The 71,216-nt window shown below is 45.7% G+C and overlaps 2 protein-coding genes and 1 long non-coding RNA gene across 4 annotated transcripts; 1 reads left to right on the top strand and 2 right to left on the bottom strand.

The window, feature by feature from the left end:
* Positions 1 to 10,310: 10,310 nt before the first annotated feature.
* Positions 10,311 to 13,543, bottom strand: LOC144284137 (uncharacterized). The gene is made up of 6 exons (XM_077848483.1): positions 13,523 to 13,543; positions 12,789 to 12,982; positions 12,154 to 12,213; positions 11,060 to 11,253; positions 10,668 to 10,819; positions 10,311 to 10,571 (listed from the first exon to the last, which is right to left on the bottom strand). The coding sequence occupies exons 1-6, from the start codon at positions 13,541 to 13,543 to the stop codon at positions 10,311 to 10,313; spliced, it is 882 nt and encodes a 293-aa protein (XP_077704609.1).
* A 17,860-nt stretch (positions 13,544 to 31,403) lies between these two features.
* Positions 31,404 to 45,915, bottom strand: LOC144284278 (uncharacterized). 2 transcript variants are annotated; one of them, XR_013352635.1, is made up of 3 exons: positions 45,683 to 45,915; positions 44,293 to 44,479; positions 31,404 to 34,685 (listed from the first exon to the last, which is right to left on the bottom strand). It is a non-coding gene; the product is annotated as an uncharacterized LOC144284278 (long non-coding RNA). The 2 variants fall into 2 exon arrangements; XR_013352634.1 differs by lacking the exon at positions 31,404 to 34,685 and adding an exon at positions 36,910 to 37,227.
* A 226-nt stretch (positions 45,916 to 46,141) lies between these two features.
* AGA (aspartylglucosaminidase) lies at positions 46,142 to 55,443 on the top strand. The gene is made up of 9 exons (XM_077848633.1): positions 46,142 to 46,296; positions 47,530 to 47,683; positions 48,485 to 48,597; positions 49,465 to 49,577; positions 51,043 to 51,157; positions 51,916 to 51,991; positions 52,818 to 52,925; positions 53,570 to 53,703; positions 55,179 to 55,443. Exons 1-9 carry the CDS (start codon positions 46,182 to 46,184, stop codon positions 55,277 to 55,279), a joined length of 1,029 nt encoding a protein of 342 aa, XP_077704759.1. The 5' UTR covers positions 46,142 to 46,181; the 3' UTR covers positions 55,280 to 55,443.
* The last annotated feature ends 15,773 nt before the right edge of the window (positions 55,444 to 71,216 follow it).

Genomic DNA, 71,216 nt, shown 5'->3' with positions numbered 1-71,216 from the left:
TCTAGAAGGAAAGTCTAAGGCCGTAAATAGAACAACAACAAAAGCACTTCGAATGAAGAATTCTGTAAGCTACAATTCCCTAGTTGTAGGAATCCTTGATCCTCAAATCTTGATTAGCCCTTTCATCCACTCAAAAAAAAAAAAAAAAAAAAACTAATTGGAGAAGTAGTGCCCGTCGAACTATACACCAGGTGAAAGACACTTTAGTGAGTAAGACATAGTGTCTACCTTCATGAAGCTTCCATTCTTCCCAGGATGAGCAACACTAAAACAACTAAGGAGGAAAGTAACGTAATTGCACACCAATGCTGAAAATATAGAAGGTAAAGAAATAGAAAGTGGCTAAGTAGGTTGGTCCAGGAAAATGCATCTGTAAAGTTGACATTTGGGCAGAGATCTAAATGTGCGGAAGAAGAGATTATCCAAAGATCTGGGGGAAGAACGAGCCACATCTGGGGGCAGACGTGAGCTTCGTGTGTTCAAAACACAGAGAGAAGACAATTAGAGCTGAAGTAGGAAGACAGAGAGAGAAGGAGAGGAAGAAGGACGAGTGCAGGAGGAGAAGGGATCCCCGAGGTATAGTTTTCAACCTTGGGGGAACACTTGAACCTCCTCAGGGAGCCATAAAATGCCATTTGCCCAGATCAGTTACAATTTCTAGATTTTCCAGGTGATTCTCAATGTGCAGTCGAGATGGAGACTCTGGACATTTCTTGGCCAAAGAGGTATTGTGTCAAGGTTTACTGAGAACACCCAGGTAGCTTTTTTTTTGGGGGGGGGGGGGTTCTATTTTTCTAATGTCAGAATGTCAGTATCTAATTTATAATTACAAAAAATAATAATAATTCTGTTTGCAGCAGGATAATAAATCGCAGAAACAGCTCCAAAAGCAGCAAAACCTGTAGGGAAGCGGAGGAAGCAGAAATGCAGCTCACGGGCACTGTGGCCAAGGTGGGGGACAGGGGAGGACGGCCTGAGGGAGAAGGGCACCAAGACGTGGAAGTGCTTACAGTTGCAATGTTTTCCTCGGAGTCATTAGGACTTGCTGATGGGTTGGAAATGGGTTTAAGGAAAGAACACCAAGGCTGGATCCCAGATTTTTAGTCTGAGCTATTGGGGGCAGGTGATGCCACTTACTGAGTCAAGTGTTAAGGTTTTTCCAGGCCTTGAGCTACATTAATTTTGAGCCTGAGACCTAATTTAAGAAAAAAACACCAACCATGTTTCCAACTCCTTATGCTTCCTCAAATGCAATCCCTAAGCAGACATAATCCATAGGACTTTTCCTTCCGGCACCCTGAGGTGACACCCAGAGCAGAGCTGGAATTGCTCCCGTAGAGGTCAGGGGTGCCTCATGACAAGCAGCTTCACATGCTTGGATTGTTTGGAGGTTTGCTTCTGTTTGGTGTTTTAATTTTTTTGTAGGGCAGGGTTGGAAATTGCTGCAAGTCATGACAGACATAGTCTGAACTGTTTGTATTCCATTTTCTGGGGCAGAGAATTTAAACTGACAGAGTGGGCTCGGGGTAAAATCATATATTTTTTTTACATCTCTGCCCCTGGCATAATCCCGTTAGACCCTTGTAGGTAAATCTTTCTGGAGTCCAACTCGTGGGGTATCTCTACAGCTTTCTTGACAAGACACAGGTTTTCCTGGAATGATAGAGTAACCTATCAAATGAGCAAGGAAACACTTTATAAACAAAGAGGCTTTAAGCAGATGTTTTCCTGTTACTAATGAAACTCCCCTTAGGAGGATGTGCAGCTACCTGCAAAATGGACAGGTACCCTGTCTGACACATCATGCCCAAGAGCAATGAGTCACCGGTGTACACCCCACAGAATCAGGTGCTAACACCTGCCAAGGAACTATATTAGTAGCGACTAGCCCCAGATTGGAAAAATGCAACGAATACTACAATGCTAAATTGTACAGCCGGATGGTACACATTAATGAAAAAGAAAGAACTAGGGCTCCCTGCAACGATATAGATGAATCTCACAGGCAAGGCATTGAAAAAAAAAATGAAGTCAGACACGAAAGCATACAAATTGTATAGACTCATTTGTATGAAGTTCAAAAACAGGCAAATTATTATATTTTTAAAGATTTTATTTATTTATTTGACAGCAAGAGTAAGGCAGCAAGAGACAGAGACAGAGAGAGAGAGAGAGAGAGAGAGAGAGAGACAGAATGAGCACCAGAGGGGGGGTGGGCTCAGGGAGAAGGAAGCTGAGCAGGGAGCCTGAGGCAGCTCCATCTCAGGACCCCGGGATCTTGACCTGACCCAAAGGCAGGTGCTACTGAGCCACCCAGATGCCCTCGGGCGAACTATTCTACAGTGATAGAGGTCATAGTAGAGCTTATTTTTTGGTAGGAGGTGGAAATAAAGGCCGACTTTTGGAAATGTGAGCTTCCTGTACAGGTTTTTCTGAAGACATCTCATCATCAGCATATCCGAGCACCCAAATCCATATCTGTACAATAATACTCAAGCCCAGGAGTGATATTCAAATTATTTAATTTTTATTCAACAGAATTCATTAATTAGAATGGATACCTGGACTATTCAGAAGAGACTTCAGCTATCACGATAGAGCTGTGTGCCCTGGCCAAACATCCCCTTTGCCTTTTGTGAAGATGATGAACAAATCCACAGCCAGAAACGAGAACGTTCTACAATTAGCAATACACTGTCCCAATAACAAACTGTGAAGTTTATATGATGGGTTCAAACGCATGTAAACTGAGTCCAGGGTATATAGTCTTTTTAAAAAAATATTTTATTTATTATTTATTTGAGAGAGAGACAGCAGGCAAGGGGAGCTGGGGCGGGGGGAGGGACAAGGAGACTCCCCACTGAGCAGGGACCCCCTCCCCCACGCAGAGCTCGATTCCAGGACCCCAAAATCACTACCTGAGCCAAAGACAGACACTTAACCGACTGAGCCCCCCAGGGGCCCCCCAGGGTATATAGTCTAAAAAACTCTGTTCTGTGTCTTGTACGCCAACACACCAGGAATAAGTACTTGACTTTTGACTTCCTTAGCCTTTGCTTGCACTTGCTCGGATATATTTTTGAAAAGTGAGTCTAGATCCACTAATGCACATCAAAGGTTTGCTCTCCTAATTAGGCTCTGGGTATGACCGGAGGGTGCTTCAGCTCTGTATTTCCAACCAGAGTCCCGAATGTCTGTAATTTCTCAAAGGAACTGCATTGTTCTGGGGAGTAGAGTGGGAGGCTTGGGCTTTCAAAAATCATTCTGATGGGAAGAGTCACCTGCAAGTCTTGCACTAGACACACTCAAATGTGTCATGACACTTCCTATTTGTCACTGTTAAATAATCTCTTCTACTCTGAGAATAGTGGCTCAGATAGTTACTATTTAATCACTTCATGCCTGATAACGTATATGTCATACCTATGTTCATGGAATGAGTTTTTAAGGTCATCTATTCCATTCCCAAGTCTTAAAATTATTGCATTTACTTCATGTCAGATAAACGAGAATGTTTATAACCAAAAAACCAGAGGGTAACTTCTAATATCTAAGATTGAATAACCTCGTTGTCAAGAAATGTTTCATGTTTAAATAACCTAATCCTTTAGGCTTCAACACGACCGGATTTTTTTTCTTTTTTCTTTCTTTCTTTCTTTTTTTTTTTTTTTTTCAATTTATCCTCAAGTATAATTGACCTTGAAATTTCATCAAGCCTGTTAAAAGGGATGAAGAACTTTGGAAGATAGGATGAAATTTCAGGGGCCTAGAATGAATTATTGAAGTAATGATAACTTTTAAAAGTTTAATAAGATCAAGCAAGTTATATATATTTGAGGTTATAACCTCATAGAATGCAGATTCAAATGAGTTGGTGACAGTGTTGCAAAGTCATATCTTTGTATTTTCCAAAAAATAAGCAAAGATGATGAAGTGATCCTTTACGCTCCTCAGAGCCCTATTTTTACCAAGAGGGTAACTTTCATACTAAAACGGGCCTAGAAAATGTGGAAAGTTCAGGTAATAGCAATATGAGGATTATAGGGTTCAAAAGACACAGATCAACACTTCTAAGACAGAGGAATAGTTCATAAAAATTATCATTTGTGTAAATGTCAAGTAATGGTTTCAGATAATTTAGTTTTTGCCCCAGAGAAAATTTTCTTTTGTTCCTCTTTCCAAACAACTAGGAATAAAATGATTATATAGATAGATAGATAGATAGATAGATAATATGTTAAAATTCTAGCTTAAAAATCTCTCCTTTAGATTATGTCTTTCATTACATTGTAATATTTTTTTAATTTATTTTTTTATTGGTGTTCAATTTACCAACATACAGAATAACCCCAGTGCCCATCACCCATTGACTCCCACCCCCTGCCCTCCTCCCCTTCTACCACCCCTAGTTCGTTTCCCAGAGTTAGCAGTCTTTACGTTCTGTCTCCCTTTCTGATATTTCCCACACATTTCTTCTCCCTTCCCTTATATTCCCTTTCACTATTATTTATATTCCCCAAATGAATGAGAACATATAATGTTTGTCCTTCTCCGACTGACTTACTTCACTCAGCATAATACCCTCCAGTTCCATCCACGTCGAAGCAAATGGTGGGTATTTGTCATTTCTAATAGCTGAGGAATATTCCATTGTATACATAAACCACATCTTCTCTCTCCATCATCTGTCGATGGACACCGAGGCTCCTTCCACAGTGTGGCTATCGTGGTCATTGCTGCTAGAAACATCAGGGTGCAGGTGTCCCGGCGTTTCATTGCATCTGTATCTTTGGGGTAAATCCTGAACAGTGCAATTGCTGGGTCGTAGGGCAGGTCTATTTTTAACTCTTTGAGGAACCTCCACAGTTTTCCAGAGTGGCTGCACCAGTTCACATTCCCACCAACAGTGTAAGAGGGTTCCCTTTTCTCCGCATCCTCTCCAACATTTGTTGTTTCCTGCCTTGTTAATTTTCCACATTCTCACTGGTGTGAGGTGGTATCTCATTGTGGTTTTGATTTGTATTTCCCTGATGGCAAGTGATGCAGAGCATTTTCTCATGTGCATGTTGGCCATGTCTATGTCTTCCTCTGTGAGATTTCTTTCATGTCTTTTGCCCATTTCATGATTGGATTGTTTCTTTGGTGTTGAGTTTAAGAAGTTCTTTATAGATCTTGGAAACTAACCCTTTATCTGATACATCGTTTGCAAATATCTTCTCCCATTCTGTAGGTTGTCTTTGAGTTTTGTTGACTGTATCCTTTGCTGTGCAAAAGCTTCTTATCTTGATGAAGTCCCAATAGTTCATTTTTGCTTTTGTTTCCCTTGCCTTCGTGGGTGTATCTTGCAAGAAGTTACTGTGGCCAAGTTCAAAAAGGGTGTTGCCTGTGTTCTCCTCCAGGATTTTGATGGAATCTTGTCTCACATTTAGATCTTTCATCCATTTTGAGTTGATCTTTGTGTATGGTGCAAGAGAGTGGTCTAGGTTCATTCTTCTGCATGTGGATGTCCAATTTTCCCAGCACCATTTATTGAAGAGACTGTCTTTCTTCCAATGGATAGTCTTTCCTCCTTTATCGAATATTAGTTGACCATAGAGTTCGGGGTCCACTTCTGGGTTCTCTATTCTGTTCCACTGATCTATGTGTCTGTTTTTGTGCCAGGACCACACTGTCTTGAGGACCACAGCTTTGTAGTACAACCTGAAATCTGGCATTGTGATGCCCCCGGATATGGTTTTCTTTTTTTAAAATTCCCCTGGCTATTCGGGGTCTTTTCTGATTCCACACAAATCTTAAAATAATTTGTTCTAACTCTCTGAAGAAAGTCCATGGTATTTTGATAGGGATTGCATTAAACGTGTATATTGCCCTGGGTAACATTGACATTTTCACAATATTAATTCTGCCAATCCATGAGCATGGAATATTTTTCCATCTCTTTGTGTCTTCCTCCATTTCTTTCAGAAGTGTTCTATAGTTTTTAGGGTATAGATCCTTTACCTCTTTGGTTAGGTTTATTCCTAGGTATCTTATGCTTTTGGGTGCAATTGTAAATGGGATTGACTCCTTAATTTCTCTTTCCTCAGTCTCATTGTTAGTGTATAGAAATGCCATTGATTTCTGGCCATTGATTTTGTATCCTGCCACACTGCCAAATTGCTGTATGAGTTCTAGCAATCTTGGGGTGGAGGCTTTTGGGTTTTCTATGTAGAGTATCATATCATCGGCGAAGAGGGAGAGTTTGACTTCTTCTTTGTCAATTTGAATGCCTTTAATGTCTTTTTGTTGTCTGATTGCTGAGGCTAGGACTTCCAGTACTATGTTGAATAGAAGTGGTGAGAGTGGACATCCCTGTCTTGTTCCTGATCTTAGGGGAAAGACTCCCAGTGCTTCCCCATTGAGAATGATATTTGCTGTGGGCTTTTCGTAGATGGCTTTTAAGATGCTGAGGAATGTTCCCTCTATCCCTAACTCTGAAGAGTTTTGATCAGAAATGGATGCTGTATTTTGTCAAATGCTTTCTCTGCATCTAATGAGAGGATCATATGGTTCTTGGTTTTTCTCTTGCTGACCTGATGAATCACATTGATTGTTTTACGAGTGTTGAACCAGCCTTGTGTCCCGGGGATAAATCCTACTTGGTCATGGTGAATAATTTTCTTAATGTATTGTTGGATCCTATTAGCCAGTATCTTGCTGAGAATTTTTGCATCCATGTTCATCAGGGATATTGGCCTGTAATTCTGCTTTTTGGTGGGGTCTTTGGTTTTGGAATTAAGGTGATGCTGGCCTCATAGAATGAATTTGGAAGTATTCTATCTCTTTCTATCTTTCCAAACAGCTTTAGGAGAATAGGTATGGTTTCTTCTCTAAACGTTTGCTAGAATTCCCCTGAGAAGCCATCTGGCCCTGGACTCTTGTGTCTTGGGAGGTTTTTGATGACTGCTTCAATTTCCTCCCTGGTTATTGGCCTGTTCAGGCTTTCCATTTCTTCCTGTTCCAGTTTTGGTAGTTTGTGGCTTTCCAGGAATGCATCCATTTCTTCTAGATTGCCTAATTTATTGGCGTATAGCTGCTCATAATATGTTTTTAAAATCGTTTGTATTTCCTTGGTGTTGGTAGTGATCTCTCCTTTCTCATTCATGATTTTATTAATTTGAGTCTTCTCTCTCTTCTTTTTAATAAGACTGGCCAATGGTTTATCTATCTTATTAATTCTTTCAAAGAACCAACTCCTGGTTCTGTTGATCTGTTCCACAGTTTTTCTGGTTTCGATTTCGTTGAGTTCTGCTCGAATCTTTATTAACTCTCTTCTTCTCCTGGGTGTAGGATCTATTTGCTGTTTTTTCTCTAGCTCCTTTATGTGTAAGGTTAGCTTTTGTATTTGAGTTCTTTCCAGTTTTTGAATGGATGTATGTATTGCAATGTATTTTCCCCTTAGGACTGCTTTTGTTGCATCCCAAAGATTTTGAACGGTTATATCTTCATTCTCATTAGTTTCCACGAATCTTTTTAATTCTTCCTTAATTTCCTGGTTGACCCTTTCCTCTTTTAGCTCGATGGTCCTTAACCTCCACGTGTTTGAGGTCCTTCCAAACTTCTTGTTGTGATTTAGTTCTAATTTCAAGGCATTATGGTCTGAGAATATGCAGGGGACGATCCCAATCTTTTGGTATCAGTTCAGACACGATTTGTGACCCAGTATGTGGTCTATTCTGGAGAAAGTTCCATGTGCACTTGAGAAGAATGTGTATTCAGTTGAGTTTGGATGTAAAGTTCTGTAGATATCTGTGAAATCCATCTGGTCCAGTGTATCATTTAAAGCTCTCGTTTCTTTGGAGATGTTGTGCTTAGAAGACCTATCGAGTATAGAAAGAGCTAGATTGAAGTCACCAAGTGTAAGTGTATTATTATCTAAGTATGTATTAACTTTGGTTATTAATTGGTTTAAATATTTGGCAGCTCCCACATTCGGGGCATATATATTGAGGATTGTTAAGTCCTCTTGTTGGATAGATCCTTTAAGTATCATATACTGTCCCTTTTCATCTCTCACTACAGTCTTTGGGACACACTTTAATTTCTCTGATATAAGGATGGCTACCCCTGCTTTCTTTTGAGGACCATTTGAATGGTCCATGGTTCTCCAACCTTTTATTTTCAGGCTGTAGGTGTCCTTATGTCTAAAATGAGTCTCTTGGAGACAGTAAATAGATGGATCTTGCTTTTTTATCCAGTCTGAAACCCTGCACCTTCTGATGGGGTCATTAAGCCCATTCACGTTCAGAGTTACTATTGAAAGATAGGAATTTAGTGTCATCATGATACCTATTCAGTCCCTGTTTTTGTGGATTATTCCCTTGCACTTCCTCTTTCTTTTACAGGGTCCCCCTTAATATTTCTGGCAGAGCTGGCTTGGTGGTCACATATTCTTTCAGTTTCTGCCTATCTTGGAAGCTCTTCATCTCTCCTTCTATTCTGAATGAGAGCCTTGCTGGATAAAGTATTCTTGGGTGCAGGTTCTTCTCATTTAGGACCCTGACTACATCCTGCTGGCGCTTTCTCGCCTGCCAGGTCTCTGTGGAGAGGTCTGCTGTTGTCCTAATGCTTCTCCCCATAAAAGTCAGGGATTTCTTGTCTCTTGCTGCTTTAAGGATCTTCTCTTTATGTTTGGAATTTGCAAGCTTCACTATTAAATGTTGAGGTGTTGATGATTTTTATGGATTTTAGGAGGAATCTCTCTATCTCCTGGATCTGAATGCCTGTTTCTCTTCCCAAGTTAGGGAAGTTCTCAGCTATGATTTGTTCAAATACACTTTCTGGTCCTCTGTCCCTTTTGGCGCCCTCGGGAACCCCAATTAAACGTGGATTTTTCCTTCTGAGGCTGTCATTTATTTCCCTTAACCTATCTTCATGGTCATTTAATTGTCTTTCTCTTTTTTCCTCAGTTTCCATCCTTGCCATCCACTTGTCTTCTATGTCACTCACTCATTCTTCTACCTCGTTAAACCTCGTCGTTAGGACCTCTAGTTTGGATTGCATCTCATTTAATTGATTTTTAATTTCGGCCTGATTAGATCTAAATCTGCAGTCATGAAGTCTCTTGAATCCTTTATGCTTTTTTCTAGAGCCACCAGTAGCTTTATAATTGTGCTTCTGAATTGGCTTTCTGACATTGAGTTGTATTCGAAATTTTGTAACTCTGTGGGAGAGAGGACTGTTTCTCTCTCTGTGAGATCTGTGGGAGATTCTTTGTTTTGAGGTGAGTTTTTCCTTCTAGTCAGTTTGCTCAGTGCAGAGTGGCCAACAACATGTTGTACTGGAAAAAGGAGGAAAACAGAAAAAACAAAGTAAAAAAGAATAAAAAAGGGGGTGGGGAAACAACAGAAACAAACAGGAAAGAAAGAACAAAGGGAGTATCCTCTGATTCTATATACTGTAAATCCCTCGACTTCCCCTGGAACTTTCCAGTGGTGCTTGGTCAATAACTTGCTTTTCCCCTGACCTTCCAACTGGCCTTCTGGGGGAGGGGCCTGCTGTGCTGATTCTCAGGTGTGTGCACCTGGGGGAGCTGCCCAGCCCTCTGCCAGGTCTACAGTTCAGTGGGATTCTTTATCCTGTGAGGCCCCTGCTCAGGCCCAGGTACAGGGTGACACCAGGAGGGACAACCACAGTGGCGGCGGCCAGCTGTCCAGCCCTGGAGTCAGCTCCCACAGTAACTACTGCAGCTCCTAGAGCACACGGGACTGGGTGCTCCGGGGTAGGGGCACGATCTGCACAGCTCTGGGCCTGGCTGCAGGAGTGACCCGGCTGTCCTGTGTCCTCCCAGCCTCTGCCTGTCCTGGGGGAGCCCCGGATCCTCGGCTGTGTCCCCTGGTGCCCTGGGCTCCGGGCCTGCAACACTGTGAATGGACCTAAAGTACCATGTTGTGTAATTTAAAAGCATCAGAGTCAATTTTGTGTAAAGTTAACTTATCCTTTATTACAATAAAACTCTATAAGCCAGGGATTTGTACTATGGGACTTGGGTAAATAAACGAAGGAGATTTGGCTAAAAAAAAAAAAAAAAAAAAAAAAATTCTATAAGCCATTATACAGGTTAAAGGTTAAAGAAAAACTCAAAATATAGAAACAGTGAAATAACAGGGGAGGGCAAGCCCCTATTGGGCTGCAGCCATCACGAGTCCCGCGGTGGGAGCTGGGGCGGGCTCCCGAGGTGGTCAGGGGGCTGCTAACAGGTCAAAGCAGGTTGTTCCGGAGGCAGGTTGCAGGTCTGGCCCTCTGGGGACCCCGATTGCAGGCACCAGGGCCTACTCCTCCGGGGTGGCCATGGGAGCAGGGGGCTCCTCCTCATCGGGGCAGGGAACCATAGGTTCGACCAGCACGTGCACCACCTTCACCTCAGGAACCAGCATCTCTGCCTTGACCAAGTCCTCATCTCCAGCAGCCACTATCCCTTCAGACCCTGAACCTTCCCCAGGCTCCACAGTGGGAGCTGGGGCGGGCTCTTCGGGTGGCTCAACGGGTTGCTCCATCCCCGAGGCCAGTTGCTCCATCGAGTTAGGAGGTGGCTGGGGCACATCCACGACCTCGAGAGCAGGGGGTGGCGCCTGCTCCTCTTCCAGGGCTCCCAGGGGTGCAGGGGACTCCTGCAGGGCAGCAGTGACCACTATCTGCAGGGGCTTTGCCTCCCCAGCAGGCGGCTCATCGCAGGCCAAGCCCTCAGCCCCAGCAGCCAGGCCCCACAGGGCAGCAGGCCCCACGGTCGGAGCTGGGGTGCACTCCAGAGTGGGTTCAGGGTGTTTTCCTCGGGCCAAAGCTGTAGATCCAAGAAGACAAAGTATCACCACCAGGACGGACTGTCCACGTTCCTCCCAAATCAAGGCCACTCTTCCCACCCCTCCCCGTGTGTGAGGGCAAGAGTCCTGGGAAGTGTCCCCAGGCTGCAGCCCGTGGGGTGGGGTGTGAGCCCACCCCCTGCTCCTGGCCCAGCTGCACGGAGGCTGCATCCGCGGGCCCCCCCCCCGTCCCCAGCTCGGCCACCCCCAGTCCTCCTCACCCCCAGCCTCTCGCTCCGCTGCATGGAGGCGTCTGAATTGCCTCAGGTGACGCAGGGCCCGGAGATGCGCATCTGTGCCTGGCATGTGCTGTCTTAGTATTTGGAGGAGTTTTATAAGGGAGGGAAATTCTGGGAACTGATGAAAGTCGTCCCCATAATAATTCAACCATATTTGCATCATGAAGGAGATGGCCCTGGGGAGGGACAGGCGGGCACAGGCGTCAGAAGACAGGGCTCTGTCACATGCAGGTGTCCCGGGGAAGCCCTGCAGGACCCGGGGCCCGGCTTCCCGCGCGGGGTGTCGGAGGCCAGTCCTGCTCCTCGTCCCCCTGCCACCTGGCGGTCCTGCCTGCCACAGGCCTGCTCCCCGAGGAGGGGCTGGGATGCAGCCTCTGTGCGGGGAACCCACCCCCAGCGGTGTGACCATCACCGTCTCTCCTGGGGAAGCAGGGCTCCCTCCTCAGCCTGGTCCCTGCCCACCTGCCCCTTGAGTCCACCGGCAGGCGTCCGGGGACGGGGGGCGTCTGGCCTGTCATTGCCCTCACTGCACACACTGTCGCTCTGGGAAGCTCCAAGGCAGGAGGGCTCGGGCTCTGTGTCCTGCCAGGCCTTGCCAGGAGCCGTCCAGGACCGCCACCTTCCCTCCTGTGGCTCTGGGCTGCCTCCCTCCCGAAGGGCCCCCGGGGGTGTCCTTCCACTGACTCTAATCTCCCATCTCCCACGGGGCGGGGGCCGCCTGGTCCGGGAGCCCTCACCGGCCCTCCTGAGCACCTGCTGTGCCCCCGGGTCCAGGTGCCACCAGATTGGGGAGTGCGATGCTCCCCACCCCCTCTGCTCTGGGTCCCAGGTGTGGGGCAGAGAGAGGGTTGGGGGGGATGGAGAAGGTCTCCCTGAGGGGTCCCAGTGCCTCCCACCAAGCCCACACCCCATCCACCGCTCTCCTTCGCTGTTTTCCAGAAGGGGCATTAGACCTTTTCCCTGTCACAGGAATTGCAGATGTGTGGGGTGAGGGTGCAGCCCCCCCCCAGCCCCACAGCCCCCTCGCTGCCCTCCTGGAGAGGGAAGGCCCTCCTGCAGGAGCCGGAGTCACTCACAGTTTCCAGCACTGCAGGACCACATCGTTGTTACCCCAGGCATCTGCGATGTACCCATACCTAGAGGAGGGCGGGGGCATCCCATGAATCGTGCTGGGGACGTGACATCTCATCATGGGGGCTGTCACCCTCTGACCCCGACTAGGCCGGAGCCCCGGGGGCCGTCAGCTCTGTGCGTGGGGCCACGGGCAGCTCCCGGAGAAGCGCCCGCACCTGCTGGGGCCTCCTGAAGGCTTGAGCATGAAAGGGTCCGGCCAGGCCCATGGCCCATATCCTAGTGGGCTTGGGGGGTCCCGGGGTCCCCCGGTCTGGCTGCCCCAGGACACAGACCCCCGATAGACTCTCAAACCTCCCTTTCAATGGGGAAACAGGCCGCTCAGGACCCTGGTGATGGGGGGGTGGGGAGGAGGCACAGGCCTGGTCACGGGGAGGAGGACGGCTGCTGAGCACAGGCACAGCCCCTCTGGCCGACCCGCCACAGGCCAGGCCCCGGGGCTGCCCTCCAGGACCCCGCTAGGCCCTGGGGGACCCTGCTCCAGGCGGGGGAGCAGCCCGAGGCCGGGAAGCTCACACCATCCCCAGCCTCCCCAGCAGCAGGTGGCCCAGCCCTGGGCTGCGGAGGGGCAGGTGCTCACTCGGTGAACAGCAGGTCCAGCACCTCGTCCGTGGTGGCGAATTGATGGTAATCTTCCAGGAAGCTGTGGACATAGATGACGTCCCTGCGCTGCAAGGCGAGCAGCAGTTGCCGGACTTTGTGCTCCAGCAGCTCCGTCCGGGTGAGCTTGGTCAGGACGATCCGATGCCCCTGCCCGGCCGCGGCCCCTGCACCCTGAGGTGGGACAGAGGGGACGTGCAGCCTGCAGGGAGCCGCCGGGAGGCCTGGGATCCCGCCCCGGCAGGCCCTGCGCTGGGGCCCCGTGGGCTTGAGGAGCTGGGGCTCCCTCTCCCGCTCAAGCTCCCTGCCTGTCTCTTACACAAACAGGACCAACTATGCAATAGAGAAACAATCTCAGAGGTAAATGTTCAAAATATTTGGATCAGTACAAGGACCTCCAGAGACACAGAGAGAGAGACCGAGAGAGGCAGCCGCACAGACGGAGGGAGAAGCAGCCCGTGCAGGGAGCCCAGGCGGGGCTCGATCCCGGGCCTCGGAGATCAGGCCTGGGGGAAGGCAGGCGCTAACCGCCGGGCGACCAGGCCTCCCCTGAGGGCTCTATTCTGATGTTCCCACACATCTGTGCGCAGGGACTCTGCATCTGGCCCAGGCAGGGGCAGGGCCAGGGGGGCAGGTGTGGGGAGGGGGGATCCAGACTCATGTGGGAGCAGGAGTGTCGGGGGGCCCAGGGGGTAGCAGGCTGGCTTCTGGGACCCGGGGTCCTTCCTGCCGCATCGGGGCCCGGGTGTCGGGGGGCCCAGCCCCTGCACTCACCCTGAGCCCGCGCTGGCCCCTGGTAGCTGCGCAGGGCACCTCCCTGCTCCTGGAGGCGGTGGGGCAGACGACCCCTTCCTCCCGCTCGCGCCCCACGACCCGGGTGGAGCTCTGTGGAGACAGTGCCCGGCAGCCAGGCAGGAGGCCTCAGCGCCCGGTCTGGCCCCCTCGGCTGGGCCGCACCCCCAACTGCCTCCACCCAGACACCCCACAGTGCAGGCCGCACCCACCGCCCCCGGGGACAGCAAAGGGATGCGGCTGCAGGGCTTCGGGGTGACTCCGGGGCGGGTAGAGGACCTCAGGAACCCTGTTTCCCCCCTGCCCACCTTGACATCAGGGTGACCCTGAAGGGATCCCCGGGGAACCTGCCGCCCTGCAGTGTCCCCCAGCCTGGATGGGACCTGCCCACACATCCCTGGTTCCCTGAACCTGAGGAGGAGGGGATGGGGCTCCCAGGATGGTGGCACAGGGGGCCTGGCCTGGCCTGCGCTGTGTTACCTGACGGCGCCTCCTGATCACCGCCCTGACACCTTGGTACCTATGCTGGAGCCACTGCCTACAGCATAGGAACAAGCCGCACCCCTGGGGTTCCTGGGAGCCAGAGCCCCCAGACGTGGGCCGGCAGCAAGAGAACATCCTCCAGTAGCAGATGTCTCCAGCCAAGTGAGCCTGAGCTGGGGCTGCACTGGATGCGGGTGCCTGGTTACCGGGATTCCGAGTTCTGTTGGGCTCTGTGACACGGCAGTGACCTCACTTCCTGGGACCCCCTCCCTGACCCACTCCTGGAGGAAGCTGCAGGGGCAGCGCTCGTGCTGCCGACGCCCCCCTCCCTGCAGGCAATGGCCTGTGCACACAGGGACACAACCACACCCCTGTCCACAGGCCCCGGGGAAGGACTGTGTGCACCCAGGGCCCCAGCCTGGACACACGCCTGGGTTCAGACACGACTCTCCAGTCTTCCCCGGTTTGACCCTGGAGAAGCTGTTGTGCCCGTCGGGGATGGTCTGCATCTTGCCTGTGGGATAGGGAGTGTTCTAGCGGGTGCTTCCCCCAGACGTCCCCAGGCCACTGTGGCCTCATATCTATGACCTTGGAGGCGGGTGTCACCTGCAGGACATACCTCCACCCACACGTTCTTCCTTGGTGTGTACATGCGTCCAGGCCCACGAGGTCCTGTGTGCACAGGACTAACACACTAATGTTACCTATATGGCAGGGCTGTTTAGCTGTAAAATACTGCAAAAAACTACTTATTACAATGTCTGCTATTTATTGGTGTCACCAGTGATGTCAATGATAAGAGTCTTTTAAAAAGATACTTTTATTTTAAGATTATACTTTATTATACAGCTCTAAAGCCACACATGTTTTAAAATCCTAAATCCACATTGGGCCAGAACAGCTGGCTGATAAATAGATTACATTCCAAATATGTGTCAGTAGACACCATTAGCCAAATTGAAAAAAAAATAATAGAAAAAGAGAGGCACTTTCTAGGGACAGTGTCCTTTACATCTCAAGACTATGTCTTGTTTTTTACATGTGGTATCTTATAGTAGTTGGAATTTTTGGTATTTTAAATAAAGGAATTATTTTCCTCAAACACACACACACACACACACACACATGGGCACCGGTACCCTCATTCTGGAGGCCCAGAAGATGACAGTCCCCCCGGGGCAGGGATGGGCAATAGCTCCCCACGATCCTAGGCTCCTGAATCCAAGGCAAACCCTACAGAAGGTGTCGGGGTCTTGGCCTAGAAGGGGTGAGGCCGTCCTCATCCTGAACCCCTGCCTGTCGTGCGTTCCGGGCCCTTCCCTCGTTTCCCCTGGGTGAGCTGTGGACGGCGGTGCCCCCAGTGGGTCGCCCTGACCTGGGCCCTAGGAAACCTGCCGTCAGTCGCAGAACTGAACGTAGACAGGAGGCCCTGACTCTCCAGCCTGACCCCGACTGAACTGAAATCATGTGGTGTGTCCACGCACACTGACCGAGAAACAGAGACACGGACACACACGCAGACACATGTGCAGAACCAGGAAGTTGGCAGAGGAGAAGCGACAGCATTGAAGATCATTAAATAAAAAAAGAAAGAAAGCTGAATCTCGAATGGAGAAAATGGAGCAATTAAAATAGAATCATGAAAAAATAATTCATCAAACCAAAAAGCAGAAAGAGGGATAAAGAGGCAGGAGCACATCGGTGACACAAGGCGGCAAGCCTCGAATGTGAGGATGATCGTGCCTCACGGACTCCACGGAACACAAGTCGAGCAACAAGCAGCACCTTCCAGCAAAGGCCTAAGTGGATTATTTTGTGTTGTTTTGATTTAAAGATTTTTATTTCTTTATTCATGAGAGTGACAGAGAGTGAGAGAGGCAGAGACATAGGCCGAGGGAGAAGCAGGCTCCATGCAGGGAGGCCGACGTGGGACTCGATCCCAGGGCCCCAGGATCAGGCCCTGGGCCGAAGGTGGATGCTCAACCCCTGAGTCACTTGGGGGGTCTAGACTAAGCTAATTAAAATTTACAAGTGATTGTGAATACTCTGTTTGTAATGTGGTGAAATTTCTGTTTACTAAGAAAGAGAGGGCACCCTGGGTGGCTCAGCGGTTTAGTGCATCTTCACCTTACACCAAATACAAAAACTAACTCAAAATGGATTAAATCTAAATGCAGGACATAAACTAAAACCTCTTAGAAGAAAACATGCAGATAATCTTTTGACCTTGATTTTCGCATAGAATACTTCAATATGGCACAAAAAGTACTGGACTTCAGTGTTAAATGCTCTTGTTCTTCAAAGGACATAATAATGAAAATAAAAAAGCAATCCATATAATGGGATAAAATGTTTGTAAATCATATACCTAATGAGAAACTTATTTCCAGAATATATGAAAAGCACTGATAAGTCAATAATAAGTACAAAAAGCTCAATTTAAAAAAAATGGGCAAAGGATATATAAATAGACATTTCTCCAAGGAAGATCAGAAATTGCTGATAATTACTTGACAAGATACCCGACACATTTTCAATTTTCATTGTATCCATTCCCAAAGCATCTAACCATACCGTGAAATAGACTCCTATATGTACCACACCGTACAGAACAGTGCCGCTTCCTAGATACTTAATGCAGTTGTTCCTCAGGACAATCCTATAAAATAGGTATCATGGTCCCCATTTTATAGATGAGGAAATTGAGGAAAAGGTATCTCATCAGAGTTTTACAAAGAGCAGGACGTAGAACTAGGATTTCATCTCAAACTTTTATTAAGTCCACAAGTCCAAAGATGACTTTTAGAGCTGTAAACTAAGTATTATATTAATGTTTTGGTCTATTCAGAGTTTTTCAACTACAAGGAATCTGAATTTATAAATTGTAAGTTTTCTAGAAATATTTGCTTTTTCTAAATGATCAGAATAATTAACAAAGTTTTATTCTTATATTTTCATAATCTCCTACATATGTAGGTTTATAGATCTACAACCTTTCTCATTATAATAAGGCTTCATTCAAATTTCTGTTCTCCTTCCTTTTTGGTGGATTAAGATTGATGAGATTTGGTGGATTAAGATTTCATTTAGAAATTAATCATTTTATTTTATTAATATTTTATATTTAGAAACATTTTAAATAAATATACTTAACAATGGATTTACTCTACTTTTTATTTTTATCCATTATTTTATTTCTGTTATTATTATTATAAGATGTTTTAAATAATTATGTTTTCTGAATTTCTGGGAAAAGTTTACATTATTTTTATTATTTCTATTCTATTCTATTTTATTTATTTATTTTTAGAGAGAGAGGGAGGGAGAGAGAGAGAGAGAGAGCAACCACAGGAGTTGAGAGGGAGGGGCAGAGGGAGAGAGAAAGAGAGAATTATAAGCAGGAACCACACCCAGTGTGATATGGGACTCCATCTCATGACCCTGAGACATGATCTGAGCCAAAATCAAGAGTAGAATGCTTAACCAACTGAGCCATCCAGGTGCCCCTAATATCTCTATTTTAAAAAGCTTTAGCAAAATTTTTCTAAGTGAATGAATGTGTACTATTCTCTTTTTTTGCCATTATTTTTCATTTATAGGGCAAGGTCAGTTCCCATCTGATGGATGTCAATAACCATAGCTGATGATGATACTTGGTAATATGCTTTGTTTGACTGCACAGTAGTAGAATCCTCTTTGCAGACTTGCGGCTGGCAAGACAATTGTTTCAACCTCCAGTTACCATTAGGCTCGTATCAATCATATTTCTTCTACAGGAAGGGTGGCATCTTTCACTTCATATTCTAGATTCTATATTGTCTCTGTGCAGGGGATGCAACATTATCCCTCTTTGGATGGAATACTAGTAGAAATCACCAGTCTCCTTTCATAAAGGATTGCACTGCACTGTACTGCATATCCCACAATATTCGATCAATTCATTATTAGTTCTATTTTCTCACTATTTTTTTCTGAAACTTAAAGATATTTAAATTGGCATATAAATCCAAAAAAGAACTCCACAGAATATTTTGTGAAAAAGACCTGGATACAGTGCTAGAGATGGTGTCGTCACAGTGCTTCTTCAGAGATACTTAGCACAGTGCAGCAAGAGTTAAATGAAAAATGAGAAACCATTTGAACGGTGACCACATTTAGAAATCTATCCTAAAGAAACCATTAAAGATATTCAGAATGTATATTTAGTATTATTTAGATCAGTAAGATAACAGCTGGAATTACATATTTAAAACAAAGGCATTTAAAAATAATTATGTGTTATATGTGTGATAAAGCATTAAATTCTACCCTTGAAAACAACATTACACTATGCCTTAACTAACAAGAATTAAAATAAAAATTTAAATGAACAAAAATAAAAATACAGGATAAAATAACACTGTTAGAGATTATAAGGAGTTCCCAAAAATCTTTTATTAGTGAAATTCATTAACATGAAAATACTCCAAAGTTAATGTTAAATGAAATAAGGGGTTAAAAACTGAAACAGAATATGTATATTGCAGAGAGATGAAAGATAGCGTTTTGAGGTGACTGTTATTATTCTCCTTATTTTTTCAAGATTTTCCAGGTTTTTTATGATATGTATAAATCACTTCTATCACCTAAAACTTATAATTAAATTATTGTAACAATAAGTTGGAATTAATTTTATTGGTTAATTTTTCTTCATTCTCTGAATTTATTCTGGATACATATTGATGAGCAATCAAAGTTCAGTGTACTCTTGTACATTGTTAACTGTAGACTTTATTTGTTCTCTCATCTTATATGGAAGACAACAATACAAACTTACTATAATATAATACCACTACCAGTTTCTTTGTATATTATGGTTTGTGTAAATTAAATGAAATTAATTAAATATTAATTATATTAATTATTAAATTTTAAATATTATTAAATATGAAAAAGAAGAAAATCAGAGAAAATCTTTAGAAACAATGACAAAACAATAATAAAATGACAATAAATATTTATCAATAATTATCAAAAGACACAAGATGACAGGCACACCTGGGTAGTTTAGATCATTAAGGGTCTGACTTCATCTCAGATCAGGATCTTGGGGTCCTGGGATTGAGCTCCATGTTGAGCTCCCTGCTCAGCATGGAATCTGCTTTGGATTCTCCCTCCCTCTGCCCTTCCCACTCATGGTCTCTCTCTCTCTAAAAAAAAATAAATAGATATATATTTTCAAAAAGACATAGGGTGACAAAATGGATAAAAAACCAAACCCATCTAAATCCTGCCTATGAGACTTATTTTAGATCTAAAGACACATGCGTATTGAAGTGAGTGGTTAGAGAATCATCCATCATACAAATGGTTGTCATAAGAAAGTCAGAGTAGCAATATTTACATCAGGCAAACTAGACTTTATTTTATTAAGATTTATTTATTTATTTACTTATTTGAGAGCGAGCGAGAGAGAGAGTTGCAGGGAGAGTCAGCGGGAGGAGGAGGAAGAGAATCTCAAGCAGACTTCTTGCTGAGCACGGAGCCAGATATGGCTCCACCCCATGACTCATGAGATCATGGCCTGAGCTGAAACCAAGAGCCAGATGCTTAAATGGTTGAGTCATGCAGGCACCCCAGATAAACTAGACTTTATTTATTTATTTATTTTTAATTTTTTTATTTATTTCTGATAGTCACGCAGAGAGAGAGAAAGAGAGAGAGAGAGAGGCAGAGACATAGGCAGAGGAAGAAGCAGGTACCATGCACCGGGAGCCTGACGTGGGATTTGATCCCGGGTCTCCAGGATCGCGCCCTGGGCCAAAGTCAGGCGCTAAACTGCTGCACCACCCAGGGATCCCTAAACTAGACTTTAAAACAAAGATAGTTACAAGTGACAAAGAAGGACACTATATAATAATAAAGGGGACGACACAAGAAGATATAACAACTATAAATATTTATGCACCCAACATAGGAGCATCCAAATACTTAAAACAGTTAATAACAAACATAAGGAAGTAATCAATAATAATACAATAATAGTAGGGGATTTTTATAAGCCATTTACAGCAATGGAACAGATGGATTTAACAGATATATTTAGAGCATTCCATCCTAAAACAGCAGAACACACATTTTATCAAGTACACATGGAACAGTCCCCAGAACAGGTCAGATATTAGCCTGTAAAATAAGCCTTAGCAAATTCAAGAAGATTAAAGTCATATCATGCATCTTTTCTGACCCCAGAAGTACAAAACTAGAAGTCAACTACATGAAAAAAAAGATCTAGAAAGAGCACAAATATAATGAGACTAAATAATGTGTTATTAGACAATGAATGGGCCAACCAGGAAATAAAAGAAAAAATAAAATAGTACACAGAAACAAATGAACATGAACACACAATGCCTCAAAACTTCTGGGTTACAGCAAAAGTGGTTCTAAGAGGAAAGTTTACAGCAATACAGGCCTACCTCAGGAAGCAGGGAAAATCTCAAACACCAATATTATACCTAAAAGAACTAGAAAAAGAGCAATAAACAAGATCTAAAACCAGAAGAATAGATATAATAAAGATTAGACCAGAAATAAATACTATAGAAACTAAAAAAAAATAAAAAAATAAAAAAAAATAAACAGATCAATGATAAACAAAATTGCAAATGAGAGAAGAGAAATAACAGCCAACACCACAGAGATATAAACTAATATAAGAAAATATTATGAAAAACTACATTTCAACAAATTGGATAACTCAAAAGAAATGAGTAAATTCCTAAAAGCACATAAATTACCACAACTGAAACAGGAATAGAAAATTTGAACAGACTGATAACCAGAAAAGAAATGGAATCAGTAATCAAAAAAACCCTAATAAACCAAAGTCCAGGACTAGAAGGATTCACAAGTGAATTCGATGAAACATTCAAAGAAGAGTTAATGCCTAGTCTTCTCAAACTATTCCACAAAATACAAAAGGAAGGAAAACTTCCAAATTCAATTCATGAAGCCAGCATTACCCTGACACCAAAATCATATAAAAATACAACAAAAAAAGAGAACTCCAAGATCATACCTTTGATGAACACACACGCAAAAATCCTCAACAAAATGGTAGCAAGGCAAATCTACCAATACATTAAAAAAAAAAATCATTGACCACAATCAAGAGGGATTTATTCCTGGGTTGCAAGGGTGGTTCAATAATTCACAAATCAATCAACATGATACATCACATCAATAAGAGAAATGGATGAGAACCAGATAATCATTTCAATAGATGCAGAGAAAGCATTTGACAAAGTTCAAAATTCATTCATGATAAAAACCCTCAATAAGTGGATTTTAAGGAATAAAACAAATGAACAAAGGAAAAAAGAGAGAAAGAGAAAAATCAAGAAACAGATTCTGAACTATAAAGAACAACCTGAGGGGAGGTTGAGGATGAGTTAAGTAGGTAATGGGGATTTTTTTAAGTGGTAATGGGGATTAAGGAGTGCATTTGTGGGGCACCTGAGTGGCTCAGTCAGTTAAGCCTTAGAATCTTGGTTTCCACTCTGGTTATGATCTCAGGGTCCTGAGATCGAGCCCCACTGGGCTGTCGGATCCAGCAGGGAGTCTGCTTGAGGATTCTTTCCCTCTGCCCTCCTCCTTCTTGTGCTTTCTCTTTCTTGTAAATAAGCCCAATACATCTTTAAAAAGAAACAAGAAAAACAAGTGCACTTGTGATGAGAACCTGGTGGTGTATGGACCTGTTGAATCACTATATTGTACACCTGACACTAATAAAACACTGTATGTTTAAAAATATTTTTCTTCAGTTTCTTTTTAAAAATATTTATTTATTTGAGATTCAGAGAGAGAGAGCATTGGAGTGGGGAGGGGAGTGGGGGAGGGAGAGAGAGAATCCTCAAGTAGACTCCCCACTGAGCATGGAGCCTGCTGCCCAGGGCTTCACCCAGGACCCTACTAAGATCATGATCTGAGCCAAAGTCAAGAGTTGGCCAAGTTACCAACTGAACCACCCAGGGATCCCATACAGCATCTATCAATAAGTAGGATATATATAATGCAAATAAAAGCATGTTCCATGATATTTCTGAGAATCTGAACTAATTTTTATTCATTTTTAATAGCATGCCTTAAATTATAATTAGGCTGGATTATGTTCTCCTGTAAGAAAGGTAACAGAAATCTACTGTCATTTAGAGAACAGTAACAGTGAGATTGTTCTCTCTTGATTTGAAATATTTCTACTTCTCAATCCTTCAATTCCCTAATCAAAAGCTAAAATATTTTATGAGCTAACTCTGTATTTCTTTTTACACATAGGGGTTTTGCAAGCTATAACCACCATCATTCCCTTCAATGACTAGCTGAGCATTTAAGCTAATTCTTATTTCTCAAATAAGAAATTTCATTTTTCTTATTTAAGTTCTTTCAGGAAATAGATGTGATCTAATTCTGTCTTGGCAGATATTCATTGAATATTTTTTGTTGGTGGTGCAATTTACTATCTTAGCATTTTGAGAAGCCCCAGAAATAATGTGGAATAACAAGAGAAGTTTGTAAATACTCTGAGCTGATAATTTTACTGTACTGGATATAAAAGCAGATGGTTTTCTAATACAGCTATAGATATACTAAATCTATTTAACCTACATCAACCAACATAACAGTTCAATAAGAAGGAAAACCAGTTAAAATAGAATACCTTAATCCAAGGTCGGCTACATTATTTTCAAAGATAGATTACCCAATGATTTTGACCCAGTTTGGTTTTAGATTCACATAAATCAATGTTAATCTAAGACAAAATATTCATTTCATATGGTTGATTTAACTGGAGGTAGAAAATCACTATTTAAAAAATTGTAGAGTTCTCTACAATGTTCATTTGTCTCAGCCACTTTTAAAATGCTTTCTTATTGGCAACTATCCAGATTAATAAATCTATATCCTTGGATTTTGTGGCATACACATTGTTCAGTTGAAGTTTACTTCTAATACATGATGGCATTATGATTAAAATATGCATACTTTAGAGTTGACTTTAGGGTTTGCTTTAAGTAGATAGGAAAGTTAAACTATGATGCCGTATTTCCTGGATATTATTCATGACCAGGTAAATCTGACAAGCATCCATATCCTACAGACAACTTTTTCTGATAGCTTCTTATAGTTTATTTTAAAGGGCCCAAGGTACACTATCACATAATTTATAGCCCTGAAGAATATACAAAGGGATCTGATATAGAAAAATATATTATGAACTTTAATTACATTTTCTGGTAAAGTCATAAATGAATAATGATATAAAAACAAGCATATTTGTGAAGAGAGTATACATTCTAATACCATAGCTGTAATTTCCTGTCTATGGAGAGAAATGATAATCCACACAGGACAAAGAAAATAATGCAAGAGGAGGGTTTTTGTTTTTGTTTTTTTATTAAGCTACCATGTGCTAGACATAATCTCATTTACATGTCTTACAAACCTTGCCAAGCAAGTTGAAGCAAAGCAGAAAAAAAAAAAAATTCAGTCATTTTAAATAAGTTTTGCAATATCACACAGCTCATCTTTGAACCATCCTACATTTCCTCATAGTATTTAAAATGATTCCATTCAATCAATTATTAAGTTAGAGATTGTTACCTAATGTCTATGTGCTCTGGTGGAAAATAAACTCATGGCCACTTTATATTCTCCAGAATGTGGGCTTGTATTTGCTTTTAATAAATATTCGTTGTATAAATGAATGGCTCCTTCACAGGGGTGGATAGATGGATCAAAAGCAAATAAGAAAATATGATGGAGAATTTTAGCATCATTTAGTAGGATGGGGCTTTCTCTAATACTTTTTACAAATCCAGGCATCTTAAAAACTTCCTGTATATTCTAATTTGGTCCATGTTAGCTTATGTTCATCCTATATTAGATTCCTGTGGCTGCTCTACTAAGTTATCACAAACCTGATGGGTTAAGACAATAGCAATTTATTCTCCATTGGCTCTGGAGTGCTACATATTCTCTTTCAGTTTTCCTCCAGTCTGAATTCCATGTGTCTGTGCAAGTTTCTGCTCCTGGTCGCCTCTAGCATCCAGCAGCTGATGCCATTCCTTGGCATTCCTGGCTTAGGGCCGTATCCCTTCAATCTGTGTCGATTTTTAAGTGGCCTTTGCTTCTGTGTGTCTGGGTGTCAAAGCTCCTTTGCTACTCTCTCATAAGGATGTTTGTGATGGATTTTGGGATCACCTGGAAAACCCAGAATGATCTCCACATGCCATGATCCTTAACCACACAGCAAAGACTTTTCCCTTTAAGGTAACATTTACAGTTTCCAGGGATTTGAACCTGAAATCTTTGGGTTACCATTATTCAGCCTACTACTCCTTCCTGACATAACTCATCATTAAGTATTTCAAGGATTTTCCATTTGCAGATCCTGGTTCAAGGGCTTAAGCTTACAAAACGTATGAATTGAAGTTGCTAAGTATAAGTCTGTCCTTGGACCATGCAGAAAATTAAACTCTGTGGACAAATTCATTTCCATTTAAAAGAGTTAAAAATGAGAGTTTGGAAGAGCATGGGGTGTTTTCATTTGTATCAAATGCAGTATGAAATTTCATAGTATCCCTTATCCCATTCATTGTAAAATCGTTAAAAATTTGTGGACTATTAGTAATTACTGTTCATGACTTCCCTTAAACTCATACTTTACTCAAATGTCTCATCTTTATTTATCACTTGTGAAATGATTTTAACTTTTTTAAGATTTTATTTATTTATTCATGAAACACACACACACACACACAGAGAGAGAGAGGCAGAGACATAGAGGGAGAAGCAGGCTCCATGCAGCAAGCATGATGTGGGACTTAATCCTGGGACTGCAGGATCACACCTTGAGCTGAAGGCAGACGCTCCACCGCTGAGCCACCCAGGCATCCCAATGATTTTCATTTTTGATCTATATTTATTAACTGTATATTGAAGAGACAACATAGAAAGAAAATTGACTAAAGCAAATGATTGGCTTATTTATTGGCTGGATAAAACAAAATACATGGAGAAATTAGGAACTCCTCATTTATGTCTTAACCAAAAAATAGAACAAATTATAATAGTGCTTTGTGTAAAACAAAAGAGTTAATGTATTGAGAAACAAGGAAATATACTGGCTTACAAAAAGAAATATATAATACAGATGGCAATAATCTCATTGAGATTCTCATAAAATTAACTGACTTTTCAATAACATTTTAATGCCCATTATTAGTAAATTGCTGTTCTGAGGCTTCTTGGGCAGCATCCACCTGGGTCTCTTGGAAAGCCTGCTCTGCATGAAGCCAGCTGCCATGAAAGAAGTCCAAATCCCTGAGACCGCCATGCTGTGAAGAAGTCCAAGTTAGCCATGGAGTAATAGCCATGTTGAAAAAGAGGTGCCTGACTAGCTAATGTGTCCAGCCATCCCAGCTCAGATGTCAGAGATAGGGATGAAAAAGCTGTCAGATGATTCCAGCCCTACCCGTTATCTTACTGTCACTTCAGAAGGAACCCCAGCTAAGAACCACCCAGCTGAGCCCAAACTCCCAAACTATGAGAGATTATAATGAATAGTCACTTCAAGTCATTAAACTTTGGGGTTATATTACATAGAAATAGATCATTAAGACACACCTCCTGTTTATAGGCGAAGAAGTTGTAGTTCAGAAAAGTTAAGCAAATTGCTCAAGGTCACATTAACAAGTAATAATTTAGAATTCAAACTTAATTTTTTTCATTCTCATACATTTTCATGCCCCTTCAAATCATTCTACCACCTTTAGGTGTCCCAGCTTTTTGCTTCCTTGCTCTTCCACTGTTAGCATCCTATTAAGGTTTCAGCATGTCCAGAACTAGTTTCCTCTCTACATTCTCTTCTTCCATTTTCCTTCTGGCTCCTTCTTCATGGCCAGATTATGATCTTCATAATAACAGTGACAGCTTATATTTAAAAAGTCTGAACCAAATGCTAGGGACTTAGCATATAATATTTGTATTTGTTATTTCATTTAATATTCTCACAAACCATCCTACACATCATAGTCAAATTGTCATCACTAGATTCTGCATTTAATAAACTGTATTTTGCAAATAATTTCCTTCTTCATTGGAATACACTCTGTGTTCTGTAGGATATTTTTATTGTGGAAGACAATGAAAAACAAACATGGATATTGAGGTAATTGCAGGTGGTGACAAGTGCCATGAAAAATAAATAAATAAATGAAGTGATGCCATAGGGAGCATTATTCCTGGGGCATAGTGCTTTCAAGTAACTACCCAGGGTATAGTGGTCAAATAGAGTTTCTCTGAGAAGGGAGTAATCAGGCTGAGATCAGAAAAATGGAAATGAGCTCACCAAATGAAGATCAAGGAGAAAAGTGTTCTAAGCAATGGGTATAACCAACACAAAGACCTTGAGCCTTAAATAGCTTGAGAAATTCAACAGAATTAAATAATGTCTATTTACTCAGAAGTAATGATTAAGAAAAAAAATAAAAATGGAGGGATTAACAGGGGCTGATTTATGCAGGACAATGTAGTGATGGGGAATTTGGCTTTTTTTTTTTTAATTATTTTTTTAGGGATCCCTGGGTGGCGCAGCGGTTTGGCGCCTGCCTTCGGCCCAGGGCGTGATCCTGGAGACCCGGGATCGAATCCCACATCAGGCTCCCGGTGCATGGAGCCTGCTTCTCCCTCTGCCTTTGTTTCTGGCTCTCTCTGTCTCTCAGTCTTTCATGAATAAATAAATAAATAAAATCTTTAAAAAAAAAAAATAATAATTATTTTTTTATTGGAGTTCAATTTGCCAACATATAGTATAACACCCAGTGCTCATCCTGTCAAGTGCCCGCTTCAGTTCCCATCACCCAGTCACCCCAACCCCGCGCTCATCTCCCTTTCCACTATCCCTCGTTTGTTTCCCAGATTTAGGAGTCTCTCATGTTCTGTATCCCTCACTGATATTTCCCACTCATTTTCCCTCTTTTACCCTTTATTCCCTTTCATTATATTTATACTCCCCTTATTAATGAGACCACATAATATTTGTCATTCTCTGGTTGACTTACTTCACTCAGCATAATACCTTCCAGTTCCATCAACGCCTGCCTTCAGCCCAGGGTGTGAACCTGGAGTCCTGGGATGGAGTCCCATGTCAGGCTCCCGGGTCCCATGTCAGACTCCCGACATGGAGCCTGCTTCTCCCTCTGTCTGTGTCTCTGCCTCTCTCTGTCTCTCTCTCTCTGTCTATCATAAATAAATAAATAAATAAATAAATAAATAAATAAATAAATAAATAAATAATAAATAAATCTTTAAAAAAATATTAACAAAGCATTACAGTCTGAAAATATGCAGGGGACAATCCCAATCTTTTGGTACTGGTTAAGGCCTGATTTGTGACCCAGTATATGGTCTATTCTGGAGAAAGTTCCATGTGCACTTGAGAAAAATGTGTATTCAGTTGCGTTTGGATGTAAAGTTCTGTAAACATCTGTGAAGTCCATCTGGTCCAGTGTAGCATTTAAAGCTCTTGTTTCTTTGGAGATGTTGTGCTTCGAAAATCTGTCATTTAGAGAAAATGCTGTGTTGAAGTCTCCCAGCATAAGTGTGTTATTATCTATGTGTGTCTCAACTTTGGTTATTAATTGATATACATCAGGGCTAGCTCCCACATTCGGGGTATAAATATTCATGACTGTTAGGTCCTCTTGTTGGATAGATCCTTTAAGTATGATATAGTGTCCCTCTTCATCTCTCACTACAGTCTTTGGGACACACTTTAATTTCTCTGATATAAGGATGGCTACCCCTGCTTTCTTTTGAGGACCATTTGAATGGTCCATGGTTCTCCAACCTTTTATTTTCAGGCTGTAGGTGTCCTTATGTCTAAAATGAGTCTCTTGAAGACAGCAAATAGATGAGCCTTGCTTTTTTATCCAGTCTGAAACCCTGCACCTTCTGATGGGGTCATTAAGCCCATTCACGTTCAGAGTAACTATTGAAAGATACGGATTTAGTGTCATCATGATACCTATTCAGTCCCTGTTTTTGTGGATTGTTCCCTTGGACCTCCTCTTTCTTTTACAGGGTCCCCCTTAATATTTCTGGCAGAGCCAGCTTGGTGGTCACATATTCTTTCAGTTCCTGCCTGTCTTGGAAGCTCTTTATCTCTCCTTCCATTTTGAATGAGAGCCTTGCTGGATAAAGTATTCTTGGTTGCATGTTCTTCTCATTTAGGACCCTGAATATATCCTGCCAGCCCTTTCTGGCCTGCCAGGTCTCTGTGGAGAGGTCTGCTGTTATCCTAATACTCCTCCCCATAAAAGTCAGGGATTTCTTGTCTCTTGCTGATTTAAGGATCTTCTCTTTATCTTTGGAATTTGCAAGCTTCACTATTAAATGTCGAGGTGTTGAACAGTTTTTATTGATTTTAGGGGGGGATCTCTCTATTTCCTGGATCTGAATGCCTGTTTCCCTTCCCCATTACATTGTAATCTTGATGATTACAATTTTTCCTAGGAAAAATAGGTGTGTGTGTTTTTATCTTAACCTAAACTAATACTTGGCTGGAGGCTTCTAATCCATGAAGAGATTAACCCATGAGTAATAAGTCATGTTTGGTAAGATTTAATTGGGTTTGAAGCTGCCTTGGCCCCTCCAACCAACCCAGTAGTCTTTAAAATTTAGCCAGCACCTTTCGCCCCTGTGATTGATTAACTAACCTTGTTTTGTATATTTCTAGATTGTGCATTCTTTCCAAGACAGGAAAGAGCACTTCTGCATGTCATGAAACAGAAACCAGACCTTGCTGTATAAGTCCTCGCGGGCACTAAGGAACCAGCCCCGTGCGCAGAAGCTCTGAGCCTCTGGGATAATTTCTGGAACTGGCACCACCAAGTCTGCATGTAATCAGGAAAAGTTACAGACCCCTGCACTCCCTTTACTCATTAACTTCTTGGGCCAGACAGACATCTTAAAGTTGGCCTTTAGACAAGAGTTCGCCTTCTCCCCTGGTGGGCCATACTCCTTTCCGTTTTCCTTTCCAATCAAAACTGGTCTCTTGGGATGCCTGGGTGGCTCAGTGGTTGAGCATCGGCCTTTGGCTCAGATCTTGATCCCGGGGTCCTGGGATCGAGTCCTGCAACAGGGTCCCCACGGGGAGCCTTCTTCCTCCTTTGCCTATGTCTCTGCCTCTCTCTGTTTCTCATGAATAAATAAATAAAACCTTTTAAAAACATACAAAATACTAGTCTCTTGAGTGATGGGCAGCTGAACTTGAGTTTTGGTAACAAGTTCACCTCACATATTGCATAAGGAATTGAAAATGCATTGTTAAACACCAGCACCTAGCTCTTAAAGGATTCTAATAATACTTGCATTTCCCCAATGATTACGTAGTGTATATATATATATATCACTGCCCTTGTAAACAAATTGCACTAATTTAAAGGGTAGGGAGACATGGCACAAGTATTGGTCAAGTTCAACAGACTCATAGAGCTAGAAGGAACTTTAGTGATCCAGTTAACATTTAGTAGATGCAGGAGTTGTGATAAGCAGCACCAAGTGAGTCTCTAAGGCTTTGATCTAGTTCACATAATCCTGTAAAGATTCTTTTATGATTAACCCAATCTGCCTCTTGGTGAGCAAAATCCATTTCCTCTTGTCCTATCTTCAGGGTATGTAAGTTTGTGGAAACTTTTATCCTTCATTTTTCAGAACTTTAAAAAAATGTGTTTCAGTATAATTGAGGTAATCTTCCTCAACAAACCACTCCAGGACCCATTTTAGTAACTAGTGATTTAGTAGCTAAACGAGTCTGTTGTCTTTTACTTAATAATCTTCCAAACTGCCCTCCTCGAGTTCTTTGCAAAATATGAAAAGTTTTGGCTTCAAGAAAGATAACTTCACTTCTTTGGTTGGTTATTTAAGGAGAGAGCCCCCTAGCGCCCCCACCCAGTGCCCACTATGTCTGTTATATGTTTGCTCATTTTGAATCCTGGTTGTTTCTGAGATCCCCAATCAGATATATTCTGTAATATGTTATAAAATGACATCAAATAATAGTTTGGAGGCAATGGAATTTAGGATAAAAGGATGTAGTTTCTGGAATCAGATATTATAGCTTTGTATTATGGCCGCACCACCTACTGGTCCTGAGGATTCAGGCAAGTTCCTTAAACCCTCTGAGTCTCGTCCCCTCACCTCATGGGTAATAAAAGTGTTGAAAGGATGAACAAATTAACACATGACATTCTTAGAATAGCGCTGGGCTCCCAGTGAGGACACAATAAATGGAAGCCATTCCCCATCTCGGTCATTGTTGAACACGTAGCGTAACATATTCACATGCTTAGGCCCTGTCAGATCACAGCTGCTAGTACATTCCCTAACTGGAAACAAAGCTCTTGCCCCAAAACAGGGCAGATTCAACAACAAATTCCCTCTATTGTAGAGGATCTGACCCCACAACAGGTCCCTCCCTATAAACATCAAGTCTCCCTGGGTAATTTCCATCACTACTCATTTTTCCCCAGATGGTTTCATAATGTAACATAGGGATTATAGAAACATGTACATCCATTTCAAGGACTCTTAGAATTCACTCATTCAGGAGACTCTCTTCCATCTCCTATTTTCATTTTATTTTATTTTACTTTTTTTAATTTATGATAGTCACAGAGAGAGAGAGAGAGGCAGAGACACAGGCAGAGGGAGAAGCAGGCTCCACGCACCGGGAGCCCGATGTGAGATTCGATCCCGGATCTCCAGGATCACGCCCTGGGCCAAAGGCAGGCGCCGAACCACTGCGCCACCCAGGGATCCCTCATCTCCCATTTTCAAAAGAAATAATTCACACAAAGCATGTCAATTAGTTTTCCTTATGCTTTTCTCACTCAGTCTGTCATCTTTTTGTTGTAAAGAAGAAGGGCCACCTACCATCACTGAACAGCCTGTGGGCAGCCTGGTGATTCTGGTAAAACTAATTTTCTAAGTCAAAGAATCAAACCTCTGACACCAAGTAGCAGTCATTTTTCCGTTTTCATTTGTCTACACTGTGAGGTACCAAAGCATGTAAGAAAATTATTTTTTAAAGTATTCAAAATGAAAAGAACAGAATTAGTCTAAAATCTAACAACTGGGGACGCCTGGGTGGCTCAGTGGTTCAGCATCTGCTTCGGGTCAGGTCGTGACCCCGGGTCCTGGGATCGAGTCTCACATCGGGCTCCCTGCAGGGAGCCTGCTTCTCCCTCTGCCTGTGTCTCTGCCTCTCTCTCTGTGTCTCTCATGAATAAATGAATAAAATCTTAAAAAAAATAAAATCTAACAACTGTCCACAGTTTAAATTTGAAAATAAAATAAGGGGTCGTATGCATTTCAAATCTTTGTCAACTTAGAATTTTTGTCAGCTTCCTTTTCTCCTTGCCATTGCTCATTTAGTCTGATGACTCCTACGACCTCAAGGCCACCCCTTCCACGCTCTGCAAAGTTGCTTCAAAAGCTGCTATCAGCCTCATTTAGTCCAGGGAATGGGGTACGGAGTAGGGCACCTGTACAAGGTAAGGGGTGGATTTCTTGATTTTGTATTCAAAGTATTTAGCAGAGTTTTAAAATACATATTTTTGCAAATTACAAATGAACACATAAACCTGACATCAAGTCTAAAATCCTTTTCTTTTTAAATTCTTTCCCCAACAAACATATGCAAAAAGGATTATAAATGAATCAAAACAATATATTTTCAACAATTGAAACAATATATTTTGGTTTATCTTAGAAACCAAACAAGTTAAGTTTGGTTTAGAAACAAGTCTTGAACTTAAATCCATATTATTAAAATCTGTATTTAGAATCAAAAGGGGGGGCACCTGGGTAGCTCAGTAGGTTAAAAGTCAGATTCTTGATTTCGGCTCAGGTCGTGATCTCAGACCATGATCTTCATGGGGATCCCGAGAAGGAACCCCAAGTCCTTGGGCTCTGTACTCAGCATGGAGTCCACTGGGGATTCTTTCTCTCTCCCTCTCCCTTTGCCCCTCCTCCCTACTCCATACCACCTCTTCTTTCTAAATAAATAAGTGAATGAATGGATAGGTGGGTGGATAGATAGATAGATAGATAGATAGATAGATAGATAGATAGATAGATATAGATGATAGATAGATAGAATCAAAAGGAAAATAAACCAGCAACCCTGATTCCTCTGTGGTGGTTAATTCAAGTGTCAACCTGACTAGGCTAAGGGATGCCCAGATTTGGGGATGCCCATTGTTTCAGGGTGAGTCTGTGAGGATTCTTCTGGAAGAAGTGAGCATGTGACTCAGTAGACTAAGAGCCACAGAGGCAGTATCATCAAATCCATAGAGGGCCAAAAAGAACAAACAGGAGGAGGAAGGGCAAAGTCCCTCTCTCTTCCTGCACTGGGATGGGGATGTCCATCCTCTCCTGCTCTCCCACCTCAGAGGTCCTGGTTCTCAGAGGGGACTTACTAATCCCATGGGCTCCCCGGGGTTCTCTGGCTTCAGACTAGTGCTGAGTTATGCCACTGGCTTTCCTGGTTCTCCAGCGTGCAGATGGCATACTGTGGGATTTCCAGCCTCCATAACCATGTGAGTCAATTCCTATAATAAATCCCCTTTTATCTCCATCTATTTATCTGTATCCTTACGGTTCTGTTTGCCTCAAGAACTCTGACTAGTGTATATGCATTTGATGTTTGCATTCCTATGCTTCTCCCTGCATTCCGGTTACTCACATTATCCCACTACATAGATTTTCTCCAAACGCATTTCGAAAAAGAAGTAAAATAAAATAAAGGAAAGGGTCTTTACTGAATAACTGCTCTACACACACCCACGTTTGCTTTTTTCTGTGCTTAAATTAGCAATTGTGGCTCCCAGAAGAAAGTTCCATCTAGAGGGGAAAAGGTTAGTTTTCCCAATTAGAAGCCACAGGATAGAACTAAGTAAATTAGTTTTATTTTTTTAAGATTTTATTTATTTATTCATGAGAGACACACAGAGAGAGAGAGAGGCAGAAACACAGGCAGAGGGAGAAGCAGGCTCCCTGCAGGGAGCCGGATGCAGGACTCCATCCTGGGTCTCCAGGGTCACGCCCTGAGCCAAAAGGCTCAACCACTGAGTCACCCCGGGGTCCCAAATAAATTAGTTTTAAGCCAAGGGGAAGCCATCCGATCTCGATCCCAGCTAAATCAGTTGGCAGCCAGCACACACGAATGTCCTCCGTAACTCTGCCCTGCTCAGTCAGCAACGTATGCCGGTGTTACCTGCTTCAGATAAAATGATCTATGGAGCATAGACTAGGTATAAAGTATTGCAATGAGTTACAGTAAAAGTCTGTTCCTGTGAAGATGGCTCGAGAGAGATACAGCTGAACCCCTTGACACAGGTAGTCACACACTGCAGCAGCCCCACCCCGGCCCCCAGCAGTCCCCCCAGCCTGAAGTCACTGGAGCAGTCTAATTTTCTCAAGGTCTTTTTCTTTCTCGGGCCTTCGTGGTCCACCACACATACAGAAGGTCAAGGCAGCATTTTAGGATCTTCCCCTTGACCACAGCTGGAGCTGAGAAAGGGGTGCACAGCAGTGACTACTGTGAAAAACTGGGCTGCTTCCTCCTAATTCGCATGGCTACACACGGGAGGACTCTGGCGATGAGGCTAGTCGCCACCTCCTCAGCCTTTACAGACCACCTGGCTTTCCCTCTCGTTGTTCAGAGATGAAGGAAGTGAGGTGACACGGCCAATTTGTCCCCGTATGCAAATAATCCGAAGAAGATTGAAAAGCTTCATTCTCCTTAACCGTTTTGTTTTATTTCACACACAGCAAATAAAAGGACCAAACAGTTTTTTTTTTTTTTTTATTTGGCTTGATGTTGGCCAAGGCTATCATTGAGAGCGTAGAGCCAATCAATGACACCTCTGGCTAAAATTTATGTCTGCGGACTATCCCAAAGGGGCGATTTCTAAAGAATAATATGCAGCCTTCAATTTACTTTATCACAGCTGGATATGAAGTTAAATCCCCGGCTGGAATTTAACCACCCAGAACCGAGCACCAGATGGCTTATCTGTACCTCAACCCGACAGCTGTGTCCTGAAATGCACAGCTGGTCTTCACATTTGAATGACAATATTTAAATGATAACATTATGTAATGCAGAGAAATGTGTTTGGGTAGCATGGGTCTTGAAAACTAGACCGCACAGTTGCTCTTCATAGTGACTGCACAGGCTCCACGGTTAATTCACGTCCCTCCTATTTGCGTTGATGGGTCTTGGCTGGAGAGAAGAGTCCAGTGCCACGTGGAAACAGTCCAGCACCATTGATGGCACACCGCTGTCTTCCCCTAACGACTCTCCTGGGCACTCACCACGCTAGCGTTTCCCTTCACATAAAAATAAGCACAACAGAGTCTTCATGGTGAAGCTGGAGACTTTCAAAATTTTGCGATAATTGATGGATCCCTCATTCTGCCAACGTGGAGGGGTAGAGAGCAGCTGCTATGGAAATTCTTCCTCGATTTGGGGATTTTAGTATTCATTTCCTAGCTGGGTCACAAGTAGAACAAAATCAATACAAATAGGACAGAAATATAACAAAGACAAGATCAATACCAAAACTCAGCACCTAAAACACACAGACAGACAGACAACCATGAAGGGCAGCTGTCAAGGGGGACGTGTTTGAGGGCTGTTCAGACACGGGTGAACCATCTGACACATTGCGAGTGGGTGGCCAGTGAATGATGGGAGAGGGTTTAAGTGAAAAAAAAAAAAAAACAAAAAACAGAGAGGTCAGTTTTCTGTTTTCACCACCAGCCAAGGTCCCCTGTGCTGCTGCTCAGGCTTGGGGAAGGCCCGCACCGCCCCAGGGCGCCCAGAGGACACCCCGCTGCCCTCATCCTCAGGAGCTGTGTAGACAAGGGAACACAGGCCCGGGCAGGAGGGGGGCCTCCTGTGTCCTCTCCCTGCTGCTTGCTTCTCAACTGCTGGAGGCGGCGGGGCCTCCACCTGCAACCCGGCCAGACAGGCTGGGCCACAGGGAAGGGGCCTGCTGCTCCAGGCATGGTCCCCAGGGGACCCCAGCCCTAGCACCCCCTCCTCCACAGAGCCTCGGGCCCACCGAGGAACAGCGTCCAGGAGCCCCAGAGCCTGCAGATCCCTGGGGGGGGGGTCCCACAGGGGCTGCGGGGAAGGCCCCTTGACTCTGGGGGACCATCGGGCCTGCTCCCCTGAGCCCAGCAAGTGGCCGGGGCAGGCAGGTGGGCAGCAGGGGGCAAGGGCAAGGAGCCATCCAGGCGGGGCCTTGCCTCCTCCCAGTGCACAAACCCAAGCCCCATAAGGCTGCAGTCTGCCCTCAACCTCCACCAGCTCACCCTTGGTGGCAGCCCCCGCCCGCAGCAGCCCCCAGCCCCCCCATCTGCAGCAGCCCCCAGCCCCCCATCTGCAGCCCCACCCAGCCCCCTATCTGCAGCAGCCCCTGGCCCTCCATTTGCAGCAGCCCCTGGCCCCCCATCTGCAGCAGCCCCTGGCCCCCCATCTGCAGCAGCCCCTGGCCCTCCATCTGCAGCAGCCCCTGGCCCCCCATCTGCAGCAGCCCCTGGCCCTCCATCTGCAGCAGCCTCTGGCCCCCCATCTGCAGCAGCCCCCATCTACAGCAGCCCCCAAACCCCCCCCCCCCGCCCCGCCTGCAGCAGCCCCACCCCCGGCCCTCAGCAGTCCCCCAGGATCCCATCTGCAGCAATCCCCCAGCCCCACCTGCAGTAGCCCCCCCAGACCCCCATCTGCAGCACCCCTCCCCACCCTCGGGCTTCCAGGGCTCCATTAGTACTTGAGCTAAGTTCCCAAGGAGCAGGAGTCCGCTTCAGCGCGGATCTCTAAGGCTCGGCACATTCCTGCCGCGCAGTAAGCTACCAGTAGGTATTTTAGAAAAGAAGAAAGTGAGGAAGGAGAAGGGAGTAGAAAGTGGGGGGTTAGGGTGAAGAAGGCAGGGGAGGAGGGAGGGAGGGAGGGAGAAAGGGAGGTAGATGGGGAAAAGGGAGGGAGGGAGGAGGGAGCTAGGAAGAAGTAGGGAAGGGGGTAAAGAAAAAAGAAAGCCAAGCTGCACCTGCAGGGATCCTAAGGCTAAAGCAGCCCAGGCAGTAGGCTTCCCCTCCCACAGTGCAGGTGTGGGTGCAGGTGCAGGTGGGGGTGTGGGGGCATCTGCCCTGCACCCCCGTCAGCCTGCGGTCATGGATCCCAGCCTCTGTACTTTCCACCTCTTTTGTCCTGACTTCCTCTAAAGGAGCATCTGCCTTCACTGGGAGGTCCAGTCTCTCAAAACCTCCCACTTGCAAGTGTTAGCTCTCCGGCTCTCTCTCTCTCTCTCTCTCACACACACACACACACAGGAGGTCTCTCTCTCTCTCTCTCTCTCTCTGCCACTATCAGCAATACTGACACATTTCCCCTCAAACCAAGTAGACTCCCTCTCCAATCAGGGATCATTCTCACTTTTTACATTATAACTTAGGGGCCCTGAGAGGATTCCGGGGAGAGGCAAGACTGCACCCTCCGGATCCACCAACATCAGGCTACTTGATTTAAGGGGGCTCTTGGTTCGCGCTCCCCAATCCTTCCTGCTCCACTATTGCCATCTTGATGAGACGGCCCATGATGAATCCTCTAAAATCCCTCCCCAATCCCCGGTCACCGATTCCATCTCAACCCTGCTAGAATCTTGGCAGGTGATGTCCACTACTCCCAGAAGAGATCCAGATCATCAGGCAGTAAGTCCCCCAATTTCCTTTAATCTCTGATTCTCAAAAATAACCATCTTTTTATCCCAGAGTGAGAACTGCCCTTTCTTCTCAATCTCCCACTGAGCACCACAGTCATCATTCCGCCGTTGAATGAGGTGTCTTTGATCCTTGAAATCGGAATAAGATTGACTCAAACTCCATATTTACACTCTGCTGAAGTCCAAAGTCCTTCCAAAAGTTTCTAGAAATGTACAAAGGTCTTGAATTCTCGAGGTTGCCTCAGTAGCTGACCTCTCTCTGTATGTGTTATTCCTATTATGTTCTACACCGACCCAGAAGTGACACCTGGACTGCAAAACAAAAAAGGAAAACAAAAAAGTGTGGTTGGGTCTCACTGAAAAGGCCAAGTGACATCATTGAGGTCAAGGAGAGTGAAGCAGTATTCTGCAGGCGGGAGCTGGGAAAGCTTCCCTTTTCCTGCTGAGAAGAGTGGGGTGCTGCTGAGATCAGACCTTCCTCCCAGCCCCTGGCTTGAATGTGGATCTGTCTGGAGCAACAGTAGCTGTCTTGTGACCACAAGGCAATAAATACGTTGTGACATTTCTGAGCTACTGAACCAATGCCAGCAGTTTTACACTTTCTGTTTCGGTGCAAAAAAAAAAAAAAAAAAAAGTCTTTTTTCTGAAACCACCACATTTTTCTCTTATTTGATACTGCAAGCACTTAAAGCTGCTACAAAATTTTACAATCACAGTGATCATAGCCCTAAACCTATGAATCACAGACTTCAAACACGTATGATCCAAGCCTTTATTACGAGAGCCGTCGGTAAATAGGGCACCTAAACCACCAAGCGCCATCAGGGCTTGAAGATGCAGTGACAGGCTAGTCCCTTCACAGCTGCTTAATCCTGTGCCTGTGAGAAAATGGTAAGGATGGTGGGAGGGCCCAAAGCCCCTGCCTCAGAGCGAGTGTGACTCCAGGCCCTCCAACCACCCGACTCCTTGAATTAGCCCTGAATTTGGAGACCTGCCTAACCTCCCAATCTGCGCTGATTCTGTTAGTAACAGACTCCTGGTGATAGACTGAACTCACCTGCTCTCCCACCGGAGCCAGGCCGGAGTCTCAAATTCCTACCGTTCACCTTCACCCAGGATCCAGCATGACACTATTTTCATTGCTAGTCTATAGGATATAGTTTATCTATAGGATAAACTCAGCGTAATGCCTGACAGTTCCAGTCTGAAAAATGATTTGTATAGAAAGACCTACAATTTAAAAGGCGGTAGAAAACAATAAAGTTGTGTCCAGGGGATCCCTGGGTGGCCTAGCGTGATCCTGAAGTCCCAGGATCGAGTCCCACGTCAGGCTCCCTGCATGGAGCTTGCTTCCCCCTCTGCCTGTGTCTCTGCTTCCCTCTTTCTCTGTGTCTCTCGTGAATAAATGAATAAAATCTTTAAAAATAAATAAATAAATAAATAAATAAATAAATAAAGTTGTGTTCAGTCACAAAGAATTTTATACCTCCATTAAAAATGTTGTGTAAAAAAATAAAATTAAAAAAATGATGCTATGTGAGCAGTGAGGGGTTTTCTGGGATGCTCAAAACTTTTTCTTTGTTGGCATAAGCGGTGATTACGTGGGTGTTCATTTTATGCAAAATTCTTTAAGCTGTGTGTTTATGTCTTATGTGCTTTTCCAGATTTATGTTCTATTTCACAACATAAAGGGTCTAAAGCAGTATAAAGAATATTAGTGACATGCAAAGAGATTAAAGATATCTGAAATAAAAGAGCAGGTCACACACCAACGAATATGACGTCAGGCTCTTTCATCAAACAGATAATCCAACATGTTAAAAGGGAGGCGATCTCCTCTAAGGGCTAACATGCACGGAGACTGCTGACGAGGACGTGTGCTTCCAAACCATGAAAAAATAAACACTAAGTCGCTTGTAAGATCATCTTTCTTTACAAATCTTTATATGAACCACTGGGACGACGAGCTGGATAAATATTCACGGGATACATCTGTTCCCTGGAACGTTTTTCCATTTAAATCATGATCCGCCTAAGACTCATTTTACCCAGTGAGAGTAGTCACAGTAAGTCGTTGTTTTAGAATTTTGCTTTTATTGTTAAATTTCTTCACTAAAATAACCTGCGACACTAGGTCCCAATGTCAGACCAATGCTTGAAGCGGCAGAAAGACGCCACAAAGCTTATCCTGTTGCCCTGGGCCTGCGGTGCGATACTAGATCCCGTTCCTGAAGACAGCGTGACATTACAGTCGTCGTAAAAAGCAGATTACACGATGTAAAAGGATCTACTACATCCCTGTTACGATCATTTTATCATCGCACTGGCCCGGTATCAATATTACAGATTGAAAGTACATCGGATAGAAGCTATTTTGAGAAGAAACCACTTAATAGGCCAACATCCCACTAGGCAGTGTTGGTCCTAGACATCACTAAGATGACTTTTAAAGGTTGAAGAGCCGAAAACAAGTCTGTGACTTGAATCTGCCATCGATTCGACAAACGGTTTCAGGGGCATGCACCAGAAAAGAAAAAAAAAAAATTGAGAAAGAAAGAAAACTTTCTGTTTTCGTCTGTAGAATCATAACACTTACTCCTGTCTAATGAAATAGACTCTAATTTCATCCAGGATATATAATCAGGGAGTAAGATCAAGTGTTCCCAGATTAACGGGGAAAGCGGATTCAACTTAGAAACCCGGTGGAAGTGCCACAGATGCTCTAACATTAGCAACCTTCATCACTTACAGTTGGGGAAACTGACAAGAGCAAACGCCAATCAAATAAATAACTTGTATTGAGATAACCCAGGTTCCGTGGGGAGTTCCTGAAAAAGAAATTATTATTTCAATGCCAAGTCACGCTTCCGGCTTTGAACAAGTAGCAAACCGTGGGCATGTTTCGCAAATGGATTTCGCAGCATCAGTGCAAAAGCCGGAGGGGACGGCTTAGATTTTTAAGCCTCAGATTTGAAATACCTAGACTCCCTGCAACCACAGCGTTAAATCCTCTGTGGAACCACAACTTCAAATGCTATCAGGAGAGACTCAGCTCTTCATCCCTCTGAGACTGATAAATTGAAAGCCACGAGGTTTAGAGAGAATGGAGGGGAGCCTACAGCCTCCTGCACCCCCCCACCCCACCCCACACAGGAAGACTCTGTAACATCCCTTAACCTTCCGTGGGAGGCTGTTCCCTCGGGAAGGCTGCAGGGTGATGTCTTTAAGTCACTCGGAAATCGCACCACCCAGCGATGGGCCAGATGTGTGAACATTGAGCCCAAATCTTAGGCAGCTCAAAGTCGATAGAAAACCTGATTTTTAATTTCCACTTAAGAGAGTCGGGGAAATTCTAAGGATTCACTTTAAAACACATTAAAGGTGTCTGGCCAACTCTTCAGAATTCCCGTAGAAATTTCTGAATCGCAAATTGCTTTTTTTCTGAATCGCAAATTGCTGCTTTGTACAGTTCTGGACCGCCTCTTCCCAGACATCAGCTGATGGATGCTGGGTGGATGCCACTTAAACAAAAGAATTTTATTCAATCTGCCTACTACTCTACCTTTCCCATGTCCTCCCTCATTCACAAAACTTTGTAGGACTAAGAACACTCTTATTTTCTCCGAGTTTCAGAAAAAGGAAGGGGGCGTCGGGAAGACTAGCTGAGTAACCCACGGCTGATAGGTGGTGGTCCTACATCTTGACATCCACGTCTTGAGAATCTCCCTGGGAGTCCATCCACCCAACCGATAAACATCCTACCAAAGAAAACTATGCATGCAGTCTAAATGTAAATAAAAATAACGTGTAACTAATCCTTTCCTCAGTAATGCTACGTATCTCTGCTGGTATGTGGAATGAATGATTTAAGAGAATGAAAAATTGGAGAGGATGCTGGGAAAACCCTGAACCATTTTTTTTAAGGTCTACCACCTAATTGATCAATTGATGTCTGTCTTCATTTAGAGTTACCTCAAAATAAAGCATAGGCATCCGGTTATATGAAAACCTAAGCGTAACATGAGGGGACTTCCAAGATTAAAACTCAAAGTATTCTCCAAATGTTAGTAAAAGAAAAATTAACCCAGAAGGAACCAGATATCCAGAGTATGTCAACATCTTCAATGCAGAGCTGCAGACATGACCCTAAGTTTAGGGTAACAGGATAGTGGACCCACTGAGTATTTTAATCGATACTAAAAAACCACTAAATACGTCAGATTCCTTTTGGGGGTAGCATACTAATTATTCTAAATACAAATGCTCTTGGGGAAGCTGACCTATTGACACCTCTGCCTCAGACATTCCCACTATAGTATATATATACTTAGCCAACACATATATACTACATATAATATATATATATATTTAAATATAATATATATTATATATAAATTATATATAATTTAGCCAACTTCCTGCAACCAACGGATCAGCTGCGTTTCTCGGTTAAGAATTTTGAGTTCAAGTGGGGAGAGAGTAGTACTGGGGAAAAGGGTGGACTTAGTGGAGGTAACAAAGCTCAGGCTCTTTCAGCCAGAAGAAACACAAATGACTTCATTACAAGGAGGAGCTGCAAGGGAGCATTTTTCATGACACGTCCTTGCACAAGTCATGTCCTAACTCCTGATGTAGCAAAAATACTAAGGCTTGGTTCAGGGGCTAATGAAAATTAAGTGGATGCACAGTACATGTTTTCCTTCCTTTCTTATCCCGTTCTACCCCCTTTCATTTTATTATTTTATTTATTTTAATTACAGATTTTGTTTATTTGTCCATGTGAGGCACAGAGAGAGAGACAGAGACACAGGCAGAGGGAGAGGAAGGCTCCATGCAGGGAGCCCGACACAGGACTCGATCCTGGGACCCAGGATCACGCCCTGGGCCCAAGGCAGACACTCAGGCACTGAGCCACCCAGGCGTCCCTCACCCCCTCTTTTAATTTCACATGGCATTACCTCATCCCGATTATACCAGCACAGGTGACTTGTCCCTCCTCCCAAATCCCCAATTTGTGACCTTTTCTTCACTTGCACCCACCGTCGCCCTGCCTTGGGATGCTTCTTCCAGGCTGTCCTGACGCTGTTGAAACTGCATCTTTGATTTCATAGCAAAGAAGCCTTGAAGATTTTGAAAAACCTCACAACTCCCACCAGGTTAATATTTTAATAAGAGTCAAGGTAAACGTGTAAATGCTTGGCAACAGGATGTGCTCATGCGGCTTCCCTTGGCAACGAGCCCCAAGGGATTACTGGCTCCCACTGTGCCTACACCCCCCAACCCTCAAAACGCGCATCCCCACCATGCCTGCTGCTAGAAACAGGCAAAGGGTCTAAATATGAAGCTGTTTACGCCATGGCCTATGTCACCAAGGCCAGAGTTCATGACAGCCTGGGCTCTCCCAGAAACAACCTTAAACCGGGCCATTGGGAATGTCACGAGCAGCACCGGGTAACCCGCTGAGGGTCCCCTGCCCACCCAGGGAGGAAAGCAACCTTGCAGTCGTTGACCCGCCCCTTCGCCTACTCTGATTTTCCTCGCTGCCCACCCCCCCACCCCCGTATCTCCCCGTAGAAAGCTCTGATTTGGTCCAGCTCCTCGGGGCCCCCTTCATCCTCTAGATCGGATGCCGCCCCATTTGAATCAAGTTTTGTCAAACGAACTCAGATTTTTCAACATGCCTCAGTTTATCTTTTAACAGCTTTGGGGCCAGAAGAGACAAGGGAAGGGGGAACAAGGAACCCTGTGAGTACCTGTGAGTGCCTCGAGCTCGGCTGCTGTCCTGCGGCCTCTGGAGGTGCTGGGTGCTGGGGGGTGGGTGGGGGGGTCCTGTTCCAACAGCAGCTTTTGCATTAGGAGCTCTCAGAGTTCATTTGAGAGTTTATCTTTCCTGGTCAGGTCTGACTTGGAAACCAGGCTGGGTCCTAACCTGGCCGTAGGGGGCCTGGCTTCGGCTTAAGCTGGACTGGGTCCAGCGTGAGGCCTTGGGTGAATAAAATTGTGTTTTACGGCTGCACAAGCAGATTCAGCTTGCCGAAAATAACCTTGAATCGCAGCAGCTGCTGCGGAGAACTTTAAACCACTTTAGGTGACCTCATCCATTCGGGAGCTGCCCTAGAATAAAGGGGGTCTCGGCGAAGCACTATCCTAAATGGGGAGGGAAGATCATTTTTCCTCATCTAGAGTTTCTGGGGACCAGGGGGAGACCAGCTAGGACACCCCACTCCCTCTGCAGCCTTCAGCCAGAACCCTGGGGAAACTGGGAGAAGCTGGCAAAGGGCAGGAATTCTTAGCAAGGTCAGCTGGCTTTCCCAGGCCCCACCTGTGGTGTCTGGTGGAGAGATGATGAAGGTAAAATGCTGCTTCGCCCCTTCCTCTCCAAATTCAGGTTGCCAGGCCAAAAAAGCATTTCAAGAATTAGATCTTTGCATTGTGACCCAGGGACTTGCTTTTAGGTGCCTGCTGGCAGCCAGTCCTCTCTCTCCAGGGTACAGCTGCCTTCTTGTTTGTCTCATTTTGTGTCTTGAGAACTTGGCTTGGCACCTGTCAGGTTTGGGCCCCAAAGACACGGCTGTGCACAAATGCCAACTGCGCCCCATTTGCGCCTGGGGTCCTACTGGCTGTTGCCCGCTCTCAGGAAAACTGTCTTTCCTTCCCGTTGGTTATCCTTGAGAGTGGCTCTGGGTCTTGGGAGGGTGACTTTTGCACCATTTTTGAGGATGCCCCTCACATCTAGAGGGCTGTTCAATAGGGTCAGGAGCATCGACTGTCAGGGGAAGCCTGGCCAGATACTCTAAAGGGTTGTTTTACCTGCAGCTCCACCCCCAGAGGGTGGCCAAGGTGCAAACTGACCATCAGAGCTCCACAGGACGCCTTTAGGCCTTCGCCCTAAGCTGAAATGAAGCATGCACCCGGAAAGCAAATCATTCTGAAGCCTTTGTGAGAAGGATTCACTAAAACACTGCAGATGTGCAGCGCTAAGAACACAGGGACCTTTCCTTTCCCATCTCCCTGGAAGAGTGTCCCTAATACAAAGATGCAAATTGAGGGGAACAGAGCTGAGTGGGTGAGTCAGCCACGCAAAGTCCCCAGGATGCAGCCCAGTCCCTGAGGAACTGAGCACAGCTGCACCCTCCTACACTCCAAACACGTCTTTACCAGCAATGCGGCTCCAGGGACAATTCAGAGGCGCCACCTATTATTTTGCATCAGTTCCCCCCCCAAACCTCCCCTATTAGTTAAAAAGATGGGAGTAGACGTTTTCCACAATGTATTGGAGAGGTTACTTACTTAAAAATGAGCGAAATAAGTCAAAATAAGTTAAAAACAAATATACTTAAAAATCATTGTCGAAATCTTTACTATTGGTCAGTGTACCTTTTAACCACGTGAAGGCTGCACCCCACCTTGTCCACACAGGTGGTCAGCTCGGAGAGGGGTGGGGGCGCGGGAAGGCGGGGACCTCTGCGACCTTGCCTGGAGCCCCGGGAGCCCCGGGAGGTGCGCCCCAGGGAGCCCTGCCCCGCGGCGCCTCTTCTTTAGCACGAGAGCTCGAGAGCGCGTCCTGCAGAAACGCTGGGCTCTTAGCGGGCCTGCCTCCCCCCCCCCCCCGTACGCCCCCCATCCCGGATCCCCGAGGCCAGGGGTCCCGGGGCTCAGCCTCCCCCTACGCCCCCCGCAGCCCGGATCCCCGAGGCCAGGGGTCCCGGGGCTCAGCCTCCCCCTACGCCCCCCGCAGCCCGGATCCCCGAGGCCAGGGGTCCCGGGGCTCAGCCTCCCCCTACGCCCCCCACAGCCCGGATCCCCGAGGCCAGGGGTCCCGGGGCTCAGCCTCCCCCTACTCCCCCCCCATCCCGGATGCCCGAGGCCAAGGTCCCGGGGCTCAGCCTCCCCCTACGCCCCCCCATCCCGGATGCCCGAGGCCAGGGGTCCCGGGGCTCAGCCTCCCCCTACGCCCCCCGCAGCCCGGATCCCCGAGGCCAGGGGTCCCGGGGCTCAGCCTCCCCCTGCGCCCCCCCATCCCGGATGCTCGAGGCCAGGGGTCCCGGGGCTCAGCCTCCCCCTACGCCCCCCCCATCCCGGATGCCCGAGGCCAGGGGTCCCGGGGCTCAGCCTCCCCCTACGCCCCCCCCATCCCGGATGCCCGAGGCCAGGGGTCCCGGGGCTCAGCCTCCCCCTACGCCCCCCCCCATCCCGGATCCCCGAGGCCAGGGGTCCCGGGGCTCAGCCTCCCCCTACGCCCCCCCATCCCGGATGCCCGAGGCCAGGGGTCCCGGGGCTCAGCCTCCCCCTACGCCCCCCCATCCCGGATGCCCGAGGCCAGGGGTCCCGGGGCTCAGCCTCCCCCTGCGCCCCCCCATCCCGGATGCCCGAGGCCAGGGGTCCCGGGGCTCAGCCTCCCCCTACGCCCCCCCATCCCGGATGCCCGAGGCCAGGGGTCCCGGGGCTCAGCCTCCCCCTACGCCCCCCGCAGCCCGGATCCCCGAGGCCAGGGGTCCCGGGGCTCAGCCTCCCCCTACGCCCCCCCATCCCGGATGCCCGAGGCCAGGGGTCCCGGGGCTCAGCCTCCCCCTACGCCCCCCGCAGCCCGGATCCCCGAGGCCAGGGGTCCCGGGGCTCAGCCTCCCCCTACGCCCCCCCCATCCCGGATGCCGGAGGCCAAGGGTCCCGGGGCTCAGCCTCCCCCTACGCCCCCCCCATCCCGGATGCCCGAGGCCAGGGGTCCCGGGGCTCAGCCTCCCCCTACGCCCCCCCATCCCGGATGCACCTGCCCAGGTGTCCACCTCAACTTTGCACTTAAAGGACCGTAAGCGAAAAGCAAAGGGAAATGTCCCCTGGCTCGTGCAACCCGGGCTGCATCATTTCTCATTTCTCGGCTCAGTCCGCCCTGCACAGCCGGGGAAGCAGTCATTCCGGTACCGTTACAGGCCCGCAAACACCCGCGCAGGACCCCGCAGCGCCGGGGGGGCCGCCCTCAGCGCCCCCAGGCCGCCCGCCCCGCCCCGCCCCGCCCCGCCCCGCGGAGGCAGGTCTCGCGAGAGCAGCGGGAGCGCGGCCCGCGCCGCAGGGAGCCGCCGGCGGGGCGGGGCGAGGATCGGGGGGATCGCGGGGGCGCGGGGATCGCGGGGATCGCGGGGGCTCGCGGGGGATCGCGGGGGCGCGGGGATCGCGGGGGCGCGGGGATCGCGGGGATCGCGGGGGCTCGCGGGGGCGCGGGGATCGCGGGGGCGCGGGGGGCCCCGAGGCTGCTCCGCGGGCGCGCGGCCATGGCCCGGAGGAGCGGCCTGACGCTGCTGCTGCTGCTGCCGCCGCTCGTGCTGGGCCGCGGGCCGCTGCCGCTCGTCCTCAACACCTGGCCCTTTAGGAACGCGACCGAAGCAGGTGCGGGCGGCGGGCGGGGCTGCGCGGGGGGCGGGGCTCCGGGGGCTGCGGGGGGGCCCTGCTCGGCTCGGCCGCGCCCCCCGCCCGCACGCGGCGGCCCACCTGCAGCAGCTCCGGCCTCGGTGCGAGACTCCTGGGGGCGCGCCCGGGGTGCCCTGACCTCCGACCTGGGGGCCGCCCCTGTGGGCCTCTCCACCCCGTCACCTGGGGGGGTCGCCCCTGTGGACCTCTCCACCCCGTCACCTGGGGGCCGCCCCTGTAGACCCAGGAGTGACACTTAGAAATGACCAGTAAGAGCACCTTCCCTTCAAAGAATTCACCCTTTATGAAGGAAGACACTGACCACCAAAGATGTTTTTTTTTTTTCTTTTTTCCTTCTCAGTGTCTGGGGCTCACAGTGCAAAGTAGTGCAAACAGCAGGGCCCCCGGAGCCCAAATCGTGGCTCTGCTGCCCACCAGCCGCGGGACCCTGGGCATGTCTAGAGCTTCCTTGGCTTCTCCAGGGCTGCCTTCTCCTCTTTATTTATTTTAAACACTTTATTTATTCATGACAGAGAAAGAGAGGGGCAGAGGGAGAAGCAGGCTCCATGCAGGGACCCAGATGTGGGACTCGATCCTGGGGATCAAGCCCTGGGCCCAAGGCAGGCGCTAAACCATTGAGCCACCCAGGGACCCCCTGCCTCTTCCTATTTAAAATGAGGATAACAACTGTCTAGTACTTACCTGCGCCGCTGTTGTGCCGATTAGTGGATGAGGCCCAGGTTGTCCTGAATTGCTGTTAGGGTTTGGTGGTTGACACTCGTGATTCGTGTTGCGTCAACCAAAGCGCTAGGCGTACCTAGTACTGGTTGTATCTTTTATGACCTAATGATGCAGGAGAAGTTTATAGGATTATGATTCAACGAATGTTCATTTTTAAATGCCTTTTAGCGGCCTCACTTAGAAAATGGAAGGAGAGGCCTTTCTACGCAGCGTAGAAATACTCCAAGTAGAAAACATACAGGAGGCAGAGTCTTCACATCCTTCACAGTAAACAGTTGCATTATGTGATTTCTGTCTACATCCTTCCTCAGTAGCGCTTCATCAACTAAAATTCTATTTAACGTAGAGTTAAGTGAAAAAAAAAAATTTGGGGGGGATATGAGTTCTCAAAACGTTTCTGCTCTGTTGCCTTTGGCACTGAAAAAAAAAAAATCAATGTATGAACAAGCCCTGCTGGGATCTGGTTCACAGCGTGGAGGACTCTGGCATCGGGAGGCGGTCCCCTGGATGCCGTGGAGCAGGGCTGTGCCACCTGCGAGAGGGAGCAGTGCGATGGCACCGTGGGCTTTGGAGGGAGTCCCGACGAGCTTGGAGAAACCACGCTGGATGCCATGATCATGGACGGGTAGGAGCTCAGCCCCCCACGCGGGTGACACTGATCAGCCTTCTACTGGGAGCCGGGTAGAGGAATCGGGACGTTTTGTCAGGTCAGAACCCCCTAGCCTGTTGTACCTGGACCTTTCCAAACCCCAGGGGCCTCCCTCTCTATTAAGAGAAAATCATCGTAATAATAGAAATATTACATGGGGGTGAGGGGCGCCTGGGGGGCTCAGTCGGGAAGCCTCTGCCTCTGGCTCACGATCCTGGGGTCCTGGGATCGAGCCCCATATCAGGCTCCCTGCTCAGTGGGGCGTCAGCTTCTCCCTCTCCCTCTGCCGCCACCCCACTGGTCACGCTCTGTGTGTGTGTGTGTGTGTGTGTCTTGCTCACTCAGATAAATTAACTAATTAAATCTTTAAAAAAAAAAAATGCATCGTCACATGGAAGCAGGTACTCTGCTTGCCCAGAATCCCAGAGGTGCTACGAAAATATGTCCCTGGCCAGGTAAAGCATCATTTACCTGCCATCCGCATAGGCTGTGCTTTGCATGACCCAAAGCCTTCACACCAAACCCCTCGTGGAAGCCACGCTTAAAATGCGCCACGAGAAACAGGATGGAGGTGCTGCTGGAGTACGTGGTACATTGATGCGCTGTGTGTTCCTTAATTTGTCTGGTTGTGGGAATTTGTGTGAACCTTACGGATGTGCTGTCCTGTTTACGTCAAGACGGTCGAGTTTACCCTACAAACCATTGCTTGGAGTAAACCAATATTGTTTCTATCTTAAAAGTACCCCAATAAATCGAACCCTACTTCTTTTCTTGCAGCACTACCATGAACGTAGGAGCAGTAGGAGATCTCAGACGAATTAAGAACGCTATCGGTGTGGCACGGAAAGTACTGGAACATACAGCGCACACGCTTTTAGTGGGAGAGTCAGGTATATTTTGACTACACCGAAGCTTTAATCCTTTGTCTGTATTCTTCATGGTGCAAAAGATAGAACAGATAAAAGCTGACCTATGTCCAAATTCCAGCTGTTTTACTTAATATCTGTTTTCTGGCAGGTAAGTTACTTCTAAATTCACACTTTTTTCATCTTTAAAATAGGATTTAAAAAAAAAACTGGTTTATTCTCAATAGATAGGTAATTGCTGGATGGAAAAATGAGTCAACAGCATTGCTCTCCCTGAATTCGCTCTGTCAGTGGAAGACCAAGGAGCATTCTTCCTTCAGAAGATGGGCACCAGAGTAGTTTTGCTGGAACGTCTTCCTAGTTGTATGCCAAAAATCATACAGTGATCCATAATCAAAAATACTTTTTAATGATGACTTAGGTTAACAACTCCACGCGTAGGCATCCTTCAGTTTCGCCAGAAGACATAATTAAAAACTGCCCAAGAAGCAAAAGGATCTGTTAGTCACACGTGGAGCCCAGTTGGCCCTTGGTTTGGTCTTCCAGCGCTGGGCGCCGCACCCTGGTTAGGACAGTAAGATTCTTGGTGGGTGAGAGGGGTGTTTTTCTTTTGTGATGGACACGAAGGGAAGGGAGATGGAGGAGGATGGAAAGGAGAACTGTCACAGTATACACCCTCGGGTCTCAAGCAGATCAGGTTTAGGAAGGACGCGTGGCAGTTGGTGTCCTGAAAACGGCCCATGTCTGAATGTTCCTCTCAGTCTCCGTGGGCCCCCGGGGTGGTGAACCCGCCTTGAGAGACCGCTGACCAAGGACGCGGCCTCTACAAGTGTTTTATGTAGAAGGCAGTGCTTAACTGAATCACAGTTTTCTTTTCTTCCTAATCTCCAGCCACCAAGTTTGCTGAAAGTATGGGATTCATCAGCGAGGATTTATCTACCAGTGCTTCTCGAGCGCTTCATTCCGATTGGCTCGCTCGGAATTGCCAGCCAAATTACTGGAGGGTATGTAGACGTAATTTTTAAAAGTAAATCACTAGGGGACCTGGGTGGCTCAGTGGCTGAGCGTCTGCCTTTGGCTCAGGGCGTGATCCTGGGGTCCTGGGATCGAGTCCCGCATTGGGCTCCCCATAGGGAGCCCACCTTTCTCTCTTTGCCTGTGTCTCTGCCTGTCTGTCTCTCATTTATTTATTCATGAGAGGGGTCTCTCATGAATAAATAAATAAAATCTTTAAAAAAGAAAGAAAGAAAAAGTGTGTAAAAGTAAACCACTAGAAAATATGAAGTGACACCCGTCTGCGCTTTCTTGTCTTCTGTTGGCTCAAGAGCTGGTTAGCACCCTGGTTGTACTGGAGGAGCAATGGCTTGACTCTGGGCACAATGTTCGCAGAAGCTCCTTAACTGCTCCTCGGGCTTGTAGGGGGTGGAAAACTGGCTCCTGGCAGCAGCTCTCAAACTGTGGCAGCCCTGCTGTGGGCAACAGGAGATGGCCTCGGTCAGAACTGCTCTGCTCAGATTTCTTTGCAACAAAAAGTTCCACGTCTAAAAAAGTCAAAGTTTGGAAACCATTTTTCTAAAAGATGTCTTGCATTTTACCCGTGTGACGTATACCCAGTACGTTGCCCTTGTGTGACGGCATCTGTACTATCAGGTGGCTGGTGTGTTCATGGTGGGATCATTTATCTTTAAATCATTGGGACTCTCAGTGCAAGTCAGTTTGTCTTTGCCATCCAGAACCCTTCTGTGGCTACCGTGGTCTCTCCTCTGTTTCTTCCACCTGCATCCTAATTACCTTTGAGTAACCAACGCGTCTCTAGGGTTAGCATTTGAAAGAGGCTAGTATACAAAACTGGGTCAGGGCAGGTACCAAATACAGGAATGAGTGAGACATGAGTGGTAGGTTTCTTGATTAAATACCAATCCATATACACAACCTAAATTCATGAATTTGAATGATCTTCTTGTGTCTTTAAATCCATAGAGGACTCCGAGGTTCCAACTCAGAATATGTTCACATGAACCTAGCTTTGAAATAAAGAGGGTTTTAAAATGGATTTTGCTTTAAATCTCAGAATTCTTCGTTGGCCAGAGCACAAATTGCAAAATTTAAAGGTCAGGCTGTGTGCCTAATTCCTTTGAGGCTTAGGATCTAATACAAAAATCTTCATTTAGAACTGCCATTGTGTGGAGAGCTTTAGCCATGCAGAGAGAGAAAAAAATCGGGGGTCTTTTCCAGACAATGTGGATATATCTCTCCTATATTATGTAATTCTGAGACTAGACTAAGCATTAAATAAAATTATATCCATCTGTTCACATAAGACTTAGCTAATCTTTGGTTTTTAATTTATATCTTTCAGTTCCCAGACATCCCTTGGGTTTCTCGCTAATGTTTAGTCATTGTATGTAACTACTTACCAATTTCTCAAACGAATCTTTCTAAAAACTAAAACTTAGATCTTGTTCACAGAATGTTGTACCAGATGCTTCAAAATACTGTGGACCTTACAAACCACCTGGTTTCTTAAAGCAAGAAGGATCTACCTATAAAGAAACAGGAAATAATTATGGTCATGATACAATTGGTAATTTGCGTTTTATATGATTTTTTATGGTTAAAAAATTAATTTCAGCCATTTCAGCCATTGCTGTTCTGTAGTTCTTAACTTCTTCATCCCCATTTATGTGCCAGAAAGTGACTTTAACTGTTTTCACTGCCAAGTAAAGCCATATGTGGGTAGGTGTACACACACACGCACATTCTTTCCATTGTATCTATATACTTTTAGGTAAATTACACAAGGCCCCTAAAATCTAGTGATTAGTCACTTGTAGATTTTTAAATCTTTGATATGTAGGGTTTTTTTTAAGTTTTTGTTATTCACTTATGTAAGTAATCTCTACGCCAACATAGGGCTTGAATTCACAATCCCTGGATTAAGAGTTGCGCGCTCTTCCAACCAAGCCAGCAAGGCACCCGTATTTGATATGTAGTTCTGTGATAATTTTATATTGTTTACCACATTCGAGGTGTCATGTTGAAATTTTCCATTATTCTATATCAAATGACTTTCTCTGAAATTGCCTCTGAAAGGTAACTGAGCAATTGGAAGGGTAAGGCTATGGAAAGTCTACCAAAAGATGCTCTGACACTGGGTTCTGAAACATCAGAAATTAGGCAAGTGGTATAATTTTTAGTATTCCTTAGCTTCTTATTTTCTTCTCCCTGAAATTATTGAATGAGGATATTTATATTACCAACTGCTCAATTATTTTGTATACATTGGAAATAAACCTCAGAGCTGGTACCTACAATGATTTTTTTTTTTTTTTCCATTTCTAGGCATGGTTGTAGTCCATAAGATGGGACATACGGCTGCTGGTACATCTACAAATGGTTTAAAATTCAAAATACATGGGTTAGTGTTTCTCAAAGACCAGATCTCAAAAATATTCATCGGGTATAAACCAGTGTGTGCAAGGTGCTAACGAGAGGTGCAAAATGTCACGCAACCTCACCCTCACAGCCGAGGTAAATAAAGGCATTGCAGCCAGTGGTTCGGAGCTAAGGAAAGCAGTGGTGGCCTGAGTAAGTGGGGCAGTCGGTTGGAGAGGCCAGCGGAGAGATGCTGGGGTGCTGAGCTCGAGCCTCAGGAAGAAAAGGGAGCCTCCGGGACAAGGAGGTGCAGGGGGAGTGCATGCTCGGGTTCAGAGCTCCACTGGCTGGAGGAGAAATCGCCTGTATGTCAGGTGCTGGACCAAGCTGGGGAGTGGAAGGGACTGGCCACATTGCAAGGGGCCCTGAGTCAGCTTAAGGATTTCTGGGTCTTATCATAAAGTTGTAGGAAACCACTGAAGGTTTATTACAAGGAAGAACCTTGGTAAAATTTCGGCACATGAGATGGAAAGCAGGAATAGATTGTAGCTGGGGAGATCCAGTTTGAACCCTACTGAGACAATCCAGAAACCCGATGACAAAGGATGGCCGTAAAGTCCCTGTACATCCGTGCTGTCTGGACCTCTAACCAGCTGGTACCTAATTCTCAAATCATTAGCTGAGGTTCCTGAAACCCTTATCGAGAAATTAATGAAAATCTTGGCTCTCTGTGTTCTGATGAAGAATTCACCCAAAACGATCCTCCGTGGCCAGGGAGGAGTAACCCCCACTGTTGAAGCATCTCATAAAAGTACTATCTAGCCTTCGCACTTGATTTCCTGGCCTGACTGTGCCGTGCCCTCCCTAAGCCGAGTAGGAGACTCGCCAGTCCCCGGAGCCGGCGCCTACGCGGATGACACGGCGGGAGCAGCGGCAGCCACCGGCGATGGGGATATACTGATGCGCTTTCTGCCAAGGTGCGACTTCTCCCCTTTGTGACCCGTAGAGAGCCTTGGAGGAGAAGGCGTCTGGCAAGACAGAAAACAAGTGTTTGTGCCATGCCGTCCGATGTCGTGTGTACAAGAGCTTTCTAGAAAGTCTGCTTCCATACCCTTCACCTCTATCATTTTTGATGATGATCATTTAAGCCATCATCACCCCCGAAATAGGATATTTCTTGCTTGACTTCCCAGACGAGAATACTCAGGATGCACTTAAATAATTTATGTAAGGCCACTGAGGAAAGGAACTGTGGTAATTGATGATAAAAGTAGGCCACGTAGTCACGGTGTACGATTAATTACTGAGAGATGATGGTTACACCTGCATGTCTTGCACATGCCCGCTATTTCCCCCATTAATTGTAGCCCCGTTTCTTGTTGAAACATAACCTCTATTTTTAATGACTTCTGGCTGTTATTACGAGTAACAGTTACTCAGCCAGAGCCAGAAATAACACTCCTCACTTGAAATGAAGGCGTGGGTGAGTTGAAAAGATAGACCTCGCATCAAGGTTGTATCAAACGTGGCAATTTTGATGGTTTGGGGTTTCTAACGTCACGTAACAAACTTGGACTTTGTTTACTCTGGGATACTAAAGCTCCGCTTCTGTTTAAATCAGCTACCAAGCTGTAGAGTATATGAGACAAGGAGAAGATCCAACCGTAGCTTGCCAGAAAGTGATTTCCCGAATTCAGAAGTATTTTCCAAACTTCTTTGGGGCTGTGATTTGTGCCAACGTGACTGGAAGTTATGGTGAGTTTTATTTGGAAGCCGCATTTGCGTGAACTTGTAAATGTTGTTGAAAACATACCCTTTAAAATATTGTGGTGTGTTTTGCTCTATGCAATGGAAACAGGGACTATATCGAGTCGGCCCTAGGGACTTGTTAAACGTTGATCCGTCGGGACCTCCCCCTCCCCTTTCCCCCCAAGTGCATAAATACACCTAACACCTCTCCTCTGGCCACGTGCCTGTGCTCATGACCCAGTCTTTGGCTTGTGGTTCTTATCTCTGACTTGGGTCCCTGGTGAAGTGTAGCTTCAGCCCCAGGACTTGCTGACATGGGCTACTCTGGTCCGGTGCTTTTATTAATTAGGGGTTGGCAGGCACAGAGGATCTTTCCTACTTCCTTTCCAGTCATCCTGTTAACGACTCAGTCATTTAGATCTTCTTGGGGCTCCACGGTACAAGACGTATTGCTAATTAGTAAACCAAAGAAGTTGCCAGAATTATTTTTTGCAGCGCATCTGAGGCTCGTCCTTATGAGCCTATCACAGTTTCAAAGTGTTTCAAGATCAACCGCTGCTGCTTCTCATTAGTGACTTTTCAGATGGGGAAGATAGACAGCTTACTGATCAATATGACTTATTAGGTTAGACTGCTTATTACTGTCCTTTGATCTTTTACTTCCCACAGTTCTGTATTTGAAAAACCTGTTTGAGGAATTCCTTATTCTTTTCTAAGTACTGAGACACCGAAGTCAATAAAAGTTATGGGGTGGGGAGGGGAGGCTTTATGTTTAAAATAAGTCAGTTTGATTGATTCCGTCTTAAGAAATAAACCTTAGAACTAGGCTCAAAGTTGGATTTAAGAAGATGTAAAAATGACAATTATATAATTGTAGATGACTTTAAAATTGACTGGTTCTTTAAGGTAACGGCATTAGAAGGGGACGTGCAGGTGTTTGGACAGGGGAAGAAACCTCCTATTGGCCATGGATGGCTGGGGCAGCAGGAAACCGCTTCAGCAAGGAGAACTGGATCAGACACAGAGTATTGATTTGAGAGAGAGCGATAGAGAAGGGGGGAGAGGGAGGGGCAGAGGGAGAAACAGGCTCCCCACTGAGCAGGGACCCTGAGATCATGACCTGAGCCAAAGGCAGACGCTGCACCGACTGAGCCACGCAGGCGCCCCATGGGAAATAAAGTTTTTAGCCCTCTCCTACATTATTTTTACTAAGAAAAGGGTATGAAAACAGTAAAAATAATAGTAGCACAGACCACATATGTGTATAGCAGCAAATCAGCCTGTACTGGGAGGTTCAAAGAAATGCCTCTCCTGTCGTGGCCGGTCAGCGTGGCAGCTCGAAGAGTGCTGCCCTGTGGCTCAGTTAACTCCGGGCCAGGGACAGCCAGCAGCAAGGCGAGGAAGCCGTGTCTATACGGATCACATATATGTGCATTCTCTGTTTACCCAGACAACCTAACCTCCTCTTTCTCGGCCCCCAGGTGCTGCTTGCGGTAAACTTCCAACATTTACTCAGTTTAGCTTCATGGTTTATAATTCTCTAAGAAATCAGCCAACTGAAGAAAAAGTAGAGTGCATCTAATCCTTTCCATCAGCATCTGTATTTCAAGAGGAAAGAAACAAAGGCTGGAAAGGTGACTCACTGTCGTCACACCGTAGGCCTCACGTATTCATCCTTCTTTGTGTAAAAGAAGAAGCGCAAAAATAAACGTGTGCTGGAGTAGCACTTTCCCTTTCTGTATCAGACATGGTTTTTATGATCTTTTTTTTTAAGCTTTGCATATTCCATGAATATGTATGTGTGTATTCTGTATATGTTTAAATCTTAAGTGATATTTGGATTTCTGCTCAGTGTTTCAAGACATTGCTACTTTGGGGATCTATTTCCATAGTGATGTATTAAGGACAGAGGAAAGAATGTGTATTTGGATACTTAAAATAATTACAGTGTCCAAGTCTTTCAGACCCAAAGAACAAAATAGCGATGAGTCACAGCATGATTAGTCCTGATTCCGTTTCATTACCTTCCACTGTCGGGTCTCTTACCACTGATTATCACTTTTACATAATGCTCCCTCCCAGTTGGAAGAGGAAGGAATGCCTTCATAATGAAGGTGGTTTTGTTTTTCACGCATTCCAAAGTCTGGGCAATCTTCTGATGAGCCATTGTGTTGTTTTTTTTTTTTTCTTTCTTTCTTTCTTTTTTTGTTTTTTTTTCCCCTGATGGAGTTCTCCGTGTGAAGGTTCTTTAGTTCTTTAGTCACAATAATCTCCGGCGTTTGAGCTACTAATACTTAGTATGCAGAATTTGTTCTAAAAAATGTTTTAGGGGACTTGACCGATACTGTGGTGTTGCTGATCTCATGTGCAGAGGTTGGTGATTGCAGTTGGAGATGGGACGGGAAACTGTCTAGCTTGGCTTGGTTTCCCTCAGCACTCGGTCAGCTATCTGACGGAGAGTTGTATGTGTGCCTTCTTCACATCTTTTCCTTCAAAAATAGTGATTTTGTGTACGTAAATCTGTGTGTACAGTAGATCTGTGTGTATAATCATTGTCCTCAAACTGTAGTGTTCTGGTCTGATTTTTTTTTTCTACTCATCTTAATATTCAGCGTCCTTTATAATTTAGGGCTCGAGAGCTATAGTTTTGAGATTGCTTTCAGGTCACTTGTTCTCAGCCCACGCCGAGTATACCTGTCTGGAGAACCTCTTCACAAACACCCTCTGCTCCAGCTGTGAGAATCCAGCTCCTGCCATCTTGGACCAATCTGCCCTGAGGATGGCTGGGTGACCTTGAGACTTCTGGAGCCCAGCACCCCCACCCCCCTCTCTATAGTTTCACTTAACTGCACTCTTAAGTACGTCCTTGAGGCAAAACATCCTTGATCTGCTCTGGAGAGAGGACTATGATTCTCCAACATTTCCTCCCAGGCCGTCACCCAGCCTCTAGGTCTATAAAAAAGGTTTAACAGGAGGTGGGGTTGTGGACTCTACTCCTCTTGCCGCTGCCCAAAACTCACTTTGGTCCCTGAATCCCCTCAGTAAGCCATGTCTTTTGTCAGGCTGCACTTGTCAGCCTTTTTCTTTGGTCTTAAGGTTTCTTTGGCCTCTGGAGGTCGTATTGCAAATACCTCCATTTCACGGCACACTGGCCCACCCAATCGGATTCTTCACAAATGAGAATCTGAAATCTGGAATCTGGAATGGTAGCCTGTAAACTAATAATAGGGAAATAATCCTACAGATTCACAGTAGAGCAGAAGAGAAAAATCTTACTTTCGGGGGTTCTCAAGAGGTACATTGATTTGTTGAAATCTGATATTGGGCCTTGGAACCAGGGAGAGGAGGCACATTTAAGCTTGCAGTATATTTATATCCAGATGGAATCCCCGTTTTGCGTGTTGGTTATTTGTTAATATTTTTGACAACCATGTAGCAGCAGAAGAACTAAGTGGAAAATCTTTGTGGCCTGTCATTTTCCAGCAAATTTAGCTGATAAAAACTGCTGTGGGAGGGGCAGCTCCAGTGGCTCAGCAGTTTGGCGCCGCCTTCAGCCCAGGGTGTGATGCTGGAGACCCGGGATCAGTCCCATGTCGGGCTCCTTGCATGGAGCCTGCTTCTCTCTCGGGCTGTGTCTCTGCCTCTCTCTCTCTCTCTCTCTCTCTCTCTCTCTCTCTGTGCCTCTCCTGAATAAATAAATAAAATCTTAAAAAAAAAAAAACTGATGTGGGTAACAAAGGCAGAACAAAAATTACTAAATTTCCTCACTACCTACAGCCCATTGACAAGACCTTGAAAAAGGCCGAGTGACATTCTTCTAGGGACTCAGCTGCCTCTATGTTAATACTTTGCTGAGGGCAACAGGCAAGCCTAGCCTGACCGCCAGGATCCTGTGGGTCTACTCTAACATATAAAAATTCCTTTGGCAACTTCTTTATCTCTACCCACTGAGATACCTGTTGGCAATCATCCCCCAAGCACGTGGCCCACTGATATATATCTGAAGGGTCTCATGACTCAGGTTTTATTAGACGGTAAAAAATGAGTTTTTTCCAACAAGAGCCAGCCCCCTCAAGGTCCTGGAGACCTTGCTTCCAAATTCCTTAGAGACCGATGCTCATCTAACCTCCTCACAACTTGAAAGTATACAATGGGCCACACCTCATGACCCTAGGGCAGCTTTCTGCCCAGGAGGCCTGTCCCTGAGCTTCAATAAAACTACCTTTTTGCACCAAAGAACTCTCAAGAATTCTTTCTTGGTCATGGGCTCCAAACTCTAACATCTTCCCTACATTAAAAACAACCCACTTATTTTTTTCCAGGTATTTTCTCTTCCACTCTCATTCTTCCTGATGGGAATAATTTCCCTGTATATCTAATGTAGAAAGACGGAAATGGAATTAGCTTTGGAAATAATATTTTTTTAAGTTCTAGATTTAAATATCATTACTTAAATGCTGCGGGGGTGTTGTCTTTTCTCTTAAAAAGCTAGAAATCGGGCAGCCCCCGTGGCTCAGCGGTTTAGCACCCCCTTAGGCCTGGGGTGTGATCCTGGAGTCCCAGGATCGAGTCCCACATCGGACTCCCTGCATGGAGCCTGTTTCTCCCTCTGCCTGTTTCTCTGCCTTTCTCTCTGTCATGAATAAATAAAATCTTTAAAAAAAAAAAAAAAAGCTAGAAATCCTTTTTGTGTCCCAGGTGACCATGTGCAGAGAGGGAGCCCACCTCTCTGATAATGATGTTTTGATTATCAGCCTTCACTGGGATTCATAAGGGAGACACGTAGGTTAAAGAGAATTGGGAGCCAGTCACAAATGGAGCTCAGAATTGGTTTCACTAAAACTTGGTAAAAGCAAGAATGTGCTTGGGAAGGGAATGTTGGAAAAATGGATCGTGATCTAACTTTTTGTGGCAAATGGTAGTTGGCAGTTTCCTTCACATCTGTCCTAGCTGTGCCATCGTGTAGATGCAGGGCCCTCGGGGAGCTTGGGGCAAGGGTAAGAGAGAGGATTACAACACCTTCTTCCCCATCCTGCCACGGGTTTTTCCTTTGACCCTACAGAAAATGTTCTATTACTTGGCTTAGGCGAAATTAAATGGTCCCGGCACACACATGGCTTAATCAACTTGAAGTGATTCAACACTGTTGTCACTTGGATTTGTTAGTCAAGTTTTCTACGCTGTGTAGACACACGAGTTACACGCGTGGCACTCGCCACCTAATTGTGTTCCTGCCTCTTCGGCTCACAGACTTTCAACTTTCCTCTCCTGTAAGGTTCCTAACATCGCAGGGGAGGAGTTTCATGGGCTTGAATTTGGGCATTATCTTGGCTCAGAGTAAACCACATCAGAAAAAGGAAGGGATTTTGGTGTCAACAGTATCAGAAACTTCTTGATTATTACTGTGGGTGAACTTCACTCATGTGTTTGATATTTTTTTAACAGAATACATGAAGAAGAAAACTAACCGCAAATATGCAATAAAGATTTGGGTAATTTCGTAGTCTTCCTTGTTGTGCTTTGATGAATCCCTGGAACATTTTTTTTTTTTTAATTATTTAACCTTTTTCTTTAATTTAAATGGGGGCAACAATGACTCATCCTATAGCTTGAGTCCTTTTTTTTACTAGCTGCAGCATAAACCATGAAGTCATGAACTGACTGACTTCAGCTCTGCACATGTTAGGATTGCTCTTCCTGGACTCTTACAATTTGGTGTAGGAATGTCACTGGTTCTGGAGTTTTAATCCCCAGTGAAGAGTGTGAGACCTTCCTGGCTTCCTTTATTTCACGAAAGACAGAGTAATGTGGCTGCCCAGGTCAACCTGAGCCCTTGAGTGACCATATATAGTGACCCCTGTGACAGCACACAGTGACACATTGTGAACAAGAAATAAGCCTTTGTGAGAGGCTGATTCATAGTCAGTTGCTAAAACTAGGACTCCCACAGTTTTGCATTGGCATAAGTTTTACTGTAAATAAATCTCACCATAATCAAAGCTGTATTTTTAATCTGCTTATAACCAAAATAAGTTCTATCCTTGTAATTTTAGCCTAATCATATTTAGCAAGCAAATAGAGGCCCATGATGATAGCCATTTCTCCATGAAATCACTCACAAATAAATGGGTTCTTGCCAGGGACTGTTATAAATAAATAAATAAATAAATACATACATACATACATACATACATATGTACATACATACATAGAAATAAGCCTTTATTATTGCAATCCAGCAAAAACTACCCTCTCCTGACTGATACATAAAATATGCCTAAGTAGTTGAAAAGTTTTGTGGAGGTTGTTAAATCTATGACCAACGAATTCTTTAAAGGACAAAAGGAAAGAAAGAATTAAAAAAAAAAAAAAAAGAAGTAGGCCAAAAGATACCTAGAGAGATACTGGTTAGAAATTAATGAAAATGTTAAAGGTATTACTGGGTAGGAAAGTTATGGATGGCTTTCTTAAGAATTCTCTTATCATTCTATTTTAATATGCATATATATGTAGTTTTGATTCCAACAAGGACATTCTGGAAAAGGCAAAACTATGAGGACAGAAAAGATCATGGTTGCCAGGGATTAGCAAGGAGGGTGGGATGGTGAGGCTGATACTAGAGGATGTTGAGGGCACTGAAAGTACTCTGCATGAGGGACGCCTGGGAGGCTTAGGGTGTGATCCCAGGGTCCTGGGATTGAGTCCCGCATCGGGCTCCCTGCATGGAGCCTGCCTCTCCCTCTGCCTGTGTCTCTGTCTCTCTGTGTATGTCTCTCATAAATAAATAAATAAAATCTTAAAAAAATAAAAAGTACTCCGCATGATACTGTAATGGTAGGTACACGTCAGTATACATTTGTCCACACCTACGCAATGGACAACACCAAGAGTGACCCTCATGTAAACTACTGGATTTTGGGTGACAAACATGAATCACTGAGGCTCACAAGTGGTGACAAATGTACCGTCCTGCTGCAGAGGTGACGGTCGGGGAAGCGGCCACGTGTGGGGACAGGGCTATTAAAGGGAAGTTTACTTTCTGCTTAATTTTGCTGAGAACCTAAAACTGCTCTAAAAAAAATGCAGTCTAATATTTCCTACCCATTTCTTCTCCCTTCTCCTCTACTCCCTTTCACTATTATTTATATTCCCTAAATGAATGAGACCATATAATGTTTGTCCTTCTCTGATTGACTTATTTCACTCAGCATAATACTCTCCAGTTCCATCCACGTTGAAGCAAATGGTGGGTATTTGTCATTTCTAGAAAGGGAGACAGAACATGGAAGACTCCTAACTCTGGGAAACGAACTTGGGGTGGTGGAAGGGGAGGAGGGCGGGGAGTGGGGGTGACTGGGTGACGGGCACTGAGGGGGGCACTTGACGGGATGAGCACTGGGTGTTATTCTGTATGATAGCAAATATGACACCAATAAAAGATAAATTTATTATATAAATAAATAAATAAATAATAAAGTCTAAAAGAAAAAAAAATGCATCTATTACTTTTTATAATGGGGAGGAAAGCTCAGGTACTGAAGGGCTCACATCCGAGTGCGAGCTGGGCCAGTATGTAGGAACACCTGCACTGATCCCGCAGGTAACCATGCGGAGTACTTACGGTGTCGGATCGCCTCCTGTTCTACCAAAAACCAGCAAGGAGGCTACTGTACGTGTGGTAGCTGCACCCCCCCCCCCCCCCCGCCCCATGGCAGGCATGGTGCTGGCTTCTGTTGTCTGCGAGAATGGATCTGCAGCAAAAGAGCCTCATTTGAGACCGTGTCCCCTTCCCAGGCAAGGGGCGACTTGCCGCACAGAGCATAATGAAGAGAAGCTTCATTATGAGGCAAATATTAGGCAGATTTGCTTGCAACGTCCTCATAAAATTTCGGTTTCCTGAGCTGAGTTTCCTCAGCTGTGATGCAGCCTTACTGCGTGCCCCGTCCACCTGAGCTCACCTCCCTGCCCCCTGCACCCCCACAGGCCCTGGTAGGGACCTGAATGCGAAGGTCAGGTGCTTGCTGTGCTGTAAGCAAGGAAGTCCTTTGTCTCTGACCCCAAATCTCTTGTCCTCTGCCAGTTCCATGCAACTGGCAGGCTAACTTGTTAGCTGGCAAGGAGGGTAAGATCTCCGACTCTTCACAGTATACCTGGCACTATCAACAGTAATTAGTGAGAAATCCCTGCGTTTGTTATTTTTCACCGTCTTTTGCCTACTTGGGGTAAACCATTGTGGACCTGCAGGTAAACGGAAGGTCAGAACAAGGACTGCGGTTTGACAAGCACAAACATCAGAGAATAGTTTTACAAAGGCCAAGGACAGCCCTCTGAGATTGTTCATGCAATAAATGTCGCATTAATTGTGGCATAATTTCCAAAAGATTTCTTACTCCATTCAGGAATCCCACCTGAAACACTAAATATTCACCTCCTTTCTTTAAATAAGAGAGAGTAACTAACATAATTGAAGTTATAACAGGTTGTACTATATAAATAATACATACCAAATAATGGAGAGATAACTCAAACGATAAAGATTCTTTCCCTGTTCAAATTGTTATGAATAGATTTCAAATTACTCTTATAGGTCGCTGACCTAAACTTGCTAAAAATAAACACATGTGCTGTATACACAGAAACAGAGAATATGTCTATTTCCGACACCAGCACTCACTCAAGTGATTCCTTTTGGTTGCAGAAGGCAAATCGTAGGCATAATGTATTTCTAATTGAGATATCACAAAGACTATAATATACTTTTAAAACCCATAACTTTTCATTGTTGAACTTCTTTTTAAAGTGTCATTACGTCTGATGCTTGATGCTTGAATCTGAAGCTAAGGGCATAATTGAAGTCATTCAGTATCTTAATAGTTTAATTAAATTCATTTGAGTAAAAACTGGTGACATAAATATATATCTTAATTGGATGCTAATTATGAAGATAAATTAAGACCTATTTATATCACTTTACGGGTGTAATTTTTGACAGATTCTTAGACTTTTAAAAAAGCTTCTAAAAAGTCAGATGTGAAATTTTTGCTTGTTCTCTTGAATATTTTTGCTGTTGATGATTACTCAGTGTAATTTCGACCCCTGTCTTGGAAGGGGTTATATGAGATAATGAGGTCTACGAACATTGTGAATTGTTTGTTTGTGGTTCATATGTGCTATATGGTATTTTCTTGCACAGCCCAGGGTCAGTCAGCAACAAAGTGCCATAGTTTAGTACTCAGAGAGGGCATATCCATTTGAAGGATAAAATAATTACCACATTCATAAATGGACACAGTGGAAATTAGAGCTGCCACGATCAACTTATTTGCTTCTGAGTTAAAGGGACGGGGAAAAAAGTGCATTTATAGCTCCAATGCATGGACAGTGCACTAAAGATAACCGGCCAACTGATTTAAACTTGTGACCTTTCTACGCTGAGCATTAGATGTGGCTGCTCATTTATTTTCTTTAATTAAAATTCGGTTCCTCTCATGTGGATGGTGACATATAATATTTATGAGAAAATCAGAGTTTAGAGTGGAGACAGGAAAACAAAGTCCGTGCCAGTTGCTAGCAATCCGTATTTCTAACCTGTGCAAACTCCTTAACCACCATAAATGTCAACTACTTCTTTCTGTTCCCAGATAAAACCAATATCATCTGTCTTCCTTTCTTGCTCTGCTTATTGTGGAGACCGGATGGAAATTAAACCAACGATGAGGTCAGAATAAAAGCAATATCAGACAGCCTAAGCTCCCTCAGTTGAGTTCTAATGAGGCTAAAGCAAGTGTCCTTTCGGAGCCTACGTCTACCAGTGGAGCCAACTCTTAAATCGCTAGTATCCTTGAAACCAGCCGTGGTGGGAGCTTGGATACCACACGTGTCAGCCGGCGTTACCAATTAGGGCTTGTGGTCCCCTCTGGAGAAACAGCTTGCTAGCACCCCATTGGCCGAGTGTTTGGGGATTCCGTAGCATCTCTGTTACACACATGCACCTGCGCTCACACAGTCTTGGAGGAACCCCGGAACTTAGTTTGGGTTCACACGCTGGCTCTGTCCCTTGAGCAATGAACTTCCCTTCTCTGTGCCTGTAAAATGGGAATGATGACAATGATAGTAGCTACCTTATGGGATTGTCTGGGGGACTCATCTCAAGGGTGGGGTGCCACACACAGAAGGGGCTCAGTACATGTTGGCAGATATTATTATTATCCAGACTGAAGCAAGAAGGTAGACTTTAAGTAATACCTCTGGGCAACTGTGTCTGGTGTATCGCGTGCCCTTACTAGCCACGTTGGGCTCCCGGGCCTGCCCTCCCCACTGCTGCTAGAAACCATGCAGTAGCTAGTGTCCCGCTGCGGGGCCCCGGGATGACAAAGGTGCATTCCTCTGCACCGACAAACTCCTACCTCTTCCCCGCTGCATCTCCCCTACGAGAAAAGAAACCCAAGGTGAGGAGAACATCACTGACAGATGTTCCTGGGCCCACTTATGTATGTGTGAAGTTTTCCTTATGGGTGATGGCTTTATTTCTCAGTCGCTGCCTGTCATTCAAAGGCTGGCTTCTCAGACCCTCTCAACGTTTAAGGCCTTTTCAGGAGCTTACAAGTCACGACGGTCAAGGAAACACACGTGCTTGTTGCCTCTCCCTCTGCTACTTTAAGATGACTTAAAAATGAAGAAGAATCAGAATGAGCCCCCACTATCCAAAGCAGAAAAAAGAAATGCAAGGGGACAGTGGAAGACTTTTACAAGATTGGGAAGACAGAAGAGTGATTCAAAAAATGGAAAGTGAAGGAAGCTAACCCCAGATCTGGTGAAGAAGGACTGATGTGCTCATAAAACTCTAGAAAGACATGTCAGGAACAATACAGGAAATCCGTGAAATGTAGAGTCAAGAACAAAGGAACACATGTAGACCCTCCCTACCTGCTCCACCCTGTTCCCACATGAACAATTCCTGCTGACCAGGGGGTTAACCTGGGAAAATTAATAAAAGGAAATCTGGGGGCGCCTGCGTGGTTCAGTGGTTGAGTGTCTGCCTTTGGCTCAGGCCGTGATCCCACATCGGCCTGGGTGCTACACACAGAAGGGGCTCAACCCCATGTCTCTGCCCATGTCTCTGCCTCTCTCTCTCTCATGAATAAATAAATAAAATCTTAAAAAAAAAAAAAAAAAAAAAAAGGAAATCTCATTTAAAATGCAGTAGGAGGCCACAAGAGGGAGCGCTCCTGCCCTAGCACTGCTCATGGATTGCAGACCCAAGAGAGCACCTTGCCCCTTGAGGAGACTTCACCAAGCCGCAGGAAAAAGGAAGGTCTCCTCCTCCTGCTGCCAAATGCCTAACCAGTGAGAGACGGTCACAGCCCAGCCAATGAGAAGGGGCTACATTCCCAGCATTTCATTTACCTCAATGGACTTTTAATTTGTAAAAGCCCTTCCCAACTCCCTATGTTCTTTCCCCATAAAAGAACATTTCAGGGACGGCTGTGGTTGAGCATCTGCTTTAGGCTCAGGCCATGATCTCAGGGTCCTGAGATCAAGTCCTGCATTGGGCCCCTGCATGGAGCCTGCTTCTCCCTCTGCCAATGTCTCTGGCTCTCTCTGTGTCTCTAGTGAATAAATAAATACAATCTTTTTTTGTTTGTTTTTTTTTTGTTTGTTTTTAAAAATGAGCATTGCATTTCTCTCCCTTCTTTTCTAGACTTGCCTATGGTTTTGTCACAGCTTGCATGTCTGAAATTGCAATCTTCTGCTATTTCCAAATCAACCCATGCTGTTGGTAAAATAACTGACAAGGTTTCTAAGGTTTACAAACCCTTAGCACACCCCCAGTACATGCACACACACACACACACACACACATGTGCACAGGAGGTGCACACTTTGAATAAACTTGGAGAGGGAGCTAGGGAAGCTAGCTCAGAGTTTTATCTCCCAAACAAGCTACTCTCGGGTAGCAATTACGGCCGCTCAGCTCCTCGTCCACTGCTCCAGCAGGAAAGACTGCCAGTTCCCAAGCCCTGCCACATTCGCAGAGCTCCAAGTGAACTTCCTGACAGTTGCCACATTCTTAATGACTAACAGACAATCCAGGATAACTAGATATTTGAGCTCAATCTACAAAAGGGAAGCCACTTTTACAAGGAATAAGGAATCATACATTCCAGCATGAAACAGTGGGAAATAAAACAACAGGGGGGTGGGAGACAACAATAAAAGTGCAAGAAACATTTTCAGTGAGATTTTTTTTTAACTAGAGCAACCATTAAGCAAGAGCAGGACAATACGAAAAGGGAACAAGTTTGAGGACAGAAAACGTTCAAGAAAAAATAAAGAGAAAATGAAAAACAGGGCAAGGGAATTTCTCGACATGAATAAATTTCCCACAGTTTAAAGTGTTCACTGAGTTTGCTTCAGGCGCCACAAAAACAGAGGTTTGGGCGTGGTGAAATTTCAGAACTTTTGGAAAAGCCTCCAAATAGAAATACTGTGTTTCCAGACAAGGAAAAAGAAGCAAACCTTAAATCCACAAAACACAGGGAGCTGGGAAACAATGAAGCAACCAAGACCTTCGCATTTGTCAGGAAACAATAAAATGATCAAAACCACAAACTATCATGCAAGAGCAAGGGCTCAAACAAAGATCTGTCCAGGGGCGCCTGGGTGGCTCAGTTGGTTTGGTGTGCAACTCTTGGTTTTGGCTCAGGTCATGATGCCAGGATCCTGGGAGCCCCAGGTCAGGCTCCCTACTCAGCGGGGAAGCTGCTTATCTCCTCTCTCTGCCCCTCCTCCTGTCATGCTCTCTCTGAAATAAATAAATAAATCTTAAAAGAAATCAAGATCTGTACAAACATGTAAGATTCAGAGATTGTATGGGGCTCCCGGGGGCTCAGTCGGTTAAGGGTCTGCCTTCAGCTCAGGTCCTGGGATGGAGCCCCATGGTGGGCTCCCTGCTTGGCGGGGAGTCTGCTTCTCCCCCCTGCTCATGCTCCATTTCTCTCTCCAATCAATCAGTCGCTCAATCAGTCTTAAGATTCAGAGGCTGTACTTCGCACACATCCAGTCTTCAGAAGTTGCGCCAGGACCAAGTCCAGCAAAGTGAGCATGAATCTTGGCAAAGAGGTGATGTGGGTTGAGGGGATGATGGTTTCTGGTTCAGGAGGTCAGCTGTAGCCACTGTGGAGCAGGCCAGGCTTGGCCTGCGGACTGCATCTGAAGCTAGAATAAAGTTTATTGGAAAAAAGAAGATAAAAAGCAAGACAGGAGGAAGGGAGGGGAAGAAGAAGAAGAAGAAGAAGAAGAAGAAGAAGAAGAAGAAGAAGAAGAAGAAGAAGGAGGAGGAGGAGGAGGAGGAGGAGGAGGAGGAGGAGGAGGAGGAGGAGGAGGAGAAGGAGAAGGAGAAGGAAGAAGGAGGAGAAGGAGAAGGAGAAGGAAGAAGAAGAAGAAGAAGAAAGAAGAAGAAGAAGAAGAAGAAGAAGAAGAAGAAGAAGAAGGAAGAAGAAGAAGAAAGAAGAGGAGAAGGAGGAGGAGGAGGAGAGAGGAGCCAGGACAGAAGAAAGAAGGGAATAGGAAAGTTAAGAGAAAGAAATCTTGAGGAGAAAGAAACCCTGGGGATCCCGTGGTGCACACAGCAGGCCTCTGGGCTCTGCAGGTGATGAGAACTGAACTATGCTGAGTGAGGGCTGGGGTGGGGGGGGGTAAAAGAGCCCAGACACCCCGACGCACCCCGAGTTCTTGGCTGGATCTGCCAGGGATGCAGAGATGAAGCGCGGGGCCTGGCCCATGCACCTCCCTGCGTCCCTGAGAGGGGCCAGCAGCTGCCAGTGACCCCCGCCCCCGCCCACAGAGGGGCAGGTGGCTGAGGTGAGCAGCTTACCCCGCTCTCCGCTGGAGCCTCTCTACGGGCAGCGTCTCTATCACCGTTTGCCAAGAGAGCCCACGTCTTGGGTTGCGCCTAAGCAGCAGCGGGCGCCCAGGTACCTGCCCTGACCTGCACCCCGCAGAGTTAGACACAGAATAACGCCAGCGCTGTTGTGGCTTTTCAACGATTGGAATCATCCTTTAAGCTTTGGCTCTCCAGCAGCCACACACACCCACACTCACACACACACTCACACACACACACACACACACACACGCACACACACACACCTTGAATGAACTCAGGGCCCAGCTCAGCGAGCTAGTGTTAGGGCTGGAATCACCATGCCACTACTGACCACACACAAATGTAATACGGTCGCTCTACCCTGGCCTGCGTGCAGAATGACAGTACAATTAGGGAGCAATAAGAGAAGATGGGCAAAAAAAAAAAAAAAAAAAAAAAAAAAAAGAAGATGGACAATGGAAAGGGGAAGAAAGATCAAAGAACAGGTAGGGAGATGAGTACTCTCATCTTACAAAGTGGAAAAATCAGAACGCTGTCTGTTGGTGGGAAATTAAACAAGAGACAAAGGCATAAATGATCACACGTAACCGAGAACGAAGCTTTATCACTGCAGTGATTTAGCTACAGTGGGGGCGATAAAATCTGCATCACGTAAAACCGATTAATCGGAAAAGAGGCACAGCACCCGTCCCCCTTCCTGACGCAGAGGTGACCAGCCCAGGGGCGGGGGGGTGGCTAAGAGGATCACCGACGCTGCCATGATAAGCCTTCCCCTACTAGAATTTGCAAAAATTAATTTTACATAGATGGAGATCTTGCTTTTTGATAATGTATCAAAGCTCATTAAAGGTCACTTTATACGTATAAAATGTGGTTTGCAGAATGCTAGCTTTAAAAGTGAAATAAATCTAAAAAAAAAAAAAAAGAGAAAAAGAAAGAAAGAAAGACACCTGTGAGATGCCCAAGTCTACCAAGAGTATTTGGGAGACGAGTAAGCTGAGCCTAAGAGAGAAGTAAGTGGCTCCTCATGTAGAGAGAAGGCCACGTCACTAGTTAGGGTCAAGATCACGTCACTCGTCTCTGCCCCTGACATCCACGCTTCTCCTGCCGAGGCCGCAATCACCACACTTAATTCTGTTCTTTGAGAATCAGGCAATTCATTTCTCCCCCTTCTTCAGCAATGGCAGAAAATGATAAGGTTCTCAGATTCTCCATCAGACATGACACCGAGGTAGCCTCCAAGATATTTATGAAATTCTTTTTTTTTAATATTTTATTTATTTGTTCATGATAGACAGAGAGAGAGAGAGGCAGAGACACAGGCAGAGGGAGAAGCAGGCTCCATGCAAGGAACCTGATGTGGGACTCGATCCTGGGACTCCAGGATCACGCCCTGGGCTGAAGGCAGGCACTAAACTGCTGAGCCACCCAGGGATCCCTATTTATGAAATTCTTAGGAAATTAGATCATAGGGAAACCATAACCCCAAGCATTACGTTCTCCAACAAAAGGTGCTGCGTTCAATACTCCACGTTCCCGGTAGGGTACCAGGTGATGGAGTTCGGGCCACGGTAGCAAATAACCCTCGAATAGGTGCCTTAAGCAAGAAACATCTGTTTTCCACAGTTCGGAGTGTGGGGCTCAAGGTCAAGGTCAAGGTGCCGGCCGACCAGGACCTGGTGAGACCTGCTCCCCGGTTTCCCGATGGCCGGCTCTTTGTGGCACCCTCACATGGAGGCCAGCGCAGCAAGCTCTCCGTGAGTCTTTTACGGGCACTAATTCCTCAATTAATTAAATGGAACCCTCTCGACCTCATCTAATCCTGATTACTTCCCAAAGACCCAACCTCCCAACACCTTGAATTAGAGGCTTCATTCCAACATGTGAATTTACCAGGAGGAGGACACATTCAGTCTGTAACGCTAGGCTTCTAAAAATTTCTACATGAAATTACAGATATATGGGAAATAAAGTCACCGAATCCATGATTCTGATATTCTGAGGCACAGAGGACAAATCTGTATTTTGAATCGTGGCTGTGGAACCTCAGGCCATTTAGTAGAGATTTATTATTCGTGGGATAATTAATATGTATATTAATATATCTATAGTTGGATAATTTGTTTGGATTATCTGATATCCTTGATAGTTTAAAATAATATGCAAAAAATATGATACTATTTACCTCTTCCCCCAGATTTGGTTCATTTTATAAAAACATTTAAGGAATGCCTGGGTGGCTCAGCGATGAGTGTGTGCCTTTGGCTCAGGGCATGATCCTGGGTCCTGGGATCGAGTGCTGCAACCCCGGCAGGGAACCTGCCTCTCCTCTGCCTGAGTCTCTGCCTGTGTCTCTGTGTCTCTCATGAATAAGTAAATAAAATCTTAAAGAAAAAATTTAAAAACCCATTTAAGTAGATACAGCTTGCTTGGGTTCCTCGTTTATCCGGTTGTTGGTATTGGCAGAGAACCAAGAGCAGAAGCACATGACCAGCCGTCTTCCACGACGGCCGGGGGACGCCTCACTGCCCACCAGGGAACCAGCCTTTCTGAACAGGTTAGAATCTCTCAGAGGTTGGCTTGGAAACCCACCCCCACCGCCATGGAGATCTCGGCTTCAGGGGTCTCCGTGGGGTTGCTCGAGGCCTAGGCTGATTCTGCATCGCAGCCCAGTCCTGCTTCTGTCCTTGTCCTTCTGGGAGCTGCACACGGCTGCCTTCTGGGGAGGACACATGGTCTCCGGGTCATCGCCACCCACCCAGGTCTGCTTATTCCTTCACATGCCTTGGCTGCCACCCACACTTGAGCTTCTGATCCCATTGCCGGGACCTGTGATCGTCTCCTTCCCTTACTTACTGGTCTATCATGCTTTGAGATGCCTACTTGAGTCATGCTAAAGGAGCATCAACTGAGACTCAGAACACAAAGGTTCGACTCCAGGATCCCACACAGGAGGGACAAACGTCCAGGATCTCACACAGGAGGGATGGGTGTCCGGGATCCCACACGGGAGGGACAGATAGTGGGGGAAGTGAGGGCGTCTCCGGCAGGTCTAGTCCCACAGCCAGTCCGTGCCAGTTGGCTGGTCCCCTGGGGGCTGACAGACCCCAGGGTGGTGGCTCCCTCCGACCACCCCCTGCACCGCCACCTGCTCAGCCTCAGCTCTGCTGCAATCCAAGTGTGTGTTCTGGGCTTTTAATGCCCGGGCCGCAGGTTCCCAGGACAGAAGCCCGAGGGTAAACTGAGGCTGGCTGCCCTGAAGCGACCTGCATGCTGACACCATGGCCATCACCTGGGAGCCAACCTCAATAGATGCAGCCTCTCGGGTGGCACCAGAGACCTGGTGCCCCCAGCCCTCATCCTCCCTGCCCAGCCCGCATCCTCCCAGCCTGTCTGCATCCTCCGGCCTGTCCACATCCTCAGGGGCGCAGCAGAACGAGAGCCACCGCGGCGCCCGGCCCCAGGCTGCACCCCTGCTGGGCCACCACAGGGCCCCGTGCCCCTGGAGGCAGGACCAGCCCCGCCACCGCTGCGGGGATCCGTGCAGGGTACAGACCGGCAGCCCGACCACGGGGCCTGGCACCCGGCGGGCCTCAGGGCGGGGAGCCCTCCCCGCACACCCGGGTTCGCC

The sequence above is a fragment of the Canis aureus genome, chromosome 15 (genome assembly GCF_053574225.1).
Source record: "Canis aureus isolate CA01 chromosome 15, VMU_Caureus_v.1.0, whole genome shotgun sequence".
Taxonomy (NCBI): domain Eukaryota; kingdom Metazoa; phylum Chordata; class Mammalia; order Carnivora; family Canidae; genus Canis; species Canis aureus.
Note: the sequence above shows the minus strand (reverse complement) of the source record. Positions and strands in the feature narration are given on the sequence as shown.

Excerpts from the sequence above, each read along its gene's own strand:
- LOC144284137 (XM_077848483.1), bottom strand. The coding sequence starts at position 13,543 with ATGCGGCAGGAAGGACCCCGG. Across the intron at positions 12,983-13,522 it reads TGCGGCAGGAAGGACCCCGG|GGTGCAGGGGCCGCGGCCGG; the intron begins GTCCCAGAAGCC and ends GTCCCACCTCAG. Across the intron at positions 10,572-10,667 it reads CAAAGCCCCTGCAGATAGTG|CCACCTCCTAACTCGATGGA; the intron begins GTCACTGCTGCC and ends GATGTGCCCCAG.
- AGA (XM_077848633.1), top strand. The coding sequence starts at position 46,182 with ATGGCCCGGAGGAGCGGCCTGACGCTGCTGCTGCTGCTGCCGCCGCTC. Across the intron at positions 48,598-49,464 it reads GCTTTTAGTGGGAGAGTCAG|CCACCAAGTTTGCTGAAAGT; the intron begins GTATATTTTGAC and ends CCTAATCTCCAG. Across the intron at positions 51,992-52,817 it reads TTAAAATTCAAAATACATGG|CCGAGTAGGAGACTCGCCAG; the intron begins GTTAGTGTTTCT and ends GCCCTCCCTAAG.